At 42.4% G+C, this 72089-nt stretch overlaps 1 protein-coding gene across 1 annotated transcript; it reads right to left on the reverse strand.

The window, feature by feature from the left end:
- Nucleotides 1-2187: 2187 nt before the first annotated feature.
- On the reverse strand, nucleotides 2188-59749 carry SLC28A3 (solute carrier family 28 member 3). Its single transcript, XM_024753843.1, has 18 exons — nucleotides 59547-59749; nucleotides 31940-32038; nucleotides 28631-28710; nucleotides 25547-25638; nucleotides 23952-24141; nucleotides 22770-22914; nucleotides 21402-21515; nucleotides 20714-20791; nucleotides 17790-17870; nucleotides 16313-16393; nucleotides 13991-14116; nucleotides 12265-12395; nucleotides 10540-10708; nucleotides 9942-10139; nucleotides 4264-4345; nucleotides 3512-3610; nucleotides 3181-3301; nucleotides 2188-2331 (listed from the first exon to the last, which is right to left on the reverse strand). Exons 1-18 carry the CDS (start codon nucleotides 59622-59624, stop codon nucleotides 2211-2213), a joined length of 2085 nt encoding a protein of 694 aa, XP_024609611.1. The 5' UTR covers nucleotides 59625-59749; the 3' UTR covers nucleotides 2188-2210.
- Nucleotides 59750-72089: the final 12340 nt, after the last annotated feature.

Below are 72089 nucleotides of genomic sequence, written 5' to 3' on the forward strand. Positions count from 1 at the left end.
AAGAAAAATGTCCATATTCTATGACTCCAACTATTTTTGGCTGAGACCCTAAGTCTTCTGTAAGGTCAGAGAATTTGTTTATAACTGTAGCTTCTGGATTGGAGAGAGAAATGCCATTTCTGACCCCCCCCCCCGCCCTTTTGCAAGCCAATGGAAAATAACAAGGAGAATAAAAAGCCGGAAAGCAAACTTCCATCTTCATTGAAATTAGGAAACATTCATAACTGGATTCATAACTGTATTTAAAAAAGGGCTTTCAAAAAATGATTCTGAAGAACATAGGGGCAGGACAGGAATAAAGATGCAGATGTAGAGAATGGACTTGAGGACACAGGGAGGGGGAAGGGTAAGCTGGGATGAAGTGAGAGAGTGGCATGGACTGATACATACTACCAAATGTAAAATAGATAGCTAGTGGGAAGCAGCCACATAGCACAGGGAGATCACCTCAGTGCTTTGTGACCACCTAGAGGGGTGGGATAGGGAGGGTGGGGAGGGAGACGCAAGAGGGAGGAGATATGGGGACATATGTATATGTATAGCTGATTCACTTTGTTATAAAGCAGAAATTAACACACCATTGTACAGCACTTATACTGCAATAAAGATGTTTAAAAAATAAAATAAAATAAAAAAGGGCTTTCAGATTAGTGTCAGTGTGAAAGATAGACTCAGAAAGACGGCTAGGGACTTCGGATTTCATGGACAGACAAGACAGTGCAGAATTCTTCAAAGTAGATTTCACAGCCTTGGCTTGAAACAAGGTCAGGGTGCACAGACTGACAGCAACATGCTGTCAGCACTAAGTGACCTCAGGCGACAACCGAGGAAACACACAGACACTCCATCTTTGACATCTTAGAAGACTATGGCTGGGTGAAGGATAAACTGTGAGGAACAAAGAGCCCTCCAGCTTCTATGTCTGCCAAAGAAGAGTGAAGACATCACCGTCCACCAAAACTCTCCATCGACTGGCTTCACTGGGAAAACGGAAACTTCCAGCCAGCCCAGAGACACTCACAATGTTCCCAGGGGATTGATAAGGTTTCTGGAGGCAACGAGCCTCAAGTGCTCACCAGCTGATTTACCTGATCCTACCCTTACTATCCTTTCCCATAATATGGCTCAGGAATAATATCTCCCTCCCTCAAACATTAAAAAAGAAACAACAGGGCTTCCCTGGTGGCGCAGTGGTTGGGAGTCCGCCTGCCGATCCAGGGGACGCGGGTTCGTGCCCCGATCCGGAAGGATCCCACGTGCCGCGGAGCGGCTGGGCCCGTGAGCCATGGCTGCTGAGCCTGCGCGTCCGGAGCCTGTGCTCCGCAATGGGAGAGGCCACAGCAGTGAGAGGCCCGCGTACCGCCAAAAAAAAAAAAAAAAAAAAAAAAAGAAAGAAACAACATTAAAAAAGAAATCAGCATGCAACTTAGGTGAACATATAATATTTAAAAGGAAATATCACACATACTCACAGAAGTAGATGAATAAAACACATCAGAAAATTTATATTGCAAAGCAGATGAAAATTAAGACAACGTATTTCTCTAAGAAGCAGTCTGGCAACATATATTAATACCAAATATATACACACACTTCAATTCATGTAGGAAATCATCCTGTAAAATTTCATTGTCCGTTATGTTAATCATGAATATTTGAAATATGGAGCTATTTCATATATGGAACTGAGGAACTAAAATTTAAAAACTGATACTAATTTCAGTTATTGGAAAACTTTTAGGTATTATCTGGAACAACCTGGGTATGTAAATTTATTTTTCAGTTGTAAATTTTATGAGATCTAATTACAGATTGCCTTGCCAATGAAAATTTAGCTTCTCAAGATAAGCTCTAAGTATAAAATATACACTAGATTTTTTAAAGATTTAATGCAATTTTATTTCTAAAATAAAGTCTAAATACTGAAAGGGCACAGTAAGTTCCAAGAAAAATATGATACAAATGATCAATAATAAGAAATATCCTAGTATATTGTACTTCGGAGATAAAGAGTCCTTTGGGCATTTAGGTCCCTACTTCATCATCACCACCACCATCACCACACACACACACACAAACACAAGTCAACTATTTACACATGGATTTAAAAAAATTACTCTTGTGCATGAACAAGAATGAAAACACAAATAAATTACTCAAGGTATTCCAAAACCTTTTTCACATTTTTTCTGTTGGAGAAGTGGCTGAACTCAAAAAGGAATCCACCTGCAGTTTAGTGTTGGTGGATTCAACAAATTGCAGCAGTGCTTCAAAGAATATAGGCTATGGTTTCCTGCTGGGATGACCTCACCGGAACCGTTGACAACAGTGCTGGTGAAAAGTAGAATAAAACAGTTAGTTGAACCTCAGAAAACAGAAACAGTAGATGAACAGAAGATGACATATTAGAGATTGCATAGGGCGAGAAGCTGATATCCTGCCTCACATTCCAGCTAGGGTGGGTTAAGGACAGAGGCACCAGAGAAGTAGTTTTGACTCTTAAATCCTGTTTGGCCTGAAAGACTCACCTTATTTCCTCTAGAGTAAAAGAATAAAGGATAGAAGCAATCCTTATAAAAACACGTGCACATTAAGAAGGACAGATGGAGTGGTGATACTGCTTCTGAAGATAGAGACTGTACAGAATGGGGGTGGCTGGCATGGGTCACTGATGGCCCCTCATCCATTGTAGCGTCACCATCACCATGTTGTCAGGGAAGCCTGCATTGCTTGATACCCTTGAACGGGAGGCAGTACCTAGTGACTACTAGGGCATGGGCTCTATGGGCAGAAAGACCCAAATTTTCTTGGGTCTTTCTATCTTGATCTTGCTTGCACTCATTTTGCTTGGGTAAGTGACGTTGCCTCCCCAAACCCAGATTTTATCTAATGCTTAAAAAAGCAGTAGTGCCTAACTTATACAGCGGCTGCAAGGTTTAAGTGAGCTAATTCATACAAAGCACCTAATACACAGCTGGGGGCATATTAAAATGTTTGAGCAGCGCTGGTTAGTGCTATGGTTTCTAGTCTTAGTTAGTCAAGATGAAAGGTGGTTAGAACTGCCAGACAAGTTCTTATATTAAGAGTTATGAAGTTACAAAACTAAGTGGTTGGGGTCTTTCGGTCTATTTTTTTTTATTAATGATGGATATAAAGAAGTTATCATCAAGAATACAATACCTGTTCAATAGACTCTGGCAACAAGATACTACATCGGTTGTGTTTCTAACCGAGCTGGAGTTGAAGGCATTCTCCAAAATGTGATGACAGTTGCTGTCCACAGGAGTGCTGGTAAGCATGCCTGGAAGTGGAACAGAGTACTGTTTATTTAATTAATGAAGTCACTGAACTCTCCTTCTATTGTTGGCTTCTCCACCATGCTCCACACTTTTCACTTCACAATCTGCTTAATGGCAGCTGTGCCTCTCAGCTCTCTGCAGAGGCACCGTCCCCCCAAAGCTGCCATCCTCTGAGCACAGGGAGACCGGACACAGAGGATGCAATGCAGTACCTGCGATGCAGGCTGTCATGAAGCAGGCGACGGTCCCCGCAATCAGAGCTCTCACTGCTCCTGCGGCAATGTCATGCTTTCTGGAAGGAGCTATGGATGCTGGGAAATGTGGAAGCAAGCATGGTAGATTAATGTTGAGCCTATTGATTAGAATTCCAAACTCCCAGCCTTTGAGAATTGTTCTGGGGCTGGAGTCTCAGGTCCGTTGACTTTTCTTTTTTTAAACTGAGCTGGAGAATTCAAGATTCAAGAGCTTAGTGATGAGCTCCACGTCCAGAGAAGTTTCTCTGGTGTAGGAGAACTCACAGTATGTTCATGAGGGCATGACAAGGCAAATGGGTTTCAAGGAAGGATTCCAAATATCTGCAACTCATCTGTCACCATCTCCTTCTTTGCCCGTGGTGGCATAGAATTAATTAATCATGGCATTTTCCCATTGAATTTCCACTGGCCCTCAGAATCCTTCTCTAGCTGGTCATTATAAATTTATTGGAATTGGCAGACAAAGTGTAATCTATTTGTCATCTTTGAGTGGAGTAACACCTGTACATTTGAGCAGATTTTTCCCGACATTAGCTTGAATAGACATGGGAAAAACTACATTGCAGAGCAGGGATAAAAAATAGACCCAAAAGAATTTATTGCTGTTGCAGGGCTCTTTTTTTCGGACACAAATAATGTTACAGAGCAACATGGAGATTGGAAGAATGTTTATATCATATCTGTTGTTGGAGAATATTCTTTTCACTTACTGAGTCCGCCGATCACTATTCCTAGGGAACCAAAATTGGCAAAGCCACAGAGAGCATAAGTGGCAATTGTCTCAGCACGAATCTAGAAATAAGCATAAACACACAGATGTATACATGATGTGACCGACCCAGCTGAGTATATCTGGTATCCTAACTGGGCTTCCTATTCCGACTATGGTCAATATTGACAAATAAATGTACAGTGTATGGTGTCAAACACCTGTTGCTTCCTGGTCTCTTTTTTCCATCTCCCCTTGAATTTTTTTTTTTTTTTTTTTTGGCTGTGAGGGGTCTTCGTTGCTGCCTGTGGGCTTGCTCTAGTTGTAGCAAGTGGGGGCTACTCTTCGTTGCGGTGCGTGGGCTTCTCATTGCAGTGGCTTCTCTTGTCTTGGAGCATGGGCTCTAGGTGCACGGGCTTCAGTAGTTGCGGCACGCAGGCTCAGTAGTTGTGGTGCACGGGCTTAGTTGCTCTGCGGCATGTGGGATCTTGCTGGACCAGGGATTGAACCCGTGTTCCCTGCATTGGCAGGCAGATTCTTAACCACTGCGCCACCAGGGAAGTCCTCCCCTTGAATTTTCAGGGAGGGAAAGGGGCTGTGTGGATTCAGAGATTCTCCATGAAGTCCTTGGAGTTGGTACTGTTGGCCTCTACAAATGCTATTTTCTGCTCGATGATAACTCTGATATTCCGTATGACCTGACCACTCGCTATACTGTGTCAGGCACAGTACTAGCTGCTGACAATACAAAACTGGTCCCAGAAAATACTCACATTACATTTATTTGACAAAGGACTTATTCAGAATGTATAAAGAACTGTTATAACTCATTAAGAAGACAAGCACCCAATAAAAAACATAAAGAGATTTCACAAAAGATATGCAAATGGCCAAAATAAGCACATGAGAAGATGTTTGACGTCATTAATCACCAGGAAAATGCAAATTAAATTAAAACAATGAGCTCACTACACATCCACTAAAATGGCTAAAAAAGAAGGACAACACCCCGTGTTGACAAGGATGTTGAGCAATTGGAACTCTTGTACATTGTTGGTGGGAATGTAAACTGACACGGCCTGTTTGTAAAATACAAACATACTTGGCAGTTTCTTATCAAATTAACATAACAGCCTGTATGACCCAGTAATGCCACTCCTAGGAATGTTCCCAGGAGAAATAAAAACATGTGTCTTCAAGAAGACTGCGTGAATATTTATAACAGCTTTATTCACAATAGCCCCAAGCTGGAAACAACTCAAATGCCATTCAGTTGGCGAATTCATAAATAAGGTGTGGATATGCATTAAAAAAGGATACTACTCTGCAGTAGAAAGGAAAAAACTAATACATGCAACAACATGAATCCTAAGTGAGTCCATTTATATGAAATTCTAGAACAAGCAAAAGTGATCTATAGTAAGAGAAAGATCACTGGTTTCCTGGGACTGGGTTGGGGTGGGATGGGGTGTTGTTGACAACTGGCCATGAGGGAAGTTTTCTAGGTGTGGTGGAAATGTGTGGTATCTTGATTGTTTGTGGTCATGGTTACACAGGTGACAGATTTATCAAAACATACGTACACCAAAAATAGGCCTTTTTTGTATGCAAATTATACTTCAGTGAAAAGGAATTACCTTAGTAAAAACGAAGCTCACAGATACCAGAGGGGCTCCTTTCAGCTGACTGTGGTGTGTGCTTGCCTTTCTTTGTTCCTCAGCTCTGACCAGACCATAGGAATGTTAGGTAGTGGGAGAGTGAATAGTCCTTTCACAGGGCAGTAAGAAGATGGCAGGTGAATTCTTGGAAGCGTGAGCATGACCCTCCTTCTCTATTCCAATAGGCAAGAGGTGCTGCTCAGGCCAGACAACCTTCCTCAGGTTGAGGGGCTGATTATGGGAGGCTTGGAAGATTCAATAGGCTCAGTTGTTCACCAGAGGCACAGCCAATCTGGCAAAGGCACCCACACAACCGAGGCAATAATTTTCTTTTCCAAAATCCTGAGGAAAATCTATGATTTGGTTCAAAGAACAAACCTTTTCTTTTTTCTTTCACTAACTGGATTTTTAAAAGCTCACATTCAAGACTCAAGTGCTCATGGTTAAGTTTCTTTTTTTCATGGTAAGTTGTTTGTTGATTATAAGGCTCCTCTTTTCTTTCATAATTTCTGAGAACTCCTTTGTTGATATTCTCAATCAGTGTGCATATAGTGGGCAGGAAAAAAATATTTCAAGTATTTGAGCAGTCCGCTGTTTCTGGAAAAGCTCATCATCTTTGTCCCCTGCTCTGTCTAGTGCTTTTCATTTAGTTCAGTTGGCTTCACAAATAGGCAAGCTTGTTAAGAGACCGTGAGGAGGGAGATGGCATAAAGTGCTTGAGATTCCTCTTTCTCCTTCTGGGGATCTGTGGGAAAGGGATACACAGACGTGGCCATGTAGGGTTTTATGATAAGAGGAAAAGGAGGCTGGGATGATTCCACTTTGCCTTTGCCCATAAATGTGCAGGATTATGTGATGGAAAGACAAATACCATATGATATCACTTATATCTAAGTGGAATCTAATCCATCCATAATACATCTTCCAGCTCTCCTTGCACAGGAGCAAAGGTGCCACAAGGACAGTCATTGAAGCATTACTTCTAATAGCAAAAAATTGGTAACTGTGTTCATCAACAAGGGACTGGTTAAAATAAGTTATGATGTGCTCATACTGTGTCACAGGCATTGATATGGCGTGGCATCCGAGATATGTTACCAAGAGCAAAGAGCAACACTAACGACAGTGAGCATAATGTGGAACAGGGAGAGGAGGTGAATGGCAAAGAAATAGGGAGGATGACTTCCTTTTCCCTCCACATCTCTTGTACCTTTTGAATTCTGTACCATGGTATGTTTTATGTGTAAACAAACAAACATGCAAAGTATTATATTTAAGAAGGAGAAAATGATGAAAATGGTGGAGTGATAAAGAGCTCATTCTGGGGACAACGTGCTACATACACATTTCTCTTATTCTTTTAATTGAAGTATAGTTGATTTACAACATTGTGTTAGTTTCTGCTGTACAGCAAAGTGATTCAGTTTTATATATATATATATTTATATATACATACACACACACACACACACATATATATTCTTTTCCATTATGGTTTATTACAGGGTATTAAATATAGTTTAATTAATTAAACCAATTAATTAACCAAATTAATTAACCAAATTTAATTAACCAAATTAAACCATAATATGGTTTATTACAGGGTATTAAATATAGTTTATTACAGGGTATTAAATATGTGCTGTACAGTAGGACCTTGTTGTTTATCAATTTTATATATTGATAGCAGTGGTTTGTATCTGCTAATTCCAAACTCCTAATTTATCCCTTCCCCCTCCTCCTTTCCCCGTTGGTAACCATAAGTTTGTTTTCTGTCTGTGAGTCTGTTTCTATTTCGTAAATAAGTTCATCTGTGTCATATTTTAGATTCCACTTAGATATAAGTGATAGCATATGGTATTTGTCTTTCTCTTTCTGACTTACTTCACTTAGTATGATAATCTCTAGGTCTACCCATGTCACTGCAAATGGCATCATTTCATTCTTTTTTATGGCTGAGTAGTATTACATTATGTATACCGACCATACCTTCTTTATCCATTCATCTGTCGATGGATATTTAGGTTGCATCCATGTCTTGGCTATTGTAAATAGTGCTGCTATGAACACTGGGGTGCATGTATCTTTTCATATTATAGTTTTGTCCAGATATATGCCCAGGAGTGGGATTGCTGGATCATGTGGAAACTCTATTTTTAGTTTTTTGAGGAACCTCCATACTGTTTTCCATAGTGGCTGCACTAATGTACATTCCCACCAACAGTGTAGGAGGGTTACCCTTTCTACACAGCCTCTCCAGTATTTATTATTTGTAGACTTTTTAATGATGGCCATTCTGACTGGTGTGAGGTGATACCTCATAGTTTTGATTTGCATTTCTCTAATAATTAGTGACGTTGAGCATCTTTCCATGTGCCTGTTGGCCATCTGCACCTACACATTCTGACCACTTAGATGGAGGTCGTCGGTGGGCATAATGCAATGGATTACACTGGGTTTTTGCCTCATGGACCCAGATCAAATGTTTTAGTCATGTGGTACTTTTTCCAGTAGATGGTGGGACACTCCCACCACTTGTTGGTTGGTAAACAGAAATTGTAGGAACTCATCCCCATTTGGTTGATTGGAAATAACAAATTGGGAAAAACAAAATGTTTTCCCCTTTGTGACTCAACAATAGCAGAAGCCATTGAGCTCATATCTCCAAATATCTTCTGTGGGTCTGCCTCTGGTTGGGCTCACTCCCAACCTAAATCAGCTCTACTGTTCTATTTCTGTCCTCTTAATAACCTGTTGACAAACCTGCTTAGCACAACCAGAACTGAGAGCTTCCTTTTAGCAAAACTACGTTCTCCAGGCAACTGCCAGTTGGGGATGGAAAACATTTCACTTAATTTAGCCTATTCTTTACTTTTGGCAGAGAAGCAAGCTAGTTTGTGGTGGCCTCCAAACAATGAGGACATTTGGCCAAGCTCCATTGCGTGGTCAGTTGAAGAATGAACATTTGAGACGCAGGAGACCTACTGTCCTAGAGCTCTTGTTCATATCAGATGTGTGGGTCAAAATGCCGCTGACCGTAAAATACAAATCAGTACTCTCCTGGAGTTTGCTGTGGTATTTGTGTGACAGGTGGGAGGAAAATTTGCATGTTTGGTGTTTGGGAGGCTGGGTGAGATGGTGGTGGTGGTCAGAGGCGGGCAGTCTCAGTTAGAACCTTGGGCAGCATGCTTTCCCTCCCCGCTCCTTTTAAAGCCAAATACCTGCCCAGGACATTCATTCCAAATGGATTGTTCTAATGAGTCATGGTGGTGGTCGGAAATGTTCACCATTTCCCTAAGAGTTTCCACGTGTGACAATTCTGTTCTTCTGGAAAGTAGAAGTTAGAGACTCAGCTGCAAATATGGCTTAAATAATGGCCTCCTCCAAGTTCCCTCATCCCATTCAAGGCCAAGCAGACATGAGCATCTCCTTGCACGCTACGGACCAGAAATCCTGACATAATTATAGGGTGCTTGTCTGAAAGGCCCTGAGCTTTTTCTCTTCCCTCATCCACTTGGAGAGTAGTTACTGTGTCTCACTGTTTCTTTCGATATCCAGGTGCTATGCGGCACTTAGGTAGTTTCTCAGAGTTCGAAAAATTTCTTAAATAGGAAGGAAGAGTCCTTCCTGGTCATTAGACTATGAGCCCCATGAGAGCAGAGGCCTTATCACTCATTCAACACCGTGGCCTCCGTACATAGCACAGTGCTCACAGAAGACATTCCATAAATATCTGTTGATTGATTCCAATCCCAGCTCATATGACTCTGGGTTTGTATTGATAGTGCTCAGAGGTAAATGATCACAGTGGTAAGGATTAGCTGCGTTTCTTTCTGTACACACACACAACTGACAACTTATGAGTCACTATGTACATTATGATGTCAGAGATTTGGGGCCTGTTTCCTTCTGATGTACCCCAAATGCCTGGCATGGTGCCTGACACACAGAGGCAACAGCAGCTATTTGATGAATGTATGTGTGTGACAAAGAAGTATATTGGGGGGAAAAATTTACTCACCGACATATATTGCTGCACACCATCCACAAATTTGGGTCCACTCTCTTGTCTTAAATGGATCAATTCTGAGAGTTTCTGATAAGCCACAAATTCATTGAAGAATGTCTTATAACCTATGAGTTTGGCAACCATAAAGCTGTCTTGCCAGTCCACTCCCATCATGAAGGAAAAGGGCATGAAGATGTAGGAGCATATTACCTACAAAAACCAAAAATGGATACTTTATTAGAGTAGTGATTTGCTTCCGGTTCTTTGGCCTCACGCTCATGACCAGATTGTTCCCGCCCCCTCTGTGTGTCTTTTAGGCACAGAGATCCCTGTGCATTCTCTAGCCTGTCTATATCCATTAGGAGTCAAGGTTGAAATTGGGTCATTTGAAGTAACCTGGATTTTGGGGAACGGGGTCAGGACAGAATGGTTCTGTGTTGGGGTAAGGAGGGTGATAGGAGACAGCAAAAGGGGTGTGGGATTCATGATAAGTTTGTACATTGTATAAGAGTGCACTATACACGTTAGGAAAGGCTGTTCACAAACCTATTTTATTTTTAAACAAAGATTGGCAGAAACAAAAAGGAGGAAAAGCATGATAGAATCATACCTCGAAACTCAGTTGTGGGTAGTCAAACATGTTTCCAAACCAGGACAGGGCTGAATTCACAAAAGACAACAGGGCCAGGAAGGCAATCAAATTCGCAGCGATGTTTGCCACCAGGGGAATGGATGAGGATGCTCCCTGTGCTGCGGCTTCTAGGAGATTCTTTGAATCACTTTATCAAAAAATAGCAATTCCAGAATTACCAAGGGATTATCAGTGGATGGACATCACAGGTGTAGAAATGGCATAATCAGAGCTCATTCAAATGGAAAGACAAACTCTCAGACCCATGTCCTGGCTGAAATACCTGAATTCTGTGAAATCATGATGGGATTTATAATCGTTGAGTGTAGGTGATGGGCATATGAGTGTCTAAATGTTATACTACTCTTTTAATTTGGAGGCGTTTATAATAAAAAATTGGGATAAAAATATTACAGGTTTTAACAATGATATTTAATTAAAAGTAGCTTTCAGAGAATATTTATAAAATATTCACAGTAAAAGAACTAGCAATTCAAGGAAGGCCTGTGTATCCACCACCTCGTTTAAGAAATGGAGAGTCACATCAGCTTTGAGCACCCCCTACTTCATCTCATCTTCTTCTCTCTAATATCAGAGGTACTTGGCCCATTGGAATTTGCTTATGATTCCCTTTCTTTTCAATTTTCTTTATCCCTACATAATACATTGTGTCAGTTTACATACTTGCTAACTATATAAGTGAAATCCACATATTCCATATATATTCTTTGGCAACTTGCTTTTTCACTCATGGTTATGACTCTCTCTACATACAAACAAGGGATGAATCTCAGAAACATATTGGTTGATGAATTCTGTTACTTAATGACATACTTTTGGATACCCTAAATCCCTTAGTTTTTTCCACCCTCTTCTCTTTCTTTTGAACAGGGCAAAAAGTAAATGAACCTAAGAGGGGTTAGAAATACCTATATCGGGACTTCCCTGGTGGTCCAATGGTTAAGAATCCGCCTTCCAATGCAGGGGACGTGGGTTCGATCTCTGGTCGGGGAACTAATCCCACATGCCGTGGGACAACTAAGCTTGCGGGCTCTAGAGCCCATGCATCACAACTAGAGAGACTGTGTGCCACAACTAGAGAGCCTGTGTGCCTCAACTACTGAGCCCACACACCACAACTAGAGAGAAGCTGGCCTGCTGTAATGAAGAGCTCTCACATCGTAACTAAGACTTAATGCAGCCAAATAAAGAAATATTTTAATAAATATATAAATAAATAAATTTTAATAAAAAGGAATACCGATACCACACTTTTCTTCCCTATTATATAAGAAACTTTCAGAAACAGTGATCCTATGGCTTTCTAACAGTCTTAAATCATGGCCCAATGAACCCTATGCTATATTTAAAATTAAATATCTCTTCACCTAAAACTAATATAATATTGAAAATGAACTATACTTCAATCTAAAAAAGTTAATTAAATGAAATATCTACACTGAACAGTCAAGGAAATGTATTGACATTTAGGTATTGATATTTAGAAAAGATCTCCTTGAGTACTGAAACAAGATACTTTGGGTGAAGTCTACATAGTCATGGGAAATTAAATTCACTTTAATTCACTGTGTTCTCTGATAATCAAATTCTTGCTGCACTTTGGACTGGAGCAAACCTCCCCTCCCACCAACCTCCTGCTTGTATAGTCAGTAACTAATAACTAGGTGAATGTGTCTCACTTACCCATTTTCCATTTTCATGGCATTCTTGAGGGTTATTTTAGGTGTTTCTGTCTCAGGCCAAAAAAGTTTAGAAATAGCCAATGCCGCAGGTGCAGACATAACTGAAGCAGTTAACAAGTGAGAGGACGAAACCTGTGATTTCAGGAGAGAGAAGACCAACTTAGGTTTAGCTTTTCTGTTGCGTTCTGAATGAATGGCTCAAATGCCTTACAAGGCAGGCATTGATTACGTGCCAGAAATCAATGTTTCTTTGGAGGCTTGGAAGAGCCACACGCTGGGTATCACCTTGAGAGGAGGGAGGAAGTTATACCAGTTGACCACATCCTCGGGGAGAAGCACAAAACCACAATCTGAGCATTCAGAAGAGAATTAATCCTGTGTTGTAGAAATTTTCAAGGAAGATAACTCTACCTCTCTGTTGTTCCTCTGAATGTTCATATAGTCCCTAAAGCTATTTCATTACATCATCAGTTTAGATGGTGGGTATCTGGGGTGCAGGCATGGGTACACCCCTCTCCATTTTCCTTTTGCTTTCCTGATGTCCTTTGTGCCCCTACATAATATGTGTTTATCCAGAGTCCCTTTAATCTGTAAGCGATTTGTTTTCCTCTTTGCAGGTCTACTTAAACTCTTCCCCCTTCCCTTCCCACATCCTTGTCTTGTTTCTGGATTCTCTTCCCTGTATTTTCAGAATTATAGAATCTGCACCTGCCTCCCCACTCCCATTCCACACAGCACAGTTTTGTATGTAGAATTCCTACAGCAATCCATCTGGAGAGTCAGTCAAACTGGTATTCCTGAGGTCTCCTTCACCCTTTTTTTCTTCCCTCTTCCTACTGATTCGCTCTGTGAGGCTCAGATGAAGTCCTGGAATGAAACTTGCCTATCTTGTAAGAATTCCTCATCACCTGGACCACACAGCTGCTGTGTTATTCCATTTCTCCACCAGGGGTTGTAAATAAGCCCTGTGCTCAGGGCATGTGCACCAGTTACCATAACGTTCTTCAGCGCCATCGCATAGACACACTGCTTTCAAACTGGGCTATACATTGAAACCTGAGGATTGAAAGGGAACACTGATGCCTGGGTCTCGTCCCAAGAGATTCTGTTGAATTACTCTGGGGTAGGGGCCTGGGCATTAGGGCCTTTAAAAGCTCCCAGGTGATTCTAACGTGAAGTAAGTTTTGAGAATCAGTGCTGTAAGCCAGGAGTCAGAAAATGTTTTCTGTAGAGGATGAATAGTTTTGGCTTTTAGGGCCACAACTACTCAAGTCTGTATCATATAAGCTGCTTAGATAATGAACAGGATAGCTGGTTTCCAATCAAACTTTAGTTTACTTTAGTTACAAAAAAAGGAAGTGATCTAAATTTGGCCCATGGGCCATAGTTTGCTGACCACTGAACTAGATGGCCTTTAGTGTCAGTAATAGGTTGTTTTTTTTCTTTTTTTTTACTTATTCAAATTTTCAGCCAAATTAACCTCATAATATGATTTCATTCTGCTATGGGTGGATATAGTTCACATTTAGGTGGCAGAGATATGAGAGTGAAACACCAAAGCTCCTTGGGGTCACTCCATTCAAATGTCAAAGAAACTGTGACCAACTAGACAGCAAAAAGAACACTCTTTTGCCCTCCTTATCTGGCAGCAATAGTAAAGGAAAAAGCAGAAATGACAATAGCAAACGAAGAAGAGGTTTTATAAATTAATCCCCAAACATTCTTACCCCAAAAGAAATGTATGCGCCTAAGACACTTCCAGCAATAGTAGAGAAGCCAGCGGTCATGATTGCGTGGAGTTCAGACTTGGTGACGCTCGGTAAATATGGTCGGACCAGCAGTGGAGACTCTGTCTGGAAACAAAAAGTGATCAGATTAAATGTTCCCTTACGAGGACATGCTAATTTACTCAAAATTCCATTCTCTACAGCAGTATTTCTAAGAGTGGACTTCAGATCAACTCTATCAGCTTGACTCAGGAACTTGTTTGACATGCAAATTCTCAAATTTCCTGAATCAGAAACTCTGGGGCTGGATCCAGCAGTGGTGTTTTAACAAGGCTTCCTGGTGGTTCCGATGCGTGCTCATGTTTGAGAACCCACACCATCATTGTCTGGGTCTTTTGGACTCCAGGGCAGTGCGCATACAGAGTCACGTGTGAAGTTTGCAAGGCCAATTCACATAAGGCTCTCACCTAGCCTAGGATTGGACTGTGATGGCTTAGTACTCTTTTCTAAGGTTGGAGCACCATGGGCCAAGTAACTGCCCAGTGGCCTGGCCTTGGGAACTCTGATTCCTAAACCTCTGTGACTTCCTGTCTTCCAGCTTCATCTCAACAGACCCTAAACCTCTTTGCTGATACTATAGGGAAACAAGACACAAGTATGAAAAAATACCAGCAATAACATATACCGGTGCCCACAGGCCTATTTCTAATTGAGAATCAGAGACCCCCTTCTTCCCCTTGCATGGAAAGGAATCAATTAGAGTGTAGTTGTAAAGGCTTGAGTCCCATTAAGGAGGGCAGGTGGCCTGCAGCATGGGCTCTCCATAAATAATAGCTGTACTTTTAGCATATTAAGTATCAGATTGAGCACCACAGAAGCATGTGTGCAATTTTACAATTTTCCCCTCATTATTTCTAATTGTGCTATGAGATTGAGTGTGCTGAGCTTCAATTTATGGACCAAATAGAAACTCAGTACATGAGCCCTCTTACCCTGCAGGTAGGAGTAATCAACTCAAGATGGTGCCCTAATTAGTCCTGAGAGATTTTATGACTATAATTATAACAATTTCAACTCCTGGGCAAAGAAGTATGGGCCCCACTCTAAAGACTTTGCTCCAGGCTAGTAAGCTGGGCTTACCAATCAGAAGGCTCAGCCTGCCTGGAGCAGTTGTATAAGTCTACTGATCTGGAGCCATGTGTTTTTCTGGGTGACTTGATTTTTGCTTCGAGTTCAATTTCTTTGCACAGCCGTGCTAGCAAGTATTCACACTTGGTTTCCTTGGTGTGTGATTCCATTCCGCCTGAAGCCATATATCCTGAATGATGAGGATGGTTATTACCATATCTTACTTATCTACCCCTTAGGAATGCTGCCATTTTGAGGGACAGAACTTGGCAACATACTTCTTTGCTTAAATGGACTTCGGGCAAAAGAGCATCTATCGGGACTTCCCTGGTGGCGCAGTGGATAAGACTCCACACTCCCAATGCAGGGGGCCCAGGCTCAATCCTTGGTCAGGGAACTAGATCCCACATGCGTGCTGCAACTAAGAGTTTGCATGCCACAACTAAGAAGCCCATGTGTCACAACTAAGGAGCTGGTGAGCCGCAACTAAGGAGGCCTCCTGCAGCAACTAAGACCCGGTGCAACCAAATAAATAAGTAAATAAATAAATATTTTTTTTAAAAAAGAGCATTTATCCACGTGATGGATAAGGAAGGTGAAAATACTTTTGCTCATCAGCATTTTTCTTCAGACTCAGCAAAGAGACTGCTCAGATAAGTTGAGAATGAGCTTAAGTATTTATATGGCTGCACGGTGTTGGTGGAAAGCCTTTTTGGTCTCTTTCGTTGCCACAAGCATTATACTACAGAGTGTGAGGCTGTCTGTTACATGTTTGCAGCTTCAAGATAAATGGTGAACTCCATTTGAGTAGATGAGCTGCTAGCCTCTGATGGGTGGGCCAGAAACCTCAACAATTCAGTTAATTCAGAAAGGACTTATTGAGAATCTATACATGAGAAGCCTTATGCTTTGATAAAATGATTCAATCTTTCTTCCTCTCCATAAATTCTCAAGGACCCAAATTCCACACTAGTGCATTGATACTCTTAGAAGGGCGCTCTCTCTCTCTCTCTCTCTCTCTCTCTCTCTCTTTCTCTCTCCTTGGAATCTGGACATTGTCAATATTGAGGGTTCATTATCTTGGCACCCTTCCCCCTACACTAAAAGAAATAACACCGTCATATTTTTTAATTTCTCTTTCTGGAAAGAGTATCCATTTTAGCAAGTGTTTTGTTTTTTGATATTACAACTTACCTGTCCAACAAATATATTGCCAGAAGCAACTACAGATTCAACAGGAGATGTTCCCATAGTCACTAGCATTACCCATCCAACCTAAAAGGCAAAAAAGGATAAAGTCAGTAAAGAACTATTTGTATACACAGAACTTCAAAGTAGGGATAAAAATCTTTAAACTGGAGGAAAATACTGAGGCCTTCAACAATTGTACTAAACTTGAGTATACCTTATATAGTCCGTAGTGCAGTCTGATCAAATCCTATTTGAGTGGTAAGTCTGAGTCATTGTATATACTTTGAACACTATACAATGTCTATTGAAATGTCTATTTCATACAAGTAAAGTTTTTTGAATGTCTATTGTGTACAAGTAATAAGTTGTAATAATTGCTAACAGTCATAGCAGTCTTCACAGCATTCCAGGCACTGTTTTAAGCCATTGTTCTAAGTAATGCATTTAATCCTCACAATAAGCCTTTGAGGGAGGTCCTATAATTAGGCCCATTTTACAGAAGAGGAAACCAAGGCACAGAACAGTTTAGCTGTTCTGTCAAAGTTTGCCTAGCTAATAAAGTAATGGGATGTAGTTGAGGTTTGGCCTTTTCTACTTAACTCTCAAACAAACATGGTTGATGGTCCCAATTTGTAGTGGTCCTTCCAACCAGGGACTGTGGTGCCCACCTCAGAATGGGGACTTCCTGTTGCATCCTTTCTCCTTCCTTCCTGCTTCGATGTGGACACAGGAATGCTGAATGTTTAAACTGACAATTAGAAAACTATGCGCCCTGTTGCTCTTGCTGAAACTTTTAATTCTGCTGGTATTCTGGCTCTCTCTCTCTTTTTCTTTTTTAAAATAAATAAATTTTATTTCTTTACAGGGATCAAAAGAGGGCTGTGTCTGTGCCCAAGCCCTGTATACACTGCCTTGCTCTCATGTGCATTCAAACTAGCTTACAAATTTCTGAGTTTTGTGATCTAACATAATGTATGACTGACAGCTGCTGGGGCAGCAGAACTGAGGTTAACTTTTCAGACCTTAAAAAGAAAATTTGTGTGCTTACAAAAATCCCTCAGGAGAAAAGATCAGCTTCCCCTTCTTCTTTGATTCTCTAGCAACTCCTAGACCAGGAGGGTCCACTTTCGTTATCACCTGAGGATAAGCAGTGACTGTGTAAGCCTTGGGCAGATAGCCAAGATGAAGGGACAATCAGGTCCCCATCCCTTGGAGTCAGTTCTTTGGCTAACGGAATAACTGCTTCATGAAGATGCTCAGTGTGTTGCAAGTCACAGCCCTATTAGAAGTCCTGGAGATAAAATTCCCTCTGTGGACCCATGTAGGATTTTTGGGTTTAAATCTAATAACTTGAGGTGGGTGTGGATCTTGGTACAAAGGGAAAGGTACTTTGGAAAAACCCAGATAAAAGGCATTCAAGAATTTGTCCCTGCGATAATCAGCTCTACACCGGTCACCCACTGCCTTCTAGTCCTGGTACCTTTTTAATGATCCACTGCATCAATCCAAGGTAGTACAACATGGACATCACAGTGCTGAAGAAAATCACGATGGGCAGGACCTGGGGGGGGTGGTGGTGGGGAAGAGTGGTCATGGGTTAACATTGGCCCCAGCAGTATTAGTAGCTTTCAGATCAGTCTCCTTTCTGCCTCCTTTTCCCCCTCTGAAATGTCATCAAAATACTGGAAACTCCTCTTGAACTAAACAATGTTTTTAACAGGCAACTTCCCCATCTACAGTCTCTTACTCTAATTTGTTCTGGATAAGCTTGGGTCTATTTCATAGGAAACTTGACTTAAAAAAAAAAAATCCTGCTATGATGAGCTTTTCTTACTTTAGTTTCTAAGAGAAGGAATGACGTTTTGGGGGGAATTTGTAATAATTAGATCAAGAAACTGAAAGCCACTGGCAGATATTCTTGTTGTTCTGATATTAAACAGACATGGGCTTCACTACTTATTAGCAAAGTAACCTGGGTCACGATTAAGTGTGAGCTACCTCAGATCCTTATTCACAGTAGTGACACAGTAGGTGCTTAAACAATGCCTTGTATAAAGCAAGCATTCGTGGATTTAGCTTTTAGAATAATAACTATTTTACCTATAGATTTTTGAATCACTTTACAAAGATTAGACTCTGGAAACTAGTTTACTTCTGTGTTAACAAAGGTTGTCTTTTTCTAGATCCGATTTTCCTGATGCTCTTTGGATGCCTTCAATGCAGCCTGTGTGTCTACAGGGAACAGTTTCTTCCCTGCATAGACCACACAGAGCTGTGGTCTGGGTCCCTCCCCACCCCTAGTCCATTGTTCCCCTTCCCCTCTGTTCCCAGCTAAATGGCCAGGGACAAGCTGCCACCAGAGACACAGAATGGCCAAGGACAATTTGTACGGGATCTAATTTAGAAAAATCTATTAATAATATATATTAAAAGATTTTTTGTGCCATTATTCAGAGCTCGCTCACTTATGTGATTTTATTGGCTTTAATGGGCAGGCAGAGCCTTCCTGAAAGCTTCAGGGAGTTAAAGGGGCTCATCTCCCCAATGTTCCCACAGGAATCTGCTTTGGCAGAAAGGATGGAGACTACTGCCCTGGGGGCAGAGGGTTGGGGGAGGTCTGAAGACACTGGTGCAGTCTGGGCAGCAAGTTCCTCCTTCTCTGTGATATTATTTTTTGTAATTCTGGATTCAATTCATGACAGGAGCATATTTCTATCTCAATTTGTAAACATTTGACCTTTCAGAGATGGCTTAGTTATCTCAGCACCAAAGTATCAAGTCAGCAGTTTAAAAAAAGATTCAGCATAGCAGTTGGCCTAACCGATGCCGAGGTAATTTGGAGGTAAATTTGGAGTCCCCGAGTGAGAAGACAATGGAGAAGTGTAGGAACAGTAGCACACCACAAAAAAGAAATCTGAAGGAAAAGCCAAATGCATCTTTCTGACTAATTGACAAGGATTTGCAGGGACTTCCCAGAGGAAGATGGGCTTCCTGGGGATGGGGGAGGCCTGGGAGAGAATCGATTAGGCCTGAGCATGGGGCCAAGTTGCCAAGTTGCCTTTCGCCTGTAAAATAACATCCCTCCTTTGGTTGGGAGGAGGCCCAGCTTGCAGGCCTGCCGAGGTCAAGGCTGTGCTGAAAGAGAGAGGGGAAAGGTTAAGCAAGGGGATGGCTCTGGAAGAACAAAGCTTGATGTGAGTGACCAGCTGTCCCGGTTTGTCTGGGATTAAGGAGTTTCCTGACTGCAGGGCTGTCACTGAGCTTGGACTGGGGAGGCATTAGCAGCCATATGTCTATTCATTGCCAGGGACCTAATGTTCTTTTCCCTGAAATCTCAGATACTATTACCCCATATGATCTTTTTTAAGAAAATTAATTAATTAGTTAATTTTTGGCTGCGTTGGGTCCTGTTGCTGTGCGCGGGCTTTCTCTAGTTGCAGGGAGAGGGGGCTACTCTTCGTTGTGGTGTGTGGGCTTCTCATTGCGGTGGCTTCTCTTGTTGCAGACCACGGGCTCCAGGTGTGTGGGCTTCAGTAGTTGTGGCGCACAGGCTTAGTTGCTCCGCGGCATGTGGGATCTTCCCGGACAAGGGCTCGAACCCGTGTCCCCTGCATCGGCAGGCGGATTCTTAACCACTGCGCCACCAGGGAAGTCCCCCCTACATGATCTTTCATAACTATCTCAGCAAATGCTACAAGACATCCAAAAGTACAGGCATACCTTGTTTTATTGTGCTTTGCTTTATTGCACTTCTTGGAGGTTGTATTTTTTACAAACTGAACGATTTTGGTAAACCTTGGGTGAGCAAGTCTGTAGGCGCCAGTTTTCCAACAGCGTTTCCTCACTTTGTGTCTCTGGGTCACATTTCGGTAATTCTCACAATATTTCAAACTTCATTATTATTATATTTGTTATGGTGATCAGTGATCTTTGATGTTACTATTGTAATTGTTTTGGCTTTTTTTTAGCAGTAAAGTATTTTTTAATTAAGGTGTGTACTTTTTTTAGACATACTGCTATTGCACACTTACTAGACTACAGTAGGGTATAAACATAACTTATATGAGCTGGGAAACCAAAAAATTTTTGACTGGCTTTACTGCGGTATTAATTTTATTGCGGTGGTCTGGAACCGAACCGGCAATATCTCTGAGGTATGCCTGTGTTTCAGTATTCCTGACTTCCTCTACATGTTTCCCTGAATGTTACTGTCAAAAAATTAAATGTTTTCAGTCCACCGACTTCAGGTAAAGGAGAAAGCCCAGTGATGGGCTGTGTCCCTATGACATGCCTGGCAGGTATGTGCCTGGGTTCTGATCAGTTAGGTGCTATCTGAACATCTACAAAGACTGAGAAGTTACTGAAAAGGGAGTGTCTACATAGAAAGAAAGTGTTTGGCTTTACCTTAAATGCAAAAAAGTGGTCTTCGTATTTCTCACCAAAGACAAACGAGGCACCAGCATTAGTGTACTCCAGGAATGTCTGAGTTAAAGATGGGAAAAGAGCAGATCATTACAAGCACTGAAGAGGTAGTTACCATCCGCAGGACCTACGGCTCTGCAGAGGGTGGGGACTCAGAAAACTCGTGGGATAGACTTGGAGAGTTAATTTTGTCAACTTTCCCCCTCCAGTGGATGGCCTGGAAGTATATCTTAGACCTATAACTGCATACAGTTTCCTGGCGTTTCTGACATTCACTCTGACTCTAGGGTGCTAACGAATAAGCTGGGTGTGGTAACTTGCTCCAGAAGCCACAGATGGTACATGGGAGGTACTGGTTGCCACTGGATGTAAAGAAGCCTGTTTCTCTGTTGGGGGAAACATCTTAGAAGAGTGACACCCCTCAGGCAGGATGAAGGGGTCAAATGGGATTGAGGAGTGATGTAGTGGATGGTATGGGTAAGAGACAACCAGAATATTAATAAATGACATGGATTAACATAAACAAAGTTATTTGTCTAAATCATGCTATGGAATTAAAATTTGGGTCAACTAATGCAGACAAATAAAGCTATTTCTGACATGGCTTGAGGGTTATATTCAAATGTTAAAAGCACTATAAAAGCAAGGCATTGTTTTGAACCAAATTTACCTGAACTTGTTTCCCCAGCCAATCAAAAGCCATAAATCCAGGTTCTGTCCTTAGTATCAAAAGCCCAAGAAGAAACTGTAACCCAACACCCCAAAAGACAGGCCTCCAGTAAACCTATACAGAAATAGGAAGAGATATAGGTTATTAGAATATGAATGCTGAACTCAGCATAAATGCCCAGAGGATCACTATTTCCTTGGAAGCTTCTCAGATGTGGCCTGTGATCCACCTTCTTTTGGAGGCCAAAGCAGTTGTGAGCAGAGAATCCCTCCATAGAATCATACCTAAAAATCTCAGGGTTGTGCTCCCTCTTCATAAACCTGAGATTAAGCCTTCAGTCCCAGCAGTGTATGTAACCATTTTGTCAAGATAAAATCACTTAGACAGGAAGAGTAGTCTTAGAAGGGCCATTAAAAGAGGAAGAATCTGGCCTTCCTGGTCATGCTGTAAATGTTAGGTACATATAATTATTTCCCCATTTGGAAAATGGAAAGGCCGAACATGACTTCTCTGTGTGTCCAAGGTTTGTTGATTTGACAATTTGTAAGTGAATTAAGTGAAATTCCACCCTGTTGAGGGGCTCTCATTTCACAGTAAAAGGAACCAATTAACTCTAATGCAGACCCAGGGAGTGCAGTGGTAATGGACAATCAAGTGCTTTCATTTTTGGAGTAGAGATGAGTGGCCTGCAAAGAACTATGGGATTGGAGGCACAGAAAATAGCAGAGATGGTCACCCGCACAGGGCAAAGAATTTGGATTGTATCAGGTGGCTTTGGTTTTGATTAATGCTCTTTTCTTGGATCAGCCTTTCAGCCAGTAAAGTCTTCCAGACTTTGCCATTATGAAGCATATGTGAAAGTTTTGATATCTCAGAATTCTTGCCCATTTATTGGGTTACAGGCTGACAGAACAAGGGTGAGAATGGAATTCTATGTGAACAAAACTGCTTAAGTACAAATTTTTGGAGTAAAATAGCCTCAATGGCAAATACAAATTTGATAACTGCAGAATCTAATGGTAGAATATTAGATTATTTGTTGGTCTGGGGAAATCTGAATAAAAATGGATGAGTTTTCTTTGTATGTGTGTTTGATTGGGGGGAAGGGGGTACATGAGTAGAAATCGGACTTGACAGGAGAGAGTATCTCACTGGTTGAGCAACTGGAAAATTACTGAGAATGAAAAATGAGAGCAACAGTACTATTAACGTTCAGGAAAAGGGCACCTTAGCCACTGAAATATCATAGCAAGGTAAGAAAAATATTGAATAACAGTTCAACTCTCTCATACTCATTATTTTGAGCAATTTACACATGAGGGAAAAAAAGAGGGAAAAAGACCAAGAAATGATCGATTTCATGCTTACTTTGGTTGGGTGCTTGGAAAATAGAAATGTCAGGGTAATGTACATTATGAGTCCACCGAAGGACACCAGCTGCTGTTGGCCCAATTTGGCGGTGTCAAAGACCAGCCAGAAAATAACTCCCAGGATCAGGCAGCCCCAAATCACCCTAAGGGAACAAAGAAGGAGGCTTTGGCATATTTGCTGTGCTAACTTTAAAATCTTAAACAGGCTTCAACTAACAAACAAAAAATGAGTAACACACCCTGGCACCAGGAAATTACGCTTCTAGAAATTGCAAGAGACTCTTTTTGGGTGTAGCTATAAAGGCACATAGTCAAAAAATGAAACAATGTGTCCACAACACTTGGGCCCTTTGGATATGTAAAGGGGTCAGAGGAGAAACGATGCTTGGAGAGGAAGTCCGGTGATTTCTTTGCGAGAGCTGCTGGGCGTCTTCATTTTGGGAGATGGGGGAAGCGTTCCCTTCTTCCCTTCAAGGGAGAGCTTGAAATGTGTCCTCTGCATTGGAGACCTCACCCAAGCCTCAGAGAACTAAGTCAGGCTTTAGCCTGGGTTCTGACTCCTTGGGGAATCTAGTGGGCATACGATAGCACTGAATCAGTGGATGGCAGAGCCAGGGAGGGTTGCTCTGTTGGGATTGTACAACCCTGGTTTATTAGGCAAAGAATGTGTGAACTTTCCTGGTAGATTCCATGTGGGCCACACTGGGGAGAATGGGTTCTGGGTCCTACCCTGTAGGGCCACCTGGAAAGAGAGGAGGTCCCACAGAGAGAGAGGCTGAAAGAAAAGCCCTGAATGGTCATTTGCAGGACAGGGGGTCCTATAAGAGAGAGTTGGCTTTACTAATTCACAGACCTTTCCTCCCCAAGAGTCCAGATTCGTGCCCAGAGCAGAAAGCTACCTGTCTAAGTCAGAACCGTCCCAACTTTTGGACAACATTTTATCACTTAGTGGCACTTGAAATTAAGACAGTTTGTAGGGACATTTGAGCACATCTTGCCTTATCTAGGCCTTGATGTCCTGCTTGTAAAATGAAGGCATTTTTTAACAGATTATTCCCTAGGTTGTTTCTAGCTTCAATATCCCATAAATGAGGAAGCAATTTCAGAACAAATCTATGGAACAGTGTTAGAAAAGACTAACATCATTCTCAACCTCAGTAAGAGAACTAAGAGCATTTACCACTTCAGCCAGAACCAGTGGCTGTCCAGAAGCCTTTGGCCAGGAGAGAGGAAATGAGCGATTTGAGAGTCATATTTGGCCATGAAGTGATCCCAGATCACAAAGAAGATGGCAACCACCGTGATCACGAAAAGAGGAAGGGCTCTGTGAAAGTTCAGCACACAGGCCGCAATCACCAGAGCCAGGTAACCTGTTGGAAGCAAAGCAGACAGTGAACATCACCAAATCAGCTGGAGACCAGCCTCCAGCATTTATCTGGCTCAGCCAAGGGCAGGTTCAATCAGGAAACCATTGAACGCAGGGGTACTCTTGATATAGCTATAGGTGCCTCTGATTATAAGGACTATATTTTGGGTTCTTAAATAAATTTTAAAGTCTCACCAAGAATGCTAGGAGGACAGGGTGCTAGGTCTTTTTTCTCAAAGAACCTTCTGAATTCTTGAATCTTGTTGCCTGATCAGTGGGACTCTTGCTTAGTACTACTTTTTCTGATATTCAGACTTAGCAGGTGAGCTTCCATCAGAGAAAGGCCAGGCACTAAAGCAACTACTGGCAAAAAGATATTGAGTCTTCTAGTTTGTAGCCCAGATTTGCCTAAGCTTGAGTAGGAAAGTCTCTGAGTGTCACAACAACAATCCCTAAGTGCCACAGCATCTCTAAAGGAACGAGGTAGGGCGATGACCGAAGTGATGGCTTTTGAAGATGCTATTCTAGGGTAAGAACAACACGGTTTTCCATTAAAGGTCAGCAAACAAGTCTTTGTTTCCGAGTTAAGTTTGGCCTACCACTTGTTTTTGTAGGTGGCAAGGACAGTTTGTATATTTGTATTTTAATTCTACAAATAAAGTCGCCCTGGCACGCAGCCACACCATCTGCTTACTTTGTACTACAATGGCATAGCTGTGTGGTTTTGAGTATGGTCTGCAAAATACTCTCTGAGCTGGTACAAAGAAAGCTTTCAATCCTGCTTACTCCCTGTTCTAGCTGTGTGAGCACCGGGAAACTACGGACCTTCTGGGGCGGCAGCAGTCTTGCATACATGTCTGTGGGCTTGGGTGGGAGGGTTCACATTTTATAGACAGGAATGTTCTTTCAAATGGGCCCTGGAGCCCTTTGTTTGGAGGGAGTCAAAACAGGACACCTGCTCATCTGTGAAGACAGTCTAGTCCTGCTTTCAGGTAAGAGGAGTGGGCTACATGACCCTAGGCTCCTTCTTGTGTTGTGTTCATATAAAGCATTGATTGATTACTTATATCACCCCTTCAATTAGGTTTCTGCCTTGTGATTATCACCATGTTTTCCAGTTACCTGAATTTGCAATATCCAACCCTCAAATCCATACCACAATAACAAAGTGAGAGTAGGTGACCTAAAAAATGAGCTGCTGGCTGCATAAACAGGACAGGGAAGCTATCTACATGGGCTTCTCAAGTTGAGACCCACCACTCAGGGGCATCCTGGTTAAATTCTCTCCTCTCTGGATGATTCAGGGAAGTCAAGGGGAAGGGAAAGATTTATTTGTTTTCTACAGAAAACAAATATTTGAGGGATCCTGAAAAAGAGACATTGGTATTCCATCCCCTTTTGTTATTTACCTGCTATTAAAATGCCCCAGGTCGTGGACTTAAGGATTGTTTGGTGTTCCCTAAAAAAATCATAAACTGTACCACACTTCCTTTCCAGGCACCTGTAACAACACAAAAGCAAGAAGGCAGACAGAGGTAAACACCACATACACGACATAACCTGGCATGCTAAAGCTAGATAAGGCTTTGTAAATCAAGCAGGCAAACACATTCATGAAGTATGTGTCCTACAAAATAGAAATAAGAAACTCATTTCATTTTAGACTAAAATCAGCCATGGCTTGCTAACCTTTGCTGAATGGATGTGCCAAAGCCCTGAGGAATTACAGAGATGCAGAAAACATGCTCCTGGAAATAAAGCAGGGGACAGGATAACTAACCAAAAGCTGAGAATAAACCATAGGACGAGAGTGTTTCTCACTGTGCCAGGAGGGCCTCCATTAGCTTGTAAGCTCTCATGTAAATGTTGACTTAAAAAAGAAAATTCCAATGGGGACTTCCTTGGTGGTGCAGTGGTTAAGAATCCGCCTGCCAATGCAGGGGACACAGGTTTGAGCCCTAGTCCGGGAAAATCCCACATGCTTCGGAGCAACTAAGTCCATGCACCACAACTACTGAGCCTGCACCCTAGAGCCCGCAAGCCACAACTACTGAGCCCGCATACCACAACTACTGAAGCCCTCGCTCCTAGAGCCCATGCTCCGCAACAAAAGAAGCCACCGCAACGAAGAGTAGCCCCTGCACGCTGCAACTAGAGAAAGCCCACGTGCAGCATTGAAGACCCAACGCATCCCCCCCTCCCAAAAAAAATCCAATGAACCCTCTCCCTTCTGGTTCTCCCTTCTGGTTCCCAAAGTGTGAGCACGCTGGAGATTCCCTGTCCTCAGTCACCACCCTGTTTAGAAGGAGGCTGACGGACTTCACAGGATGCTTACGCGTAAAGTAGAATTTTGCGGATTTGAGGGCCGTTAACCAATGGGTTGTCATATAGCTTTTTCAGAACGTTCTGGAATTGTTGGTGTATTTGTTTCTGCCCAGAGCTTTGTTACAGGGCAGTGTGTGGTGTGTGAGCCACGTGTGCATCTGATCACTTCTTCTGGGGAGGATGTTGTCCACCAGTGAGGGAGTCTGGAGAGGCCACAGGCCTGTACCCATAGCAACTGTCCTTCCTTCTCCTGGGTGCTCCCGGTTGCCCCCCCAGGCCCTCCACTTACTCTGAAACCTGGTTTCCCTGCACATGTCTCTTTGCTCAATGTGCCTTCATTCTCCCACTTGAGGCCAAATGGAAGGAATTTACTCACACATTTAATCATGACCACTTCCAGGCCACTAGACAGGATTTCTAAAACAACCCCTTTTCCTATATAGAAGATTCTCAATCCCCAGGATCTCAAAGGACTCAGCCCCCGCTGGGAGCTCCCGTCCCCTTGGTGAACACCTCCAGTTCCCTTCCCTCCAGCAGTCATGCCCCTGTGTCCAAATCTCAGCCCCCTTCACGTTTCAGGGCACAGCTCAAGCCCTTTGCTTCTACAAAGCCTTCTTGCATTTCGTCAAACAGAGGCATTCCCCTGCGACTTATTCCTACTGTCTCCTTTGATTGTATTTTGTTATGAAGCCTCAACTGACTGTAACTTCTTGGAGAATAGATGTCTGTGAGCCCAACACCAGCACCATGGGCATTAAGAGTGATTGGCAGGCCTTTGTCGAATTCTTAGCTAAATGAAGTGGTAGTGCGTATTGCTTTTCTGGAACAATAGTTTATAGCTGTGAGTTGGGACCCATTAGTGGGTTGCGGAGTCAGTCACACTGTACATGATGATCATCCTTAAACAAAAGCATAGGACATCTCAGAGCGTATCATACGTAGTGACGACAGGCATTATTTCATGAAAATTTTGTCTTATGTATGTGTGTGAATATGCGTACTGAGAATTAGAAACACTGTTCTGGAACATATTGAGGGAATATAAGTATAGTAAAGACTTAAATTTTTCATGGTCTAATTTAGGAAAGGCTGCTGATGCATTGTCCTCAGCTGTGGATATAGTGTTATAAAGTAGCAGCGTTGGAGGGCAGCATGTAATAGGGCATGTCCATCTACTTTAAGTTGCATTGATCAGATTTTTTAATGGCAAGGAATGTATATAGTGCAACTTGACACTTCATAAAAGGAAGTACTGTAGCTAGAAATAGTTGCTTTGGCCATTTGGTTATCTAGGCTGAACAACTCCCAATCTCCTGGTGGTTGTTTTCCATCCATTAACACGGATGAAACCTGAGTACCTCTGACCACCCAAGAGAAGCTCTCAGCCCCCAGGATTAGAGATTCATAAAGTAAAACAAAGGATGAAACTAAGTTCAGGTTTCCAAGGTGGCAAATATTCTTGATGATGTATATGTGACAAGAGTTTTTGATCCTAATTCTGGCCGAGTCTATCTTCTGATACATAAAAATAAAGTCCCTCAGAGACTTAGGAATTTACACCAAATTTAAATAGGAATTTAGAAAATTTACAAATACTTTCATGTTATGATAGAGTACCAGACAATCTTGGACTGGGAATCAGAAGCTGAAATTTAAATTAGCTTTGTTCCACTAACCTTGGCTAAGTCACTTCTCTGAGCTTCATTTTTCTGATCCAAAAAATAAAAATAATAATTTGTCTCTCCTGCTAATGGGAGATAAGGACTTGCAACATTATGATATGATAAGGTAAGAGCAAATTTGTTGGGATTTAAAGTGAATTGGATTTTGAGAAATCAATTGCTTATTGATTGAACATTGTGAAGATGAATTAACTACTTTTGTATAGACTGGAGCAATTAGTTGGCAATTCACAGCTTTAATTAGAAGATTGTCCTGGATATTGGGTTCCCAGGACATTAGCAGTTTGAATTTACCACGTTGTTTATTCTAGAGCTCCATTACTTTTTCTGAAAATGGTGTTGGGTGGGTCGTAGGGAGGGGAGATTGGTGGTGACCATCTCTGATAAATCATAATTAATGTTAAAAATTAGATGAGAATTTAAAAAGTGTCAAAACCACTGTGTTGAGGAGGTAAGTGTGGTTATTTCTATGGTATAAACCTGTACCCTTTTTGATGCGTCTCTTGGTCATCCTCATCTTCATCATTTCTTGGAGAATCCTGCTCAATGGTCACTTGCTCTTCGCCCTCAAAATCAAACATTGGAACAGAGATGGAATGATGAGAATCCTGAGCACGATGGACTCTGATCTCTTTTGCTCAGAATTTTGGCTAGGAAATTTTTGCAAAAGGTCCTTTTAAATTATTTTGCAAGATGATGGCTCCAATTATCTATGCACAGACATTTTCCCCCTTGTCACAAAAAATCCAGGTTCATACATTTCTCCCTTTACTTCAGAAGGAGCCATTGGTATTTTCTCCATTTCTTCAGGGAGAGGGCTAATATCTCTGCTTTTAGTTCCTGTCTCTACATTCAACTCCCGCTCTGTTTTCAGGCAAGTGCTAAATGAGGTTAATACCAGAGGCTGCACAAATCTTCCTTAATACTCTGCCAGCCCCACTTTCCAAAGGACTGAGACTAAGGCTGGTTTTACTTTCCTGGCAGCCCAAGGCTTGGTCTGCAGATATGAACAGTAGCTCAGCATCTTCATCTTCAAGAGCTGTTAAACTACCCTTGGGAACTAGGGTTCTTCTATCAGTTGGGTTAAAGGGAAATATTTCCCTTACTCAGCTAGTACTTGCTCTAACTGACTGAGTGAAGTATATACCTGGGCTATCTTTTATGGACAATCTTTCTAGGTACTGTTTAGCTTTGAAATATCCATGACCCATCCTATTCTTGTGATGGTGGAGAGGATTTCCTGCGTCTCATCATTTTGCAATAATGCCTCAAACTGGCCCAGCTATTGTAAGCAAAGGCAAGGGAAGGCTGGGAGGAAGCTGGTAGATGTGGAGCAGTTTTGAACATGCCCTAAGAGGTATAATGCCAAATCTCAGCTCTAGCTTTTTGTCAGATCCCATGAGACCTTCAATTCTCTTTACTTTAACGCCCCCCCACCCAAGAAAAGAAATTAGTTATTAGCATGTCTCTGAGCTGAAAGGATCCTCAAAGATCATATAGTCCTTTGATACCAAACTCCCGTTGTACTCCTGACTTAGGCTGCCTTCCTGTTTTGGGCTGGGCCTCAGGTACAAGGAAGGTGATGGGATGATTGTAATAGAGACCAGCTGAATCCAAGCTGTAGCTGCAAAGGTCAGGAGTACAGAGAAGCCTTTCTCATTTTTTCCCACCTAACACCAAGCTTGGCCAATAGTCAAAGTTTGGTAAATTTTTGATTTAAATGATCATAATTATTATTTTCTGAGAGTGAAATTGTCCCAAGTTACCTACTATATGGAATGTCTAGCATTCCTATTGTTTTCTTTTTTGGTTTTTAACCCTTTCTCATCTTTAAAACAAAACAAAACAACAACAAAACCTTCTTGACCCTACAACCATGGGACATCTAACCTCCCTCCTTCCCTTCACAGCCAAACCACTTGAAAGAATTGCCCTTACTTTTGGTGACATTCCTTCACATCCTGCTCACTTTTCAAGCCCCTGTGACCAGACGTCTACGTCTGAGATGGCTTCTGCTAAGGTCACCTGCCAAGGTCACCTAAGGACCATTGTTGCCAAATCTAGTGGCTACTCCTCAGTCTTCATATTTCTGTTTACAATAATACGTAATTTTTTGTTTTTGACTTTTTTTGGTGAAACAATTTAAAAAAAAGACTTTTAAGAGCAGTTTTATTTAGGTTCATAGCAAAATTGAGAGGAAGGTACAGAGATTTCCCATACTTTTCCGCCCTCCCCCAACCCCATGCAGCCTTCCCTATTATTGACTTGCCCACCAGAGTGGTACGTTTGTTACAAATGATGAACCGACAAAGTCTATAGTTTACATTAGGGCTCACTCTTGGTGTCCTATATTCTGTGGGTTTGGACAAGTATTTAATAACATGCATCAACTGTCATAGTATCATACAGAGTGTTTTCACTGCCCTAAAACTCCTCTATGCCTATCCACCCCTCCCTCCCATCTTGGCAGCCAGTGATCTTTTTACTGTCTCCACAGTTTGCCTTTTCCAAAACATCATCTGGGACCATACAGTATGCAGCCTTTTCAGATTGCTTCTGTGACTTAGTAATACACATGTAATGCTCCCCCATGTCTTTTCATGTCTTGATAGCTCATTTGTTTTCAGTGCTGAATAATATTTCATTGCCTGGATGGACCACAGTTTATTTATCCATTCGCCTACTGAAGGACATCTTGGTTGCTTCCAGGTTTTGGCAATTATGAATCAAGCTGCTATAAGCACCCATGTTCAGGTTTTTGTGTGAAAAGAAGTATTGTTTTCTCTTTTTTTGGTTGAAGACTACTTAGTGATATGAACACTTTTTACAATATATTAAATGAAATAGGCAATGACCCAATAATATGAAAGCATGATCCTAATATATGTGACATATGCCTATTGATGTATATGTACTTATATTAAAGTGAGCTATATTCTAATATGTTAGGCACTGATTGTTTGTTTGTTTGTTTGCTGGAACTACAGTTCATTAGGTCATTTTTTGTCTTCCAAATTTTGCTGCAATAATATTTCAAATTTTTTACTTCAAATAAGTTATTCTTTTATCATGAGCAAACTCCCCCCAGAATATGCACCCAAAATTACTTTTTTAAGGGTGATATAGATGGGCAATTTGCTCCCTTTTTAGCAGAAGGCTGTCTTCAAATGAGATCCTTACACCTGTAACTTATGTAATATTGTACACCAACTCTACTTCATTAAAATTTTTTTAAATTAAAAATAAATCTATACTCAGTGAAAATATCCATCAAAAGGGAACACATAATAAAGATATTTTCAGGCAAAGAAACAAAAAAATGAGATCCTACCCAGAATTCAATATATAAAAGAAATAAGAGGTGGCATTGTCACAGAGCACCTCGGCTTGCTGTGTACACTTAGATGTTGCTGAGGAACCGTAGGGTGTGATGCACACAGTTTTAGAACCATGTCTTAGAACCTTACTCTTTTCTGCCTCATTTACTTTAAAATTGAGATGTTATCTGCTGAAGCCAGTGCTTTCTGCCTTGGGATGGAGTTTGGAATCTAATAGTAATAGTGAAGTGTCAGAGCAAGCCTGGGTACTCTCCCCATCAGAGAACTCTGAGCACAGTTGTATAAACACAAAATCTTTGTTTGGGCATGTGTGTTTTCCTCATGACTGCCTTACACACTCAAATTACTATTTAACTCATTCCTCTGAGTGCCAGCTGAGTGCCATGCTTTCTGTCCCCATAGCTGTGGCACAGTAGTTAACGTGGTGATAGATTCACTCACTGCTTTCCAGCCGTACCTGTTTGCCATTTTCTTGCTCTCTGTTTTGCACAACTCTGCTCCTTAGTGAGTTGTCATTTCCTGATGTGTTCTGGTTTTCAAAGCAGTCGTCATCATACTAGGAAAAAATACAGATTGCAAAAATAACATTTCAGAGCCACAAAACAAATGTTCTTTCAATGAATGATAGCCAAAGACTTTTGAGGGACGGGATGGCAAAGATGAGGTGTTTAGATGAGTCAGCTGATTAAAGAAAGAACCAGGGAAGCTTGGCACATAAAGAAACACAGATGATTTTGAAAAATTTTGACAATTTACTGTCTGTAGAAGCCACATAAGGAAGAAGGAAATTATCTCAATCTAGAAATGTAGATCCTTTTGTGTTCTTTTTTTGGGCCGCGTGGCTTGTGAGATCTTAGTTCCCTGACCAGGGATTTAACCTGTGCCCCTTGCAACAGCGACACGGAGTCCTAACCACCAGACCACCAGGGAAATCCCTAAATCTTTCTGTTTTCTAATATGATCTTACAGTACATATGGTGGTTGATACCAAAAATAAGTTTTAGTTGAAAATTTGGATCACATATTTCGCTTATATTTTTTTCCTTAAAGATGTGAATGCTTTAAGTACAAGACTAACAAATGCCTAAATGTTTTGCATTATTTCACTTCTTTGATTAAACATGTTCTTGATCAGTTTTCTGCTTCTGATCTTTCTTTCCTCCGGATCTGTCTATATTCCTTCTTCGTTACTCTTCCTCCATAATAAAGTGAGTCTCCTGGCCTGCGGAGTCAGTTGCACACTCCTTGGCATGGTTCAGGGCTGCACGATCCAGCTCATTTATCTCACTCTGCTCCCCTTGCAGGAACCATGAAGGAACACCCAGCCAAACAGAACTACGTGACTTTCTCCAAGCCCAGGCTAAGTTCTCCTGCCCTGAGCTTGCCATATTCTCTCTGCTATCCTGCAAAATTATAAAATATTAGCAGTTCCTTATATGACAAGATTTAAAGATAAAGCATGGTTCAGCCAGTACCGTGATGACCTGAAAAATGCATGTGTTGTACTGAAGGTCATTGTTTATATCTGAAACATGGATGATTTTGGTTTGTGTTGTTATGATAGATAAGATTGGTGTGGTCCAACTTGAGGAAGACAGAAGGGAACAAAGTTGCTGGGTCTAGGCCATGTAACTTTCTAATAAGCAGAGCTGAGATAAGCATGTTGGTTTCCAACCTCCTTTCCAACACATCACACAGACTTTCAAATTATAAAACAAAACAAAATATAGTAAACCATGGGCTGGATCATTGATCATTTTATTCTTAGATGTTGGATCTATGAGATGTTAAAATGTGTTTTGTTCGGTTGAAAGCATTCTCTGGTAGTAATGAGCATAAGAAAAAAAATGGCTTCTTTTGTGAGACCAATTTTATTTTTACTTTTTTTGATTTTACTTTAATAAACTGAGTAGGGTTTGCTCTTGGATGGGTATCCTGACCCCCTACCGCTTTTTCCAAATGTGACAAATACCTGGTTCATTTATCTTTTACCTATTTTGGGTGGGTCCAATCTTTCTCCCATCTCAGCCCAACTAGACATTTTATATGGTACTTCATTCCAAGTAAGGCAACAGATAGATAAACAGTGTCGGGTAGGTGTCTATATCTTTTCAGGACATATTCCCTGCTAGCCCTGTCGGCTGTGACCATGTCTTTGAAAAAGGAACAAGTGTATGAGTTTGATTTTAAATTTAAATCTCCAGCTGGCCCCACAGATCTAGGGAAAAAAACGCAATTCCGACTTGTATTACGTGTTCCATTTACTGAAACACAAGAGTGTATAAATGTGAATAAAGTCTAACTTCTGGCACACATATGATTTATGCATAAAAGTTTTGTGGCCAAACAGCTTTATTGTGTTACAAGTGCTCATACCTTACTTTAGCCCAGTTCTTTGCACATAGCAGATACTAACGATTGTTTGTTGAATTAGTGAACCAAGGTGACTTTAACATTGCATTATCTAGTGCAGTGTAGTACCTCTGGATACTTGGTATCAAAATATAGTGGTATGGGGTTTCCCTGGTGGTGCAGTGGTTAAGAATCTGCCTGCCAATGCAGGGGGTACGGGTTCGAGCCCTGGTCCAGGGAAGATCCTACGTGCCACGGAGCAGCTAAGCCCGTGCGCCACAACTACTGAGCCTGCACTCTAGAGCCCGCGAGCCACAACTACTGAAGCCCATGGGCCTAGAGCCCATGCTCCTCAACAAGAGAAGCTACCGCAATGAGAAGCCCGTGCACGGAAACGAAGAGTAGCCCCCGCTCGCCGCAACTAGAGAAAGCCCGTGCGCAGCAATGAAGACCCAACGCAGCCAAAAATAAATAAGTAAATAAATAAATTTTTAAAAACCCCAAAAATCAAAATATAGAGGTATGTGGGGGACAATACATATAGTGTGGAAAGATGACAAAGTGTTGCTAATTGCTGAAGCTGGCTGATGGGCACTTAGGGACTCCCTTTACTATTCCTACTTTCATGGGTGCTGAAAATTTGCTTAATAAAAAGTTAAAAATAAAACCCAGCAAGAGTTGGTGGAAAAACAGGACACAGGTAACAGAGGGGGCTTGGTCCTTTAGGTCCCTAATTACACGTGACCCTGGGCAGGTCATATCTTCCTACCCCTCCGTCCACCCATCTAGACAACATACTTTCGACTTGTTCTCATGGTCCCTTCCAGAATCCTGACATTTTCTGGTTCCAAGAGCTTCAGCTTCTTGGTGCTGATTATTCCTGCCACCTGGTGGCAGAATTTGAGACTTCCTTGTGGAACAAGAGGGTGGAGCTGTCCTTTTTAAAGTTAATGAAAGAGGAAGGGGGGGAGGGTTGGTGTGGGGGTGGGCATAAGCGGCAACAAGAGCACCCATGGATGTATTTGTAACATTAATGGGATTGTTTTACCTCTGTTAGATTACATGCTTTGGCTTTTTTTTTTTGATTGATTGATTTTTATTTTTGGCTGCACTGTGTCTTCCTTGCGGTGCGTTGGGTCTTCGTTGTGGTGCGCGGGTTTCCCATTGCGGTGGCTTCTCTTGTTGCGGAGCACGGGCTCTAGGCGCGCGGGCTTCAGTAGTTGCGGCACACGGGCTTCAGTAGTTGTGGCTCGGGGGCTCTAGAGCGCAGGATCAGTAGTTGTGGCACACGGGCTTAGTTGCTCTGTGGCATGTGGGATCTTCCTGGACCAGGGCTCAAACCCATGTCCCTTGCATTGGCAGGCGGGTTCTTAACCACTGTGCCACCAGGGAAGCCCCCATGCTTGGGCTTTTTAGTGTTTTCAGAAGAACAATATCTCCCGGCTGAGGATTTCCAATAGAAACAATTGGGGTGTTTGTGGGTGTTAATTGGTGCCTGAAAAATGACCCTTAAAACACCTATATCTCTGCTTCTTTTTAAACTGGAGTCCTGGGAGCTATATAACAGGTGGCCCATAATTACTTCTTAGCTCATTGTTTCTTTCCATCTATTTAGCAATTCAGATTAATAGATAACTTAGTACACCGGACTCCTATAACCATGACTGTATTCTGAGGACACACCTGTCCACCGAATGGGTAACAACATTGTGGGTGTCGTGTATGAGTATTTCTAAGCAATTTACAGCACACCACTTTTAATTTCTCTACTTAGTGTTAGTGGCTGAGTGTCCTAAGGGTATGATCTTGCACTGGGCTCCCTCTGGAGGCAGATCCTTGAGCCAGGAGTACACGGTGCCTGGGTTTTTTTCCCTACCTGTCTTTTTTTAAAAATAAATTTATTTATTTATGTGTTTATTTCTAGCTGTGTTGGGTCTTCGTTGCTGGGTGTGGGCTTTCTCTGGTTGCGGCGAGTGGGGGCTACTCTTCGTTGCGGTGCACGGGCTTCTCATTGTGGTGGCTTCTCTTGTCGCGGAACAGGGTCTCTAAGTGCGTGGGTTTCCCTAGTTGTGGGTCGTGGGCTCTAGAGCACGGGCTCAGTTGTTGTGGCGCATGGGCTTAGTTGTTCGGCGGCATGTGGGATCTTCCCGGACCGGGGCTTGAACCTGTGTCCCCTTCACTGGCAGGCGGATTCTTAACCACTGTGCCACCAGGGAAGCCCCCTACCTGTCTTTCTGATCTTGCATTTCCATGCTGTTCGAGCAACTATAGATCTACAGTGGCTGTTCCAGGGGATACAGGTGGACAGAGGCCTTTTTAATTAATTTCTTCCTTTCATTCAGTTTCTAAACCATATAACTTCTAGAACATAGAAGTTCTGAAAACTGAAATCACCCTCCCCCGCCATCTATTTGTGGAGGGGGTCCCCTTCTATAGAGTTTTAGCTGAACACATCGCCACCCAGAATGAAGGCTATGATTCTAGGCTTCCCTTTAACTAGGTTCTGGCCAATGAAATGTAAATAGAAGTGGAGCCCTGAGTGGGGCAGCTTGGGGTCGCTCCTTAAGAGATGGCTGGCAGGTCCTCTTTGTCCCTTCTATCTTCTTGTCTGTCCTGCTGCCTGGTGTGTGGATGGTTCCAGCTGGGACATGAACACCCGGGCCCCATCCTGGTGATGTCAAAATGGTGAACCGGAGGGCGGGGGGTTTGAGCCCCTGAAAACCTTGAGCTGTGCTACCACCTCCTGACTTACCTGCAGGAAGCAAACTTCTCCCTTATTACTTTTGGTTTTCGCTTTTATGTGCACCTAAACTTACATAATATTTAGTAGGTACAAGACACATCATGAAACCCTTTGCAATGTTTTGTATCAGTATTTGATCCTGGACTTCCCTGGTGGCGCAGTGGTTAAGAATCCGCCTGCCAATGCAGGGGACACAGGTTCGATCCCTGGTCTGGGAAGATCCCACATGCCGTGGAGCAACTAAGCCTGTGCGCCACAACTACTGAGCCCGCCCACCCTAGAGTCTGTGTGCTGCAGCTACTGAGTCCACGTGCCATAACTACTGAAGCCCACGTGCTCTAGGGCCTGAGTGCTGCAACTACTGAAGCCCGCGAGCCTAGAGCCCGTGCTCCGCAACAAGAGAAGCCACCACAATGAGAAGCCCACGCACCACAATGAAGAGTAGCCCCTGCTCGCTGCAACTAGAGAAAGCCTGCGTGCAGCAATGAAGACCCCTCACAGCCAAAAAAAAAAAAAAAAGAAAAAAGAAAAAATGAAGTCTGATCCTAAGAGTCCTGTGAGGTGGGTACCAGGATCCCTCTTTTTATAGATGAGGAAGCTAAGGCAAAGAGAAGATTACTTGACTCAGGTTGCACAACCAGAAGTAGATGAGATGGAATCTGAACTCACACTGTCCAACTGCAGGCCATATTGTACTCATAGAGTTTGGCCCTTGGGCCAAGACCCTTTGGCCTTGGGAATGTCTAAAGACATAGTAGTGTACCTACAGATTGAATTCCCTTTCAATTAAGAAAGCCTGATTTGGACTCTAGACAAGAGTAGAAATGACAGAGGTGTTGAAGATTCCAGAAAGGCTTGTGGCGACTTTTAAACTCTATTTAGGTTCTGGTGGTCATTTCTCATGCCAGCACGGTGGCCTTCTGACCCCGTAGACTGGTTCTAAGTCAACTGTGCCCTTTAAGTAACACGAATGGACACTCCTGCATTTGTGGGCTGGTCATGTCTCCATGAGTTTGACATTCTTTCTTCTTCTAACTGTGCCTGCTCCACTCACTTGGTCTCTCCCTCCCATTGTGGCCCTGATTGAACAACGTGGCTTCCATTTCTCGGCTGCGGTTTCTCTGCCAAGACTCAGCATCACTGTGCCAGGGGGGCCTTTCTTTCCACCTTCCTTATAGAAGCTGCTCTGGCCCCATGTGTTCTGACTGGGTGACTGACCTTGCTGAGGGGGCACAGCTGGGCTTTGAGACCTGGGGCAAGGACGGAAACCTTCACTCAAGTAGACTTTGACCCTAACCTTTGGTTGGACGTGGAGCATATAGGTTTATGAAAGATGGACATTTCCCAGCTGGCAAAGGGATGTTGACAAGGATCCCGGGAAGTCGCTGTGAAGTTCTTTAATTCGTTCTAGGGCTTAGCATTACCTGGCGAGTTCTAGGGGGATAATATACCTTGGGTGGAGGGCTTTATGCCAGCATAGATTAGATTGGTGATAAAAGTTGTTTATTTAATTTTCTACATATGTATGTGTGTGTGTATCTATTTTCACATCTTTGTACACCTTTAATGCAAACTTCCTGGAAGTGTCATCCATGCTATGCAGCCCAGGCCCCAGGGGTAGAAACTGGTTTTTAGCCATGCAGGCTAGTTGTGTTTTATCAACAGGTTGCCACAAAGGCCCACAGTAAAACCAGATAGTGGACAAAGTAGACTAAGGGTCACCACTTTCCTTGCCTTGATTTATCTCTGTGTTTCCATACCAGCTCCTGAGAGCTGAAGGACACTTGCCTGATCTATCTCTGTGTTTGTTTCAAAAGTACCTGGTGTTTGGCAGAGGTGCTTTGCAGCTGTCCTGTGAGAGATACATGCTTTGAGAGATATGCAGTGGTCAACCCCCCAGAGTGGGCTCTGACTTGACCACAGGAAGGCGCCTGCACAGATGAAACCTGGAGGTATCAAGAGTTACCTTTGCTCCATTACCGTGCTAAGATCTCCGCCGGAAGGCGGGATTTGTACTCTGCTAGGCACAATTCGTGCCGTGTGCAAAGGAGTGTGGAAGACTGCGCATGCCCCAGCTGCCCTTGGACATCTCCATTCTTTCCTAGAGCCTGATGACCTGTCTGCCTCCTAACCCTTGGAATTCCCTTACTCACTCCCTCCAGGGAGAAGGTGCCTTTAGAGCATGAGTTCCCCTTCTCTATTCTCTGGCTATAGAATAAAAGCCCATCTGGCTTGCACCAAGCTCAGTTTCATTATTGGCAGCATGAGCCCAGGTGGGAAAGAACTCCCTCACTGAACCAAGGGGGCTTTGGTTTGGCTACCCCGAGATGGAGGCCTTGTGTTTAATTCAGTAACAGAAGCAATCAATGTGGTGCATTCTGAGAGCAAGGCAGGCCTTAAATGTTGCCATGGATGTCAAAGTCCCAAGGCCAGCAACAAAACTGGGAATGTGATGTCATTTGGACTGGGGACTGTGTAAACCTGTATTTTACCCCCTGGACTCTAAGCTGAGAAGGCAGATACTTTGTTCTCTGTTCTCTGCTGAATACTGTGTGCTCAGCACCGTGCCAGGCATGGAAGTGCTCAATGACTGTTTCTGAATGAATGGAAAAAGGGCTCTCAAACTTAAAGTAACAGATAAAGCTGTGTCTCTACAAGTGGTACAGGACTAGCACAGAACTACTTTCTCTATTTCTTTAAGAAGGTTATCTTATGTTTTAATATTCTAAGCCTTAAATGTCTAAGTGAAGGTGTTAGTAATACATCTCCAGTTTCAGTTGCTTTTCTGAGCTTCTTCAAGTGATCTAACCTTTCTGTATCCATTTCTCTGAACATGGAATGGGACTAGACTAGGACAACAGCCTCAAACAATAACTTAAAATTCCAAAATGCGATATAAAGAGATCACAGGCAGTGACTCAACATAAATCTTAGATAACTGCTTCTTGGAATATTGGTAAATTATCTGTATGAATTGGTGTTGCATTATGATAAAACTCTTGGGTTCCGTGGTCATACCTGGGTTCAAATCCAGCCTTACTTTCTTTTTTGTTTTTGTTAAATTTTATTTATTTATTTATTTTTGGCTGTGCTGGGTCTTCGTTTCTGTGCGTGGGCTTTCTCTAGCTGCGGCGAGCTGGGGCCACTCTTCATCGCGGTGCGCGGGCCTCTCACTGTCGCGGCCTCTCTTGTCGTGGAGCACAAGCTCCAGACGCGCAGGCTCAGTAGTTGTAGCTCATGGGCCTAGTTGCTCCGTGGCATGCGGGATCTTCCCAGACCAGGGCTCGAACCCATGTCCCCTGCATTGGCAGGCAGATTCTCAGCCACTGCGCCACCAGGGAAGCCCCAGCCTTACTTTCTTGAGGCCTCATACCCTATTACATGGGAACATGGCTTTCTTTACCTACCTAGCGGGGCTGTGTGATCAGTCTGGTGCCACACACAGTAAGTACTCATTGACTTTTAGGTTAATTTTATGGTTTAGTTTGCTACTTGCTTGCTTGCTCTGGGGCATTTAGTCAATTTGTCCTTTTTTTTTTTATTCATGTAATATTTTATTTACCGATCTCTCTGAAACATGCCAAGATTCATATGGCTAACGGAACTTTCCATGTTAAAACGTTGGTTAACACACAAATTCCTAACAAAAAATATTTTAATGTAGGAATCAACATGTGAACATTATATTTAGGTGGTAAAATTCAAGTTATAAATATAAGATAAATATCAAATAATATCATATTTTTGGTTTAATGGAGAACAGTTGTGACAGTCATGCTTAACACCTTGATTAAGTAATGAGAGAAATGGGTTGGGGTGTCGTAGAGGTATGCAAAAATTTAACAGTTCAAATAATCCTTAGCCCTTCTGAGAAAATATAGATGGCAAATATGTGGCATATATTTCTGTAATATGGTTGTTTCAATCCATTAGTGAGCATTCTGTTCATGCATTTAAAGTATGGCAGATGTTTCTGAGCACTGAAAATTAGATTCAGAGTAAGTCTCTGCTCAACAAGTTAATGATATGATGAATCCCTTATATTTAAAAATAGAGTTTATGGAATCTAAAAAAAAAAAGAATGATTCTGAAGAACCTAGGGGCAGGACAGGAATAAAGATGCAGATGTAGTGGCATGGATATATATACACTACCAAATGTAAAATAGATAGCTAGTGGGAAGCAGCCACATAGCACAGGGAGATCAGCTCGGTGCTTCGTGTCCACCTAGGGGGGTGGGATAGGGAGGGTGGGAGGGAGATGCAAGAGGGAGGAGATATAGGGATATATGTATATGTATAGCTGATTCACTTCGTTATACAGCAGAAACTAACACACCATTGTAAAGCAATTATACCCCAATAAAGATGTTAAAAAAAAAACCCAGGGACTTCCCTGGTGACGCAGTGGTTAAGAATCTGCCTGCCAATGCAGGGGACACAGGTTTGAGCCCTGGTCCTCGAAGATCCCACATGCCGTGGACCGACTAAGCCCACGCACCACAACTACTGAGCCTGAGCTCTAGAGCCCGCGAGCCACAACTACTGAGGCTGCGTGCCACAGCTACTGAAGCCCATGCACCTAGACCCCATGCTCCGCTACAAGAGAAGCAACCGCAATGAGAAGCCCTTGCACAGCAACGAAGAATAGACCCTGCTTGCTGCAACTAGAGAAAGCCTGCACGCAGCAACGAAGACCCAACGCAGCCAAAAATAATTAAATAAATTTATAAAAATAAAACAAAACATAATATATAGTTTAACTTTGTAAAGTTTAAGGTAAAGCATACTTGTTTTCAGTTATTTTTAGATATAGAGACTACACTACCATACATAATCAGCTATACTGCTGTGTACAGTTAATTCCAGTTAAATATTTTGTATTTGCTGGTCATCAACAGCACAAAATTTATGCTCCAAAAGAAATATATCAATCTGGCAAAACGGTTAACATTTAATTTTCTTTTAAAGACAGATTAACTAAATTTAAGGAAGAATTGGCTTTTCTTGATATCTCATTTTCAAATTACTGTTACAAACTTACCAAGAGAGTAAGTTTTTATTTTGCCTAACATCAAACAATCTTCAAAAAGTTTCCAAGATAGCGGCATTCCTTGTTCCATTTCCAAAACTAAATAAAGGCTTTCTAACTGAAAGCATTTACATTCCTAGCCCTCTAAAGTAAACGTTAAGAAAATGATCTCTTGGCTTCTGAATAGCCCACTTAGTTACATAAAGTGTTTCCTGTCCGAACACTTTCTCAAATTCAAAAGATATTTACTTCCTAAGAACATGACAAACAGTCTTCATTTCAAAACATTCAGTCCGTTTCCATGGCAACACTGATGGGATTCCTTGGCCACCATAAGTCACATTAGTTGACTGTGGAATTTCTCAATCTTCTTTACATCTTGAGCTTGGTCTGTTCTATACACAAAACAAACTAAATCATCTGTTACTTTAAAACCCAAACTCCCATCAGAATGCCTATATTTGAGAACCACACGTGCCTTCATAGGGTCTGCGAGGTAGAGTTTCTCCACTGCGTGACTGAATTCCTCCTGTGTCTGGTACTGCGGCATCATGGGCCCGCGGCAGAACAGGAGAGGGAGGCAAAGCTACGGACCAGAGGTGGCGTGACGCGGCCCACCTACTGCGGCAGGGGCCCAACCGCTCAAAGTGGTGGCGCCTCTTCACCACTTTGTCCTCTTGTTGAAAGTTGGCATGTAAAAGTCAACATCTGTTTTGTGAATCTAATCTCTTCAAATTGCAATCATTCCTCCCCCCTCTTAACTATCATCCGTCTATCTATCTGTCTATCTATTTTAAAACTCTACAAATGTCAAATATTTTAAGGCTAGTTCTATCTAAAATTTTCTTTCAAGTTGCATGAGCATTACCTTGGAACGGTTGCATTTTCAAAGGCAGTATTCCAGAAGCCTCTGATCTTTCTGACCCTCTTGGTTCAGGTAACCTCTGGCTCAAGTCTTGGGTTTACGTAACCCATAATGTGAGGTGATGGGCACTGGCTAGACTGCTTCTCTGTGAGATGTGCCTGTTTTTCTTGCCAGGCTGTGTGGGTTCACAGACCGGGTGCCGAGGAAACCACCTGACCAGCCTGGGACTCGTTATCACACTGCCCTGGAACAATTCTCTGTCACCTCTGAATGCTCTGAACAGAGCTTTGAGTTGGCTGCAAGGAGTCAGGGCTACAGAACACTGATGACATTCTCCCCTCGTGATCTTTGTAAGCCATAGGCAAAAGGAAGCTCTAAGGATAGAGACATAAGGAGAAGTGGAAAGAGTCAGAGTTCTGTACCTGAAGGAGAAAAATTAGAGGAAGGTTTCTATTTATTGGATTTAGAAAAAAATACATTTAAACATGCAAGTATTCATGGAATATGACTTCTGTGAGCTTTCTTGAAGAAACACCTTGAGGAAGAACCAGCGAAACAATGATAAATGGAGAAATTTTGGCAAAAGAAGTGATAGCATGTTTTGAATCTTTTTAATGAATCGAAATCCAAAACAACTCCAGGGAGTAAGTTTCCAGAACAAATTATAAACATCACAACCTCTGATAATGTAGAAAAGATTATCAAAGCACCACTTGAAGGAGAAGGAAACAAAAATTTTGATGGTAGGATAAATATGCCAGTTTCCTCAACTTTTAATTTCTGGGAGCTGGAAGAGATTATAAGTAGCAGTGTTTAAGATAGAAAGGTAAACACTAAAAGATATATAGTCAGTTAAAATTAAGTGATGGAAGAGAAGGAAATAAAAGAATGGAAAGTAGAAAATATAGAAATTTTGTGATTACAATCTTAAGTTGGTTATAAAAGGAGCCATTAAAACAAACAAACAAACAAACAAACAAAATATGTCTTCAGAAGAAACCAAACAAAAATAAACCAAACCAATGAAAAATTTTTAAAAAAAATCACATCAAATATGATGAGAGAAGCTAAGGGCAAGCAAATCTATTTGATTGAGTCAGATGGAATAACAGAACACAACCATATACTGAAAATGACTCAGAAAGGTAAAACATGCAGTGGTCATCATCTTAATCAATCAAGGCTGAAGAGAGGACAAAAATTCCATTACCACATCCAAAAAGAAGCCAGTGCTCGGGGTCCAATCTCACTCTCTCAAGGATGGCTATCTATGTACAAGTGGCATAGATTAACAACGGAAACTGGGAGAAAAATCTAGAGACACATTTAGAAAGAGGTTGAGAGAACTCTTTCAGTCTATGACAAATCAAGTGGGAGAGTAAGGATAAAGGAAAACCAAAATGACAACAAAAAATAGGAATCTAATTAACAGCTCTTGGACTTCAATAAAAAATATAATATTATGGCCAAGACTTCTAGTTGTCCCCAACATCTATTCTTCCCCATTTCCTTTAGAAATACAGCTCTGAATTTTAGCAGGGCCTATGGTTTCCCAGAAAAAGGCATATTTCCTAAACTCCCAGTGGTTATGATGAAGTTCTGCCACTGTGATGGAAGCTATGTGCAACTTCTGGGAACTGTCCTAAAGCAGGGCAGTTGGTGGAGCTGACGCACCCGTTTCAGAGTGTTTTAAAATACATAAAATTAAATATATAGGATTAAAAGGAAGCCAATTATATTGAAATACAATTATTAAAATATTAAAATTAATTTGTGATAGAATAACATATATGCATCTTTATTAACATAACATATATGCATCTTTATTAACACTTTAAAAAACAAGGAAAAAAAACCCCAGCAAGGTCCAGTGGCAAGTTCCAATAACCACTTTAATTTCAATGCCATGGATGTAAATTATGCAATAGATACGAATTCTTTTTTCTACTTGTACTTAGTAGCTCTATGTAGTGAGGGCACTTCAGCATCTGTCACATACATTTCAAACATGGAGTTCAATCTCCTCTTGGTCTGTGGAGTAGAATGTGCCCCTTTCTCCTCAGGCTCATGGGAAAGGTTTCCCTGCCCACTCCCCACCTGATGTATCTCTTATTTATGAAGCCACCATAAATGGATACATCTGAGAGAATATGGACCTTTTTTTTTTCTTGTTTGTCATTGGAGGTCCTGGTTTTACTTCTGGTTCTGTCCATATTATCATCCTGTAAATCTACTAGTCAGATAAGTCCAAAAATGCCCAAGAATAAAGGACTTAGCACCTGGTTCATATAGATTCTTGAAGTAAAGAGAAAATGAGTGATGGTTAAGCTTCCTGCTTAATTGTCCGAGGCTGATGTCATACAATTTTTCTAAAAGAGGTTGTATTTTTCTATCAGAAATGATCAGAGTCCTGGGTTATATTTAAAAGATGAAATGCAGATTAGCTTCCAATGTAATTCTGGTGCCAGACCAGACAAGCTCAGGTAGGCTGGAGATTGGTTGCTGCATGCAATGTCCACTTGTTTGGGCCATTCCACTAATGCGGCAAGATAGAGGTGCCATGAAGGCCAACCCTCAGCCCCACTCCTGATTCTGGTAGTCTGGAAGCAGGAACCTGGTAAAAACCATTAACATGACCTCATTTTTATATACTCTGATCACTGGCCAAATTTGGGACAAATTGAGTACCAAAAAGTAAAAAATGTGAATAATAACTGCAACTTATGTCAAAAAATACGACGGAATGATGGATGGATAGAGGGCAGCATAGATGAAAAAATCTGTGATAAAGGATAGTAAAATGTAACTTGTAGAATGTGGGTGATGTTCACTATGAAATTCTTTCAACTTTTCTGTTTGTTTGAAAAATTTCATAAAAAGTGTTGGAAGAAACAAATAATGTTGGTAATTGATTATAAAACATTGAATAAAAGGGAACGTTAGTCTACAACGATGCTCAAAAAAGAGAGAAAGACAAAAAAAGGGAAGTTCATTCTTTTCAAAACAATGTGGGGTAAGGAATACTGAAGAAATGAAAGTTACCATTTTGCAACTCCCGAACTAATCATTGATCCAGGAAAGGGTCATCAATGGATGCAAAAACCATGCGGTGAAATGTGCTGGGGAACTGGATATTCACACAGCCTGAAGAATCACTGCTCAGATCACTTACTAATTAGAAAGAGAGAAATGTAACTTTATAATGGGATGGTCGACCTGTCACCACACTAACCAACTCATCACCAATAGTGGAGTTAAATTTCTCCAAAAACACATATGTATATGTTTTCCTTTTTTCACATGTGGTTTCCAGATCCTGGAACTAGCTAAAAGTCGTATAAATGTAGAATTGTACACTCCGAGACATCACTGCCCTTCTCCTGCTGGGTTGTCTTTCACTCTTATCTTAGTTTTTCATACTTGTACTTGATAATGTGTGATTATTTCAGCCTGGTTCCAATTTCCTGTTATTGTTTCTTTTGCTTTTCTTTGACTTAGGCTGTTGTTTGAATACTTGAAGACCCTCCCACAAGAACTTCTACTATACATTTGAGAGGGAGAGGTCTCAAGACACGCATGGAGAAGCTAATCCTAACAGCAATAATATGACAACATCTGGACTTCTTACACAGTGCTCTGTGCTTTCCCATGCACTGCCTTACTCAACCCTCTTTTCCCTTGATTTTCTAATAGTTGCATCTTTATCAATTTTTTAATATGTGAAGCCAAGAATTCTTCTCCCATTAAAAACCAGTTTTCTGGGCTTCCCTGGTGGCGCAGTGGTTGAGAATCCGCCTGCCAGTGCAGGGGATACGGGTTCGATCCCTGGTCCGGGAAGATCCTGCATGCCGCGGAACAGCTAAGCCCGTGTGCCACAACTACAGAGCCTGCGCTCTAGAGCCCGAGAGCCACAACCACTGAGCCCACATGCCACAACTACTGAAGCCTGCGCATCTAAAGCCCGTGCTCTGCAACAAGAGAAGCCACCGCAATGAGAAGCCGGTGAACCGCGATGAAGAGTAGCACCCGCTCACCGCAACCAAAGAAAAGCCCGCACGCAGCAACAAAGACCCAACACAGCCAGAAACAATAAATAAATAAAATTTAAAAACCAAAGAAACCCCACCAGTTTTCTATCTGCACTTACTGGTTGCTACTGTCTGAATGTTTGTGTCGCCTCAAAATTCATTATGTTGGGGCTTCCCTGGTGGCGCAGCGGTTGAGAGTCCGCCTGCCGATGCAGGGGACGCGGGTCCGGGAAGATCCCACATGCCACGGAAAGGCTGGGCCTGTGAGCCATGGCCGCTGAGCCTGCGCATCCGGAGCCTGTGCTCCGCAACGGGAGAGGCCACAACAGTGAGAGGCCCGTGTACCACACACACACACACACAAAATCATTATGTTGAAACTCTAACCCCCCAAAATGATGGTATTAGGAAGTAGGGCCTTTGAGAGTTGCTTAAGTCTTGAGGGTGGAACACTCATGAATGGGAATAATTAGTGCCCTTATAAAAGTTAGCCCACAGAGATACCGAGCCTCTTCTACCATGTGACGACATGGTAGTTTCAAAGGTGCTGGCTCTAAACCAGGAAGAGGGCTCACACTAGAACACTGACCATGCTAACACCTTGATCTTAGACTTCCAGTCTCCAGAAATAAATTTCTGTTGTCTTTAAGCTACTGAGTCTGTAGTATTTTGTTATAGCAGCCTGATCAGACAAGACACTGGTTCCATTTTTTGCCTCATATTCACTCTTGAACCCATGCCAAAATGGCTTGGGTTCAAGAGTGAATATGAAATGGAAATCACCCTTGCTAAAGTAATCAATGGTTTCCATTTCCCTAAGTCCAGTTTTCATCATATATAGTGGACCATTTACTCCTTAAAATATTCTTGTCCCTGACTTCTGTGATCACATTTTGCTAGTTCTTTCCTACCATCTGTACTTCTCCTTCTCCTTTTCCTGTACCGTATAAGCCTTTTCACTCAACCCTTAATGTTACATATAGTTCCTTGGGGCTCCATCCCAAGCATTCTCATTCATTCCTTTAATAAAACTTACTGTGCACCTACTATGGCATAGACACTGTATTAGTTACAAGGCATTGCATTACAGTCCCTGTTCTCACGGAGTTTAGAGGAAAAGCTGTCAATCATAAATTATTTAATTGATCATTAATTATAGTCGGTATAAGGAGTATTAAAAAGTTCAAGGTACTACTTCTACGGGTTAACTGGAATAAACTTGGCTGTGTCTGACATTCCAAAGATGCAACCCATTTAGTCCCAGGGGAACCGGAGGTGCTCTTATAAGGAAAACATCTTCCTACAGTTGAGAAAAAAATTAATAAACAAGGATAAAATCCCTTTGAATTTCTCAGTCGAAATTAAGATTCTTCTTACTCTCATTTCCTTCTCTGATTTGTTTTAGTAGGCAAATCTCCAGTCTGTCTGAAGGGATCAAAATTCAGATGGTGAGGGCTTCCCTGGTGGCACAGTGGTTGAGAATCCGCCTGCTGATGCAGGGGACACAGGTTCGTGCCCCGGTCCGGGAAGATCCCACATGCCGCGGAGCGGCTGGGCCCGTGAGCCATGGCCGCTGAGCCTGCGCGTCCAGAGCCTGTGCTCCGCAGCAGGAGGGGCCCCGGCAGTGAGAGACCCGCGTGCCGCAAAAAAAAGAAAAAAAAAAGAAAAAAAAAATTCAGATGGTGAGGTGACTGTGGATTGTGTTTTGTTTATAAAAATGCTTTCACCATAGGCCACAAGACTGGTGGTGGTCTTCCTTCTGTAGGCCTCCTGTCAGCCAAAGATCAAAAGATTAAGAAATTTACGCTGTCTAATATTTATAATATACAAAAGCTATGAAGGATGTAATAACACTTATCTGTGAAGCAATTTAGTCAGATTAGTCACTGAAAGACTTATTTCTAATATTTAAATTTATTTCTTAATTTTATTTCTAAAATTAAGAGCAGAAAACATGGCTTCAGCTTTTATTAAAGTCTATTATTGGAGTACTACAGAATAAGAAGGAAGAAAAGGGTAATAGGGAAGGAGAGATACAGGTGGTGTCAAGAGACATCAGATATCATTAATGACACCTTCATCTTGTAACTTCATCTTGTATTATCTTGAATAGCCCCTAAGCTATTCAAAATCCTGCTTTGCGTTTGCAACCACTGGTTTATACAGTGGGTATTACAACTTGGGACCTTCCTGCAAGTTCAGTGAAATCGACTCCAAGTCTACTTTTGGTTCCTGCTTCAGCTACTCTCCAGCCCTCTTTATGTAAAGGAGTGTTTTAGGGAATCCCCTGGTGGTCCAGGACTCTGAGGTTCCACTACAGGGGGCCCAGGTTCGATCCCTGGTCCGGGAACTAAGATCCCTCAAGCCACGAGGTGCGGGAGTGGGGAAGAAAGGTGTGTTTTATGCCAAAGCCTGAATCACCTGCAGGATAAAGCTTGAGTCAGTAGTGCCTATCTGATTCTTATTTTATTGTGGGGCTTTACGGTCATTTATTTCTAAGTATTATCCTTACTTAGAACTGGAGTATTTTATACAAGTCAGTTGCACATCGTTATGTCATAGGCATTTGAATTTGCTCATAGTTGGAAAAAAATTTGCTTTTTGGTGATTTCTAAAGTCACCTTAGCCATCAAGCACTTCTTTCCAGGGAGTACTAATTAAGTAATTAAGTGCTAGAAACACATCAAATAAACTTAACAGTGTATAAAAATTTTAAAAGAAATTCATTTGATTAAATAGAACATGAATCAAAATGAACCAGAATATCTGTAAATAACTTTCTACAGTACTTTGAAGAGAGACAGATGTTGAGGGCCGAGCTCTCCAGCGTGCTGGAGACCTCAGGGACATGAGGTTTTACGTTCAGTTGACATGGTAACAATTCAGATCTGCATGTTGGCATCTCTCACAGTTTTTCTATCAGTGGATTCCAGTATTTGCTATGAGAAGAGACAGACTTCACACCTGGAGTTGAAAATTTGGTTTGGCCTGCACCAAAACAGCCTCCCCACGTAAATGGTTTAAATAATAGTTGCTGATACTTGAGCACTTGCTAGGTACTAGTGCTTTACATTAATCTCCCAAAAGTCTTATGTTGCAGGGTGTTAGTACCTATTTTGGGATGAAGAAATAGGCATAGAGGTTAGGTCACTTGCCTAAATGGCGGACCTGGCAGCCTGGCTCTGAAGGCTCAACCCAAGGGGTTTTTTGCCCTCCTTGTAATGACTTAGTATGTAGCTTTCAGTCTCAGTGTCTGTGCCCTGCTGTCACCCTCACTTTCCCACCCACCCACCAACTGTCTGGCTTTTTTCAGGAGCTCACCCCTTTCCTCCCTCTCCCACTTCCTCCTTAACAAGAGGCCCCTTGCCATCTGCAGCCAAGGTCAGAACCACATACGCTATGGTCAGTACTTGGAGCACAGTACTTACCCCCACGTGTGCTTTTCTAAATTCTTCCTTTCCCACTTCTTTCTTCCCTCTTCCCTGACCTCAAGACCTCATGCTCTGCAGGGGAACAAGGAAGCGGCTGTGTGGGTCAACAGAAAGCCTCACATTTGCTGACTCCTAGAAATATCTTCTCTTGACTTTATGCCCTGCCTTGCTGACTCCAACATAACCTGTGCCTAAACCTTTGCTCCCCAGCTGCTTCATCTCCCTGGGTCTGACCTCAGTCCTCAATTAAGCAATTAAGTAATTAAGCAATTACTTTGTTTCAAACCTCCCTGGCTGCACAAGTCAGACCAGTGCTCTCTAAGCAACTTCCTCCTTGTAAGTGTTCCTGAACCGAAGGACTTGACTGGATGAGAAACTCAGAATGCAGTAATGAGAATTAGAAAAATAAACATTCTTGGGGCTTCCCTGGTGGTGCAGTGGTTAAGACTCTGTGCTCCTAGTGCAGGGGGCCCGGGTTTGATCCCTGGTCCGGGAATTAGATCCTGCATGCGTGCCGCAACTAAGATTTCGCATGCCACTACTAAGGAGCTTGCGAGCAGCAACTAAGGAGCTGGTGCGCTGCAACTAAGGAGCCCTTGAGCCGCAAGTAAGGAGCCCGCCTGCCGCAACTAAGACCTGATGCAACCAAATAAATAAATACTTAAAATAAATTATTTAAAAGCTAGCAAACTTATAAAGTGATGTGACTGACAGGGTAAAATGATTGGTACATTTCCAAAGCTGAGCATGTCAGCAAAATAAGGCAACTGGGTGGTCCAGAAGGGGAGCTGTTATGCCTCTCTTGGCCCCTTTTGGACTGTGACACTTTTTCATGGTGCAGAGAGCCTTGTCTCATATTAATGGGTAAATAATGAGGCAAAATGGGGTTGTCACTCTCCCAAAGTCCAATTCCAAGATAACTGCCATTATTTGACCTGTCTTGCAGTTCCTCAGAAAATCCCACTCACAAGGCATGTCTTTATTTAATCTGAGTTAGAGTTCACCCAGTGCTATTTTCCTGCGGGCAATGGTTTAAGGTAGGCGGCTGCCTGAGGTGGTGATAACAGTTGGAGAAAACAAGATAAACAAAAATTTAAAGGAAAAGCTGGAGAATGAGATATCCATAAGGGACTTTGAAACGCTCTGATATTCCTGGGAAATTAGAAGCCCAGGGACATGCCCGGAGTCATGTGCATGCTTGAGAAAGACCTGAGAAAAATCAAAGTTCTCATCTCTGGCTGATGTTGAAACTCAACAGAGGCAGGGAGTAAAGTAAACAAAGAACTGTAGCCAGCTTGCCTGAGCACTGAAGGCAATCTCCCCAGCAGGCACACAGAGCCCTCAGCAAAGCCTGGGAGATTTATTGGTTCCAGCCACTTGGGAATTTATATCAGATCCTTAAACTAACTGAGCAGAGACTTTAGTGGCCACACATGACAATAAATGCAGACTACATAAAATTATTTCAGTTAATTCACTAAAGAAACAAATAGTAACAATAATGACAACAGCAACAAACAGCAACAACCATAAAGCCTGGAGAAACGGGGATGTATCTGTTTTCCAGAATTGCCACATTATTTTTTGTTTTTTTACTAAAGTATTGTTGATTTACAATGTTTTGTTAGTTTCAGGTGTACAGCAGAGTGATTCAGTTCTATACATATATTCTTTTTCAGATTATTTTGTTATACGTAATTAAAATATATTGAATATAATTCCCCATGCTATACAGTAGGTCCTTATCGTTTATCTATTTTATATATAGTAGTCTGTATCTGTTAATCCCAAACTCCTAATTTATCCCTCCCTCCCCACCCTTTTCCCCTTTGGTAGCCATAAGTTTTTTTTTTTTTTTTTTTTTAACATCTTTATTGGCGTATAATTGCTTTACAATGGTGTGTTTGTTAGTTTCTGCTTTATAACAAAGTGAATCAGCTATACATATACATATGTTCCCTATCACTTTCTTCTTGCATCTCCCTCCCTCCCACCCTCCCTATCCCACCCCTCTAGGTGGACACAAATCACCAAGCTGATCTTCCTGTGCTATGCGGCTGCTTCCCACTAGCTATCCATCTATTTTTTTTTTTTAGCTATCTAGTTTACATTTGGTCGTGTATATATGTCCATGCCACTCTCTCACTTTGTCCCAGCTTACCCTTCCTCCTCCCTGTGTCCTCAAGTCCATTCTCTATGTCTGCCTTTTTATTCCTGTCCTGCCCCTAGGTTCTTCATAATCTTTTTTTTTTTTTGGATTCCATATATATGTGTCAGCATACGGTATTTGTTTTTCTCTTTCTGACTTACTTCACTCTGTATGACAGACTCTAGGTCCATCCACCTCACTACAAATAACTCAATTTCATTTCTTCATTAGTTTGTATTTTATGTCTGAGTCTATTTCTGTTTTGTAAATAAGTTCATTTGTATCGTTTGTTTTAGATTCCACATATAAGTGATATCATATATTTGTCTTTCTCTGTCTGATTTACTTCACTTAGGATGATAATCTCTAGGTCCATCTATGTTGCTACAAATGGCATTATTTCCTTCTTTTTTGTGGCTGAGTAATATTCCATTGTATATATATGTACCACATCATTTTTTACCATTCATCTGTTGATGGACATTTAGACTGCTTCCCTGTCTTGCTATTGTAAATAGTGCTGCTATGAACATAGAGGTACATATATCTTTCTGAATTATACTTATGTCCAGATATACGCCCAGGAGTGGGATTGCAGGGTCATATGGCAACTCTATTATCATGTATTTTCTGTGTCTTAATTTACTTGTGGGGAAAAAAAAGCGTCTAGATAGCTCTAGCCAAGCTTGTCCTGAGCTACGTGAAAACATACTCAGTTATCTGAGTGTGATTCATGCTGATCTCCCTGATTAATGTGTTGAAGAAACAGCACTCTTCCAACCTCAGAACTTATATATTCAAAGAATCTGGGTTCAAAGTCTATGCCAACATTCCAGCATTTATATGACCTCCCAAATTTTGAGCTCCATTTAACAATCTCTCCAAACCTGACTGGCTCACCAGGTGAATCATGGAGTGAGCTGGCTTTCCTCTGTGTATGTGTAGAGTAGAGGCACAATTCCAGTCTAGGGCTGTCTCAGGACATTCATTAGTGGGTCCTACCCAACCGATGTCAGAGCAAGGATGGGCCCTGTGCCTCCAACGGCCACTCATGGCAAGATCAATGTTTACTCATGGGCAGGAGAACACTTGTGCTGGGATTCTAAGGGACATGCTTTAGGACAGAGGTTCGTTCAAAAACTTGCCTGGGGGCTTCCCTGGTGGCGCAGTGGTTGAGAGTCCGCCTGCTGATGCAGGGGACACGGGTTCCTGGCCTGGTCTGGGAGGAGGCTGGGCCCGTGAGCCATGGCCGCTGAGCCTGCGCGTCCGGAGCCTGTGCTCCGCAACGGGAGAGCCCGCAACAGAGAGAGGCCCGCGTACCGAAAAACAAAAAAACAAAAAAACAAAAAAAAAACTTGCCTGGATTTTCACCGTTAGAAGTTCTGAGTTTTATCCCACCTCTCCTGCTGTCAATTTCATCTCTTCCTTTTCTCTGGATCCTTTCCCCTTCTTTGAGTTTGAAAAAAATCTTTCAGTTGTCCTATTCTAAAAAAACTTACCCCAAAGATAGACTTGGAATTTGTGGTATTTGTCAAGTGAAGAAAAGATTTTTCTTTTTAAAGTGATGGTGAAATAATTGAATGTCCATGTAGAAACACAGAAAACTTGACTCTCATCTTACACTATACATAAAAATCAGTTTCAGAGGGACTAGAGGCCTCAATGTAGAAAGCAAGAACAAGTTTATAGAAAATATGAGAGGGTATCTTCATGATCTTGCAGGGTAGAAAGTGATTTCTTAAACAGGATATATAAAACAAACACCTGATAAGTGGGGCCACAATATAATTAACTTTTGTTTATCAAAATGTTAAAGAGCGAAAGACAGCTTCAGAGTGATAGAAGACTTTCATTTTGAAAGAGAACTCTTTCGAATCAATAGGGAAAAGACAAAATCCAGTAGAGAAAATAGACAAGAGACTTGAGCAAGTATTTCATAAAGTAGGAATCTAATGGCCAATAACACAAGAAAATTAAAATCAAACCTCCCTAATATATGACTATACACCTACCAGAATCACTGAAATTAACAAACCCGATAAATGTTGTTGAGGCTGTGAAGTAATAGGAACTCACACTCTGTGGATGGGAGTATAAACTGGTAAAACCACTTAGGAAACCAGTCTGGAATTATTATCAAAGTTGAAAGTGTATATGTATTCCCAATGACCTAGTAATTCCACTCCTACGTATAACCCCAAAATACAAGCGTTATTCACCAGGAGACACGTACAAGAATATTCATAGCTGCCTTTGTTATTTTGAAGTTCCCCAAAGCTCCAGACTTAACGAGGCAAAGTCCACTGACAGTAAAATAGATAAATTGTGTAGTATTGACAGAGAATACTGTGTATCAAGGAAATTGGATGAACTCTGGTTACACACAGTACTATGGCTGAATCTTAGAAATATAAAACTGAGCAAAAGGGGGCTTCCCTGGTGGCGCAGTGGTTGAGAGTCTGCCTGCCGATGCAGGGGACGCGGGTTCGTGCCCCGGTCTGGAAGAAGCCAGATACAAAATGATTCATCTTACCTAATTCCATATAAATGTTCTAAAAGAAGCAAATAATTTTTTTTGAGGTTTTCTACTTATATAAAGTTCAAAAACAGGTAAAGGCAGTGTTTAAGGATTCATAATTAGAAGTTAAGGCATAAGGCAAAACGGCGAAGTAGTTACCACAAAGTTGGGAACCTTGTTATGCCTGAGGGGGGGGGCAGTTGAACAGAATGTGCAGGGCAGGGGTGTCCGAGCTAAGGGATGGCAATGTCCTATTTCTTGACCTGGGTCGCACTTTATAATATGTTGTCTATTTGGTTTTATGTGTTTTTCTGCATATCATAATTTACAATGATAAGAAAAACCCTGCCTACAATTTCCATCTTGCCTCTCCCGAGCCTGTCCCTCTTCTCTCCTCTCCTCTCTGCCAGGGGAATGTCCTTTCTGTCCTCGTTTTCTCCAGTCTCTTAACTCCCACTTATAACACAGACTGTCCCGGCCCTCAGCCCCGGTCACCAGTAATATCCTAATTAGCAAATCAGATGAACGTGTCTCTTCCATACCGTGGAGGGGTCTTTGCTCTTCACCTTGTGGTTCTCTTTCCCCTCTGCTTCCCCAGACCTTCCCTCCTCTGGTTCTGTCCTCTCTCTCCCTCTGGCTTCTCTGTTTCATCCTCTGACTTCTCTGACTTTGCTGCTCCTGAAACACTGGCACTTCCCAGGTTTCCCTCCCAGTGGTCTCGTCCACACCCTGGCCACCTCTGTGCTAACAGCCCGCAAACGTACAATGTCCCCTTCCAGGCTCCAGGTGCAGGTGTGCCTAAAGCTTCCTGCTCCATTTATATCTGTATCTGGATGTTCAGCATCATAATTTCCACCAGCAGCCTCAAAATGAAGTCATTCTTTTCCTTGCTCCAACCCGATTCCTAGATTTCCTATCTACGTAAAGGGAATCACTTCCAAGTGGATATCTCAAGCTAGAAATGTGGACTTTAACCTGTCCTGGCACCAAGAGCTACTGTTACTATGTTCACACTGTGCTAGGCACTTGCTACGGTCTGAACGTTTGTGTCCACACACCACGCCCCCCGTCAAATTCCTGTTTTGAAAATGTCATGCCCCGCATGGTGTATTAGGAGGTGGGGCCTTTGGGAGGTGATTAGGTCATGAGGGAAGGGCCTTCATGAATGGGTTTAGTGCCTTTATATAAAAGACCCCAGAGGACTTCCCTGGTGGTCCCAGGGAAGTGGTTAGGACTCCATGGTTAGTCCCAGTGCTTAGGACTCCATGCTTTCACTGCTGAGGGCACGGGTTTAATTCCTGGTCGGGGAACTAAGATCCAAAGCTGTGCAGACAAAAGCCCAGAGAGCTCCCTTGCATTTTTGGCCATGTGAGGACGGGGCCCTCACCAGACATAGAATTTGCTGATGCCATGATCTTGGACCTCCCAGCCTCCAGAACTGTGAAAAATATGTTTCTGTCTATAAGCCACCCAGTCCGAGATATTTTGTTACAGCAGCCTGAGTGAACTAAGACAGCATTTTAAAAACATATATTACATGTATTTTTTGCATATATTACAGAGGAGGACGTGGAAATATTCACAGGCAGAGCAGGTCTGACTCCTCACCCTGACTTCTGCCCAATTCCACGCAGTGGCCTCTTAGGAGCACAAGTACTTTCCCCCTGCGTCAGTTTCCACCGCCTCTAACCTACTTCTGATCATCACACTAACCTCCTAACTGGTGTCCCAACCACACACAAATCTCTTGCCATTTTTTGTCCATCTTTAACAGGGCTAGTAGAGTCCTTTAATGATTTGATAGTGTAGATTTTTTTTTTTTTTGGCTGCTCTGCGTGGCTTGCGGGATCTTAGTTCCCCCACCAGGGATTGAACTTGGGCCCTCAGCAGTGAAAGTGTGGAGTCCTAACCACTGGACCTCCAGGGAATTCCCGAGAGTGTAGACGTTGATTGCTTTCTTCTCAAATGCCTAGGCCACGTGACCTGACGCCAGCCTGCCCCCTTTCCCTACTCCCCAGCCCCAGGTCCGCATCTTCTCTACCCCAAGCACACAGGCTGTTTCAGGCCCCTGGGCCTGGGTACAGACAGTTCTCTTTATTTGTGATGCTCTGCTGACACCCCTCCCTGTTCAACTGGGAAATCCCTGCCCACCCTTAAGCTCTAACTGATGTTCTCCGAACATCTGTGATGCAAGATTAGCATACTATTCCTTCTTGAACTTGTCTCCCTCTCTAGCAGTGGCCACATCCAGGGGGCAGTTAACAATCTTGCTGAGTAAATACGTGTCTCTGGAAATTCTCGTTGAAGGAGAAGCCCTGGACGAATAACCTGGTCAACGCTTGCTGGTGCTGGTGTGTGGTACTCTGCGGGGTTTGAGAGGCACTGCTCTGCACCCTGAGGCCTGGAGATGCTCTGCTGTGGGAGAAGAGTGTGAGGGATAGAAAACAGGGCGGCTTTCAGGGGCTCTGTGTCTTGCTCACTGACCATGGGCAGCCAGCTGCTGGCAACAGGCACCCTTCTCCACTGCAGATGCCTTTCTCTTGCTGCCATATTCACTTTGACCCTTTATCCCACTCCAACCCTTCCATTCTTTTGAATCAGAAAAGGCTCCCTGCTTTATGCTTTTTTCTCACTTATGATGGCGATCAGGATATGCCACTCCAAATATGCCACTTTGGCTTAAGTATGCCATATTTAAGCAGATAGAGGAAGAGCCGAGAGCTCTTTCTGTGTCTGCCTTCAGTTCAAAATAATTCTTAGAAGATATCTCTTCTCTTCCTCTATCTGCTTAAAAACAGGGCATAATTTTCCCTTGTGCGAGTGTTGCCCTCTCCCATAACAGACAAAGAACAACCATAGTCACTGGAGACAGAAATGGCGAGGAGATACCTCATGGTCAAACCTTATCTTCCAGTAGTTACCTCCATATATTTCCTCAACACTTTCCCACAATTTATTTGCCCTAAGAGCCCAACCACTCTTTCCTTTGTCTAGTCACTTCTCCACAATTTATCTCCTTTTTTTTTTTTTTCTTGTACGCGGGCCTCTCACTGTTGTGGCCTCTCCCGTTGTGGAGCACAGGCTCCGGACGCGCAGGCTCAGCGGCCATGGCTCACGGGCCCAGCTGCTCCGCGGCATGTGGGATCTTCCCAAACCGGGGCACGAACCTGTGTCCCCTGTATCGGCAGGCGGACTCTCAACCACTGCGCCACCAGGGAAGCCCCTATCTCCTTTTTAAAATAGTATATAAGCCTCTGAGTCTTACTGCTTCTTTGGGATGTTCCCTTCTTTCCTGTGAAGCCTTCTTTTCTGTCACTTTTATGTGTACAAAAAATTAAAAATATTAATAAATATTTTTATTAATATGCCTTTGCTCCTGTTTATCTGCCATTTGTCAGTTTAATTCACAGACCTCAGGAACTGAACATTAGAGGGTAGAGGGTAAGATTTTTCATCCCCTATACTTATAATCTATGAGATAAGCATGACTGTGACACATGCACAGATAACTAAACCGAAGATCAAGGAAGTTACAATAACTTGTGAGTAGAAGACTCAGGACTTGAGTCAACTTCAGTCAAAGCCCTTTTACCTTCCTTGTTCCTTTCTTTGTTAGTGCCTAAACATTTGTTTTGCCTGTTTATTGAAGCTGAAGCCCAAGAGATTGCTGACACCTGCTCATGTGAGCTTCCCATGTTGAGTGTCAGGTTAGGAAAAGAAGTATACTTGGGGGCTTCCCTGGTGGCGCAGTGGTTGAGAGTCTGCCTACCAATGCTAGGGGACACGGGTTCGAGCCCTGGTCTGGGAAGATCCCACATGCTGCGGAGCAACTAGGCCCGTGAGCCACAATTACTGAGCCTGCGCGTCTGGAGCCTGTGCTCCGCAGCAGGGAAGGCCGCGACAGTGAGAGGCCCATGCACCACGATGAAGAGTGGCCCCCACTTGCCACAGCTGGAGAAAGCCCTCGCACAGAAACGAAGACCCAACACAGCAAAAATAGATAAATAAATAAAAATTTTAAAATATATATTTCATTCTAATTCGAGGCAGGGAAGTAAGCTACTTCAGTGCTTAAAAAAAAAAAAGAAGTATACTTGGGTACAGCCCCGAAAAATCCCCATCCCAGACCCAGTCAGATAAAAGCCTGGTGATTTATGGTGACAGGACTTCTGTGGTACCTAGCCCTGGGCCAAGCAGTGTTAATCACTCAGCGAGTTTTGGATGATGACATGAGATGATTTGGGTACCTGCCCCCTGCAGCAGGGCAGGTACCCAGGCCACCATCTGACAGGGGCTCTGAGACCTGGTTTAAGAGAAAGGGACCCTGAGGTCCTAACTACATCCAGGATCTGGATTCTTCCCCATTCTTCCCCTCTCACCAGTTCTTTGGGAAAATGTCTGTAGGTAAATACTATATCTGTGGACTTCCCTGGTGGCGCAGTGGTTAAGAATCCGCCTGCCAACGCAGGGGACACGGGTTCAAGCCCTGGTCCGGGAAGATCCCACATGCCGCGGAGCAACTAAGCCCGTGCGCCACAACTACCGAGCCTGCGCTCTAGAGCCTGTGCCCTACAACAAGAGAAGCCAACATAAGGAGAAGCCCACGCACCTCAATGAAGACCCAACACAGCCAAAAATAAATAAATAAATACATAAAAAAAACAAAACAAAACTATATCTGTGCCATATGAGCCTTAAACACAAGTAGGAGAGGACAATCTTGTCTTTAGGTGGCAGGGACCAAAACAGTTTCGGTTAAGAGACTTTTCAGGTTTGTCAACCTGAGAAGAACCCAAGAAGGAAAAATAATAGGCTTAAAGAGTGCCACTAAAAATCTTATTGCGTTCCAAGAAGCTCTCTGCTGTAGTTAAGAAACTTGCCAGAAAGTCAAGGAAAGAGCATTACTTCCATTTACTTGGTCTTAAACAAGAGGAAAGGTCTGCTCACCTGAAAGCCAGTGTTGCTGCAGCCCTCAGCTGTGAGTGCTGCCGTCCTCTGCAGCTCCAAAGAGTTTTTGCTGCTCATGGATTTGCCTGGGCTCCGAATTCTTTTCAGATGTTTGGGCTGGAGATCCCCTGTACCTGTGAAATAGAACACTGCCTCTTCTTTAGGTCAGGATGCCACCTGCTATTGTAGGAACGTGGACACTGCTTCAGCTTGGAAACTTTGACCAAAGTCTCCTGGTTGGGTTGAGGCAGGAGTGGCAAGGGGCGGGGTGGGCACTTCCAGATCAGGTCCACCCACCTCATTAATCCTTCTTCTTATCCTCATTCCCGCCGGCCCATTTACACTCCAGGAAGAAGACTCCTGTGCCGCTCAAAACAGAAAAGGACATTTTCTCTACAGTGTTGAGGGAAGGAATCTATTTCCTGTGCTGGTGTTGGGCACTGGGAGTGGTTGGTGGCAGGGAACATAAGTACTGGCTGCTACCAAGTGAGCAGACTTCTGCACTCGGTCCCTGCTTGGGACATTATATATAGTGGTCTTGGTTTCTCTTCGGAACAAGGGAAAACTGAGGTGTCCCTGAACATCACCTCAGTTAACACCTCAGATTAACAAAAACTGACAGTTTGCCCAGGGTCATTTGGCCAATCAAGGGTCAGTGAGAAGTCAAATTCAGGTCTGGTGGATTCCAAAGCCTTTTTACTGCTGTCTGCAATCAAGGTTGCTTTTAAAAAATCCAACTCCTAGAAATGCAAAGATGTGGCAGGTAAATGAAAAGTGACCAACTTAATCAAAAGATTCTTTGCTTTATGAAATTATTAGCTGTAGGATTTTTTTCAAAATAGCAATTTCCCCTAGTACATTTAAAATGAACTCTCACGTATCCATTAATTATTATAATTGTGTGGCCTGTGTGGAAATGTGAAAAATGTTTATAAGTGAAAAACTAAAATTTATGAACTGAATACTGCATATAGTAGACAAAAGAATGGAAAGAAAACATCAAATATTACTAGTGGCTATTTCTGGGTTGTGGTTTTGTGGGTGATTGCTATTTTCTCTTTCATCCTTTGCTAGATTTTCTATAAAGAGCGTGATTTACTATCATTATCATCATATTGAATATATATATATGTTAACATATATGTATTACATATAATATAATATATAATATATATGTTAAGAGCTCACTGGACCCATACTGCCTGGGTTCAAATCCTGACTCTGCCACTTACTGTAGCAAACTACAACTCAGCTCAAGAGCTAAACCCAGCCTGCTGCCTGTTTTTATGCAGCCCCAGAGCTAAGAATGGTTTCTAGCTTTTAAAATGGTTGAAAAAAATGGAAAGTATGACTATTTCATGATACAAATAAACCCTATGAAATTCAAATTTCAGTGTCCATAAATGAAATTTTGTGGGAACACAAACATGCCCATTCATTTATGTATTGTCTATGGCTGCTCAAGACTCAATCTAGTTTAAGGTTAGGGAGGATCCTTATTCTCCAGAGAAAAAGAAAAACCTTCATTCTTGTACTTATGGTTGTAATTGCAGAAACGTAACTCAAATGTCTGACATTCTTGCAGATATTGTTATATGAACCTTTTAAAATGCAACAATCCTATGTTTTCTCTGCCCCTAGGCTACAGACAGTATGTTTGAAAAGATACAAGCATGTTTGAGAGCAGGTCATGGTGCAAGCAAGATCACACTACAGCGTTGATTAAAAGACACAATGACCTGCCCATTTCATTCTCCAGCAATAACAGCTAATAGGAAAAATTGAGACCTAATTAGAGCAAATTGCACATACAACTTGAATGCTAAAATGCAAAAAAAAAGATGGTCATTTCCAGAGAAGTCTTAACTTAAAATGCTACCTATCTGAAACCTATGGTTAAGAGCTTTTAGAACTAATGAAAATTCCGACTTTCCTGGCAGCACAAGAATTAACTTGATTCATGGGACTATCACTAGAAATGATGGTACCTTGGTAGAAGCGATGGCTCATTTTGCCCTATTTGGAAATAGAAATTGTGACCAGAAAAATCACTGTTCAACTTTCCAAGACTGCATATTAAATCATTCCCTAGTCATGCAGAATCGTTATTTGTAAGGAATAACTGAGCCAAGGCCTGAGAAACTGTCTCTTAACTCCTCTGTGTCTGAGCTATTTTCATTGCAGGGTCCCTCAAACTCAGTTTTAAACTTTGCAACCATTGCGTAGCAACCGAATCACTAGACTTTTTAATCAAATGATTTCTATGTCCTATTCCATTCCCTAAGAGTTGGCTTTTAGACCAAAGACCCATGGGCTGTATATATACCAACCCATTAATGAAAAACCTCCCTACCCCCTTCAAATTTATTAAAAATGTGAAAGTAAAAAAAATTATAAATACATGATAGTAGGTCTTGCTTCATACATGTAGTTCTATAGTGAGGTCATTCTTTTCCTTTTGGTGACAGTGTTTCCAAAAAGAGTAAAATTAATTTAAAAAAATTGTCCCACGTTGAGAACAATGTATTATATGTTTCATAATTTTTCTCTGCTCCCACTGTCCTCCCTGGAAGGACATTTCATGTACTACAGAATAACATTTTTTTAATATATCTTTTTTTTTTTTAATACATCTTGAAGTAGTTTAATAAACCAAAAATGTAATCCTGGGATGGCTGCAAAGCTTAATCTGATTAACCAACTTGAATTTTTCAGATCATCCAGGAAAGAAAAAAAGTAATAATGTGTATTTGAAATAGAAAATACTTTGGGATGTTTTTCCAACAAAATCACCTTTGTAGTTAGATTTTGCTTTTCAACACCCCCACTATACAGTTGGTACTAGGAAAGGCCAGGCACAGCATCTGCTGCCTGGGTAATGGCACCTGTGATTTAAGATTACTTGGCGTCTGTATCACTTTACTTAGAATCCTGGGAAAGATGATCTTGGCACATTGGTGGACCAATGAAACACTTGAGTCTCAGGGGACAAACTGACTTTTCCAAGAACATAAGTACTAAGTGGCAACGTTGTAATTTGAGCCCATGCTTCTGAAACCTGGTCCTGTCAAGAGCTAAGTTCTGAAAGGAAATAAAGCCCAAGGGAAGCACAACTGAGTTAATACCCCGAAGTATTCATTCTGTTAGTGGGGAAAGCAAACCATAACCAAGATAAATGCAAAAAGGTTAATGAAAAGGGAAAGCAATGAGGTTGTCAAGACAGCAGAGTTTAATCCACTTGTGTACTTTGAAATCCTCAAAAAATGTGCCAATGCACATTGAAGTGATTTTTTTTTTTTTTGCGGTACGCGGGTCTCTCACTGTTGTGGCCTCTCCTGTCGTGAAGCACAGGCTCCGGACGCGCAGGCTCAGCGGCCATGGCTCACGGGCCCAGCCGCTCCGCGGCATGTGGGATCTTCCAGGACCGGGGCACGAACCCGTGTCCCCTGCATCGGCAGGCGGACTCTCAACCACTGCGCCACCAGTGAAGCCCAAGGTGATTCTTAAGAAGGCCCAAGTGTTGACCTGTCATATTGATTCCCCTGGAAGTGAATGCTTAGACCTGCAAGCTATAGGAGGGCAGGGATGGTACTCATCGTAGTCTCTGTGCTTAGCATTGCTTAGAACAGATCAGGCTCAAGGCTGAATAGTTTGTCCATTGACCAAAGGGAGAAACTGGAAATCCCTACCTTCCTGGGTATCCCAGGAATATATGTGAGCTGTACAATGAACTGTGACGGAGGCCAATTCCCACTGTCCCGCCCTCCCCAAGAACCAGGGCTTGGCGGAGGGCGAAGTGAGACTAGGGTGCACATTTTAAGGGGACACTCACTCTCAGTATTATGCGGGCACAGGGTCAGGACCTGAGAGTGAGAGCCTTCTTAAATTTTGCACCCCAGGCACCTTGCCCAGCTCATCCTACTCTTGTCCCTGCCACGAGCAAGCCATGAGTCTGCTTTGGATGAGTATAAGGTAGCAGTTAAGCACGTAGGCTCTGGACTCAGTCTAGCTGCCAACCCAGGCTCTGCCTTTTACTAAAGCTAACTAGCTGGAACCTCAGGCAAGTTACTCACAGGTATCCTCTCTAAACATCTGTTGTTACCTGCAAAACGAGGTTCATAGTTGTGCCTACCTTATAACAGGCCTGCTGGGTGGGTTTGATATGGTATCGCATGATAAGTGCCTGGTGCTGTGTAGGAAGAACGCATACACTCAAGATTCCAGGGCAAACCTGCCAGCAGCTGCTCCAAAAGGCAACCTAGGGGAAACATTCTTTGTCCCTTTTCACAGATGAGAAAACAAGACACAGTTTGTGAGGGAATGGTGGGTGGGATGGTCAGCTAAATAAGGCTGCTACTGGAAAAAAATATTGCAATCTCTGGAAAAGAGAAATCTGAGAAAGAGAGAAGTGAGAAAGAGAAAACTCAAATATGTTTTCTTCACCATTTTGCTACCATGATGGCAAGAATCATGAATGGATGCTAAAGCTAGTGGCTGGCAGAATTTGATGAGAAGGACATTTACATGTCTCTTAGTGTCTCCCCACAAATTACATATTAATCAAAGAAAAACAATACGAGAACTTTATAATGGTGAAAACTGGAAGACACCACCTTACCCAAACGGTCAGCAAAAATGGGGAAAAGTGACATTCTGTGCCTCCTGATAAGATGCACTGAGCAGGACACAACATCATTTCTGTGGTATTACTGTCCCAAATGTATAATCTGAGTCTAATCAGAAAGACATTAGGGCCAAGTGAGGGACGTTTTATAAAATAACTGCCCTGTATTCCTCAAAATTGTTATGGTCAAAAAAGACAAACAAACCAGACGACCATTCCAGATTACAGAATACCAAAGATATTTGACAGATAAATGCAACACATCATCCTGGAGTGAGTCCTGGACCAAGGGAAAGGTTTGTTATAATTTATAGGACAATGTAGGGACAATTGACCAAATTTGAATTTTGGTCATAGTAATGTATCAATCTAAAATTTCCTCATCTTGATAATGAAACTGTTGTTATGCAAGAGAACGTCCTCACGAAATAGACATTGGAGTATGTAGGAATAAAGGAGTATGATGTCTGTATTTATTCCCAAATGGTTCAGAAACAAAGCAGCATGTAAATGTATATGAGATGAGAGAGAATAAATAAAGCAAATGCATTATGTTAATGGTGAATCTGATTAAATGATGAGAGTTTTTGTTATTCTTGAAAGTTTTCTATAAGTTTGAAATTATATCAAAGTAAAAAAGATACAAAAAGACGTTTTGTGAATTATTATATATACAAATTATAAACTTAACCTCCTTGTCAGTTATGTGTGTGGGCAAGGAAACTGATATATATTCTCTTTTTATTTTGCACTGTAAAAAAGAACAACCAATAGCATACTGCTTTTCTTCACCTCCGTATGGATTTTAAGAAATTTCCTTTTCTCCAGGAGAAATGGCTTATAGACAGAAAAAATAGTATCAAATTGTGAAATCTGTGAACCTCAGAAGTCAATATCTTGAAGACTACTCCCAGGGGCAGGGAAGAAAACAAGTGTCACAGAGATGAGACAGGCACATATAAGGAGAGCAAGCTGGGGAAATGACCGTTTTCAATGCCACTGACCCAGAATACACAGTAGGTACAATCTTCCTCCTGGCATCTCCTGCCACCAAGGTTGAGGAATAGAAGGATTGCAACAGGGCTGCCCTGCTCAGAAGCTGGCCTATAGCTGAAGTGAGCACTGGTTTCTCACTCGGTCTAATGAGGGCACTCTTAGTCTCAGACTTCTCTTGTGAAATGGGTTTTATGTCCACGCAACACTCAGGATATTCCAGTTAGAAGGTCTCATATCCCCCTTTGAGGAAGTAGAGCTGTGGGGCTGCGGCCAGCAGACAGAGCCAGGTGTCATCCTAACACTCAGCACCCACCCCCCCAACCCCAGCCTGCCCACTCACTGCCCCAGAAACCCTAATTTATTTCTTTCTTTATTTGGCCGTGCCACGTGGCTTGCGGGATCTTAGCTCCTTGACCAGGATTGAACCTGCACCCTCGGCAGTGAAAGCATGGAGTCCTAACCACTGGACTGCCAGGGAATTCCCCAGAAACCCTAATGTATATTTTTTTACATCTCTGAAACTATATATTATCCCACATATTTCCCCCTATGTTGTTAAGTACAGATTCCATACACATTTTATTATTTGTGTTCAGAGTTGGGATGGATTTATTAATAGCAACAGCAAAGATTCTGCTACCTAAAAAGGTTAAGGTTTTTGGTATAGGGGTTTCCTCTTATATAACATATCCCTAAAACTGTAAGATTTGTCATTACTAGGTCAAGCTACGTGACTCAGAATAATAGAGATGCCAAGTAATTGTCAGTGACATTGAATTTAAAAAACTTAAGGACGTACCCCCAAAGTTGTAAGTTGTCCTTAAAAGTTGCTCTAAGTCTAAAAGTAAATGTTTAAACCACATCTTGAGCTCTTATTTTCAGCCTCACCCATCACTATCTAGTTATTTCACGTATTGGCAGAAGCTTGAGATAGTGTCAAGGTTCTTACATCCGTTGGTAGAACATCTGGAAGCTGCAGTATTATTTGTGAATGCTGGGAAATATTGATATGGAATTCCACTCGATCTACTGCGCTGGAAACAATCTGAGCAGGAAAAGACTATGTCCTACTTATGCAGTATAACAATCCCAGACACACAACTATGTAAAAGTAAGCGAGGGAACCTTGGATTCTGAGTTTTTCTGTTCAATGTGGTTTGTTACTTATCATTTGCTTTGTTAGCGTTCATTAGCATTATTTCACACTCATCAAAATAATCATTCTGGGTAACTTCCATTCATTCACTCAATACAAATTTTAGTTACTAAAAGCAAAAAAAGAAATCCTATTCCCAGCGTCCTCTTGGGAGGATTGCACGTACTGAGATATTGTTTGTCATTGTCCTGTTACAGGAGGACCCAGGCAGACAGACCTCCTGGGCTTCCCCTCATTTTGTTCTACTCTCTTTCTTGCTCACAAATCTTCCAGTACCTCGGGACTCTGTTCTGGCCTCAGAGCATTTTCACTTGAACTTGGTGTAGCCCCTAGACTGGTTCATTCTCATTGTTCAGCTCTCAGCTGCTCAGGGTTGCTGCCCCAGACCACCCAATCTTCTTGCCAGACCTCCTCTAGTTGAGATCACTGACTGTCTTGTGTGCCACAGAATCCCTGTGCCAGCACAGGGCCTGGCCTGGAGGCAGCACAGAGACAGCACAGCTATACAGGGGCTCTAAAGGCCTGGTTCTCAGCTTCTAAATACCGTCCCCCTCAAAGAAACCAGACAGGTGCACCTATGACTTCTTCCAAAAAGGAAATTTTTAAACCGGAGGTTGTATCTAAAAGAATACTCTGAAAAGGGCTTCAAAAGTAGTCAAAGTCAAGATGATTTTAACGTCAAAAAGAACAATGTTTATAGCGGAAATACATTAAGTCTATGAAAAGTCATATGTCCATAACCATTCTTAAAATAGAAAACTCTAGAAAAAACCCCTCATATTTATCACCACTTAAGCAGGTTTAATCCCTTACTGTGAAAGTTAAGGAGAAAAGTAAGCATTTCCATCATCCAGCAAGAACTGCATTTCAAGGTAACCAAATAGCTCCAGCTGATGAGAAGCTGTGCTTTATATAATGCCAAGAGCAAATATAAAAGGAATGATGGGATTTGAAAAGCATGATTTGGAGACCTCTTGAGCAAAGATGATCAGCTTGTCTTAAATAACTGAGTGGACAGTTGGTGGGGTGCTGGATATCGTATGGAACCAAGGTCATGGCACACAGGTGACATACTGGCATGGGGGACAGTGAAATAGCAGAAGAAAGAGATCAGGCCAGTTTCAATGCATACGGGCAATTTGTTTTCAGTGGGTCCACCAGATATTATGAGCGTCTGATGTGGGACAACGTGAAGTACACATCACTTCTGTTTTTGCATGTGGAAGTCTTTGTGTCTTTTCTCTCAAGAGCTCTGAAGTTAGACTGCCTGTTCTAACCCGTTATTTCCCCTCTTCAAGGTTGGGTTCTTGAGCAGGGTATGCAATCTCTCAGAGCCTCAGTTTCCTAGAGCTCTTAGGCTTTTGTGAGGACCAAATAAGAATATCTGTGAAATTGTTGGACCAGGGCCTGGCACTTTCAAGACTCAATAAATTAGCTATTGTTTTTGTTACTGTTGTTGTAGTAGTGAGTACTACAGCTGTAATTGCTGTGTATAATCTCCCCTCTCCTGTCCTCATCCCAGTCCAGCCCATGAGATTCTAGACTTCCAGCAGGCTAAGTATGAGAACCCTGACATCAAGGTGTCAGGAACCAGGTTCCAGACTCTCCCATTGTTAAGCCACCCGCAGGACCTGAGTGAGTCAGTCACTCAAGGGCTCTGACCTCCAGTTTCCTCACCATGAGCCTGGAAGAGAGGTGGGCATGGTGGAGGGGACCTTAAATGTGTGCCATATGGGGAAGAAAGATGATACGAAACAGGGTATTAAGGTGTCATTCAGCATGACTGTGTTCTAAAACCCGGGACACAATGCACGTAAGATAAAATGTGATGTTTCCCCCAGTCGGCGGGCAGGACACTGGCCTATTTTTCTTAACATCTTCCAAAGTAAAACTGAGGGCTGCCCTGATTCTACTCCTTCCAAATACTTGTTCACTAAATCCTTTAAATTTCTTATGATCATAATTCTTAGTCCAGAATAAAAATTCCATAGCCCTGTCCCCTAATAAAACAGTACAATGTACTTATTGACTACACTGATTGCCTGCTTGCCTGTTAGACCATAAGCTCCATGACAGCAGAGACCTTTGTTTTGTTCATTGATGCATTCCCAGCACCTACAACAGTGCCTCACACATCGTCAATGTTTGGCAAATAGTAATTTAATCGTTCAAGGATCCTTACAAAGTTATCAGCTTGGTATAGTGATTGTTTTTGTAAAATATGGGGCTCAGGTCCTGTAAAATGGCTATATTCATTTGTCTCCATCCAAGACTGTTTTGAGTCAGGGAAACGTCAAGGCTGAGTAAGAGCTTCGTAAGTACGTGCAGTGTGTGCAACTCTCTGTTGCAGTCTGGGTTTTCCCCATAACTCTCCCTGTGCTGTGTAGTCACAGGAAGTGAGTAGGAATTCAGATTCCAAGCCCTGCCTCTCTTTGTTCCTCCTAAGTGAGGGCAGCTGACCACAAAGGAGCCTGTCAGCGCTGAAGTCTTGGTCTTCCGGAGTGGGGTGAGGCGGACATCAGGGAGTGGAGACTTAGCACAGCCTTGGCAGACAGCACAGACAGGGCAAGGGGTGCCCCAGGCAGAATTGCCTGGTAAAAGGCTTTGTCCCCCCAGTGAACCACGATGGAGCGCCCTCCCTGTCCAGACCCATAAAAGCAGATGAGCCTCAGAAGTTAAGCACCGTGCCCTGGGTCACACAGCTGGATCCTGCTGGAGCCAGACAACCCAATCTAGGCTGTCTGCCTTGAAGACTTGAGTTTTCCCCACTGTTCCTTCCCCTTCTGCTTTTGGCATCTTCAGCTCCCAAACGAATATTTACTGAGAGCCTATCATGAACCAGGCACTATTCTAGGCGCTTGGGAGTCATCAGTGAACAAAACAAAGATCCACGTCTTGCTCTATGGGACTTGGAAGGCAAGAGAAAGACCCGGAGACCAAGCCAAGAATTTTGCCTTGAGCTCTTGCCTTGGGAGCAGAGACAGAAGGCCAGCTCTTTAAATTCCTGTAAAGGCACGCTTTGCTTCTCTCCTGTCCTATCTGAATGTTCTGCACACAGCCCAGCCTCAGCATTAAAACTTCTCCAGATGGAGCCTTATCGGTCCTTGCAGTTCTGTGTAGTCTTTATCTCAATCCCTGGTTCAAGAATGGTAATTCAAGCAAAAGTAAACAAGTGTAGGATGTCTTTGGTGGGAGGTTTTGCAGCCTAGAATTCCTTAAACAGGAGACGGGTAGCAATCAGGTAATAATAGAGGGAACTGGTTTGCCAGAAAGTGCCTGTGACATCACTACAGATCAGATTAGAAGAATAGGAATTAAATTTGTGACAGTGATTGCCTCTTCAGAGTAAGACAAGGAAGCCTGGTTCAGTGGCCAACGGGGGCCTTGGTGAAAGAATTGTTTATCTGTGTGCACTATTTGGATTCTTTAACAAAGAAGTGTCGTAGAGCAAATTGGATCGAAAGTTAGTTGTCAATTCTGGCTGGTGGGAACATGGTTGTTTATTATTCTACTCCTGTGCTTCCTGTGTGGTGACTATATTGATTAGAACAAGGTGGTAGTGGTTAAGAGCAGATTACCTGGGCTCATTTCCAGCTCTGTCACTTATTACCTGTGCGATCCTGGACAACAACTCAGCCACCCTCTCTTTATTCATATGTTCATAAGATTGAGTGAGTTGGTATGGAAAGCATTTTGACTAATGGTTGACACATAGGGCTATCGAAGCATTAGCTGTTACTGTTATTATAACTAAGAATGTAGTTATAAATAACTGTAAATTAATCAACAAAAAAGATGGATAGGATTTTCTAAATGCAGAGAAACTTTGCAATCTTGATCCAGGAAGTTCTGCTAAGGCCGGAAGACTTCCGCGAAGTGGGCCTGATGTGTGGAGCGCATCAGGGGACCCAGATCATGAGCGAGAAGTGAAGAGAAGCTCTGAAGTATGGATGCTCAGGGCATTTGCTTGAGTCCACTCAGTGACATCCAGCAAAAAAGGGCCTTCCATGTTGCTCCAAGAAGAATTAGTAATTTATCTACAGGAAGCATTAATTCCAAGAAGCAAGGCACAAGGCTGTTTTCACACACTTCTATACAATAAGGTTTTTTCTTTTTTTAAAAAAATCATTTCCTGCTGCTCTTTTCATCCATTTTCCAGTTATAGCCTACATGTGCAGCAGATTAGCCTCACTGCAGATGTGGGTTATTTAAATGCATGTATATTTTTAAAGTTGAGCAATGATGTTTTTTTCTCCTTTAGTTTATACACCAAACACATTTCTGCTATCTTTGCTGAGAGAAAATTATATCTTATTTATATATTGCCTGTAAGTGAAATGACTTTTCCCAAGTTTATTAATTTCTGACTTTGCATGTGGAATAGAAAAATGACTCAAAATTTAGTCTTTAAAGGAAAAAAAATTGTGAACCCATGTATGGCTGTTAACACAACTGATGCCATCTTGGGCCCATACAGTTCTTCCTGTCCTTCTGCTGACCCTACCCAGGCCTGTACTGTGCCGTAAATCACTTCTCTGTCGTCAGTGGCTTGGTAGATAATAGATATTGTTTACTAATTATCAGGGCCGGGTGGCTTCTATGCGCTATTAGTCCCCAAACAATGATGAAGACCTTCTCGGACGTATTCCCGGTGCCCAGGAGACTAGTTACCCAATCAGTCATCTTGACTCAGGAACGCACATCCTGTTTCCAAGCACGTACCCCCATACCTGGGGTTAACTATAAAATTGTCCCAGCGGCCCCTTGGTGGTGTGGAGTGCATCTGTGAATGCTTCCGGATCATTGTCTGCCCGATCCCACCCTGGGACTAAGTTAAACTGTAATAAACTGATCTGTTGATTAAATGGTCTCAAGATACCTTCCCAGTTGGGTGGGTACTTTTCATTCCCTCCATCCTCCAACAATCCACATAGACCAACTCAACCAATTCTCTTTGTAACTCGCGTCTCTTCGTACATTCTATTTTTCTTCTCCACTCACTGCCTTCTCAGATCTCCTCACTCTTTCTTCAAAGTGTTCTATTCTTAAACCTGACTTTCATTTCTCAAGAGACTAAATCCACTTCCTCTGCAGGTCACTTCTCCGCATCATGTGCTTGATCACACTACAGGATCCTCATGCATTGAGGTCACTAGCGACTCCTTCTTGCTGCAAATCCCTAAACCCTGGGCGGTCCTTATTATTATTATTATTATTTTTTTTTTTGGCTGTACGCGGGCCTCTCACTGTTGTGGCCTCTCCCGTTGCGGAGCACAGGCTCCGGACGCGCAAGGTCAGTGGCCATGGCTCACGGGCCCAGCCGCTCTGCGGCATGTGGGATCTTCCCGGACCGGGGCACGAACCCGCGTCCCCTGCATCGGCAGGTGGACTCTCAACCACTGCGCCACCAGGGAAGCCCGCGGTCCTTATTCTGATGCTGAATCTCGGCCCTCCTTTGTTGCAGTTACCCTAGACTTCCGCTGCCCTTTCCTGGTACCCCTCTTCCCTCGGTCACTTCCTCTTAGTTGCCTTTGTCACTCCTTTTCCTCCACCCATTCGTGGGGTGTTTGTTAGTGTCCCTAGGGCTTCCTCCTACTCTAACACAGGGATGCGATTTACAGAGTTTCTCAGATAAGGTCTATGAATGGAATCTCCCAAAGGCATCCAAGCATTTTTGCATGCATGTTGTGATATGATTTATAATAAGACATACGTATTTGGTCTTCCTTCCCCTTTCCTGGCACAGAGCTCCTGAAACTCTTGTACA

Source organism: Neophocaena asiaeorientalis, unplaced genomic scaffold (genome assembly GCF_003031525.2).
Source record: "Neophocaena asiaeorientalis asiaeorientalis breed wild unplaced genomic scaffold, Neophocaena_asiaeorientalis_V1.1 scaffold220, whole genome shotgun sequence".
In the NCBI taxonomy this organism is placed as follows: domain Eukaryota; kingdom Metazoa; phylum Chordata; class Mammalia; order Artiodactyla; family Phocoenidae; genus Neophocaena; species Neophocaena asiaeorientalis.

Excerpts from the sequence above, each read along its gene's own strand:
- SLC28A3 (XM_024753843.1), bottom strand. The coding sequence starts at position 59,624 with ATGAGCAGCAAAAACTCTTTGGAGCTGCAGAGGACGGCAGCACTCACA. Across the intron at positions 25,639-28,630 it reads CAAGAGACGCATCAAAAAGG|GTGCCTGGAAAGGAAGTGTG; the intron begins GTACAGGTTTAT and ends GTGTTGTTACAG. Across the intron at positions 10,140-10,539 it reads ACCCACAACTGAGTTTCGAG|GTAATATGCTCCTACATCTT; the intron begins GTATGATTCTAT and ends TGGTTTTTGTAG.